The sequence below is a fragment of the Salvelinus fontinalis genome, chromosome 14 (genome assembly GCF_029448725.1).
Source record: "Salvelinus fontinalis isolate EN_2023a chromosome 14, ASM2944872v1, whole genome shotgun sequence".
NCBI classification, from domain to species: Eukaryota; Metazoa; Chordata; class Actinopteri; order Salmoniformes; family Salmonidae; genus Salvelinus; species Salvelinus fontinalis.
Genome location: NC_074678.1, coordinates 15,752,449 through 15,824,537, shown reverse-complemented (window position 1 = coordinate 15,824,537; position 72,089 = coordinate 15,752,449). Strand labels below are relative to the sequence as shown.

General features: G+C 42.7%; 1 protein-coding gene across 1 annotated transcript; it reads left to right on the top strand.

The window, feature by feature from the left end:
* The first annotated feature begins 39,463 nt into the window (after positions 1-39,463).
* LOC129869544 (myosin light chain kinase 3-like) lies at positions 39,464-66,196 on the top strand. The gene is made up of 15 exons (XM_055944038.1): positions 39,464-39,578; positions 39,614-40,095; positions 42,924-43,020; positions 45,891-46,224; positions 46,378-46,601; positions 47,075-47,180; positions 50,280-50,373; positions 50,975-51,084; positions 51,230-51,371; positions 51,743-51,813; positions 52,057-52,185; positions 60,648-60,800; positions 61,011-61,089; positions 61,380-61,430; positions 64,242-66,196. Exons 1-15 carry the CDS (start codon positions 39,464-39,466, stop codon positions 64,302-64,304), a joined length of 2,250 nt encoding a protein of 749 aa, XP_055800013.1. The 3' UTR covers positions 64,305-66,196.
* Positions 66,197-72,089: the final 5,893 nt, after the last annotated feature.

Here is a 72,089-nt window from a genome sequence, read left to right as displayed (position 1 = left end):
ACCCCTAACCCCTCTATCCATAGCCTTTAACCCCCAACCCCTCTGTCCACAGCATTTAACCCCTACCCCTCTGTCCACAGCATTTAACCCCTAACCCCTCTGTCCACAGCATTTAACCCCTAACCCCTCTGTCCACAGCATTTAACCCCTAACCCCTCTGTCCACAGCATTTAACCCCTAACCCCTCTGTCCACAGCATTTAACCCCTAACCCCTCTGTCCATAGCCTTTAACCCCTAACCCCTCTGTCCATAGCCTTTAACCCCTAACCCCTCGGTCCACAGCCTTTAACCCCTAACCCCTCTGTCCATTGCCTTTAACCCCTAACCCCTCTGTCCATAGCCTTTAACCCCTAACCCCTCGGTCCATAGCCTTTAACCCCTAACCCCTCTTTCCATAGCCTTTAACCCCTAACCCCTCGGTCCACAGCCTTTAACCCCTAACCCCTCGGTCCATAGCCTTTAACCCCTAACCCCTCTGTACATAGTCTTTACCCCCCCACCCCTCTGCCCCTCTGATGTCCCAATAAGGCATGCAAATGCTGCTTTTAATATAGTATTAAAAATAGCCCCAAAAAAACAGACTGGTCAGGGTTGAACCCGGGTCAAGTGTCAAGAGTTTAGTCGTGTTAGAAATGTCCATAGTCGAGTTACTAGGGAGGGACTGACTGTTTGTGGTGTGCTAGCAGAGTTTCCTGGTGTTTTGGGGTTTTCTTTAAAAGGAGTAGTAGAAATGGTTTATGCATAAATCTGGTATTGAGACTCGCTTGAGAAAGACGACTTGGATAGAAGCTTCAAGTTATGAGAGCTTGTTCTTCAGTGAGAGCTGTTACTGTCTTGACTGCTGGTATGTTGATGGTTTCCTCTCCAGCAGTGTCTCCCTAGTCATTTAGTTAAATCACAAACATTATCACCTTCTCGCAGGAATCCATTTCTTAATCATCAGAAACATTCTGACATCTTAATTCCACTTCCTCTCCATACCCTATTCCAGTAACCCATTCTGGTAACCTATTCTAGTAACCCATTCTGGTAACCTATTCCAGTAACCAATTCTGGTAACCTATTCCAGTAACCCATTCTGGTAACCTATTCTAGTAACCCATTATGGTAACCTTTTCTAGTAACCCGTTCTGGTGACTTATTCTAGTAACTCATTCCGGTGACCTATTCTAGTAACCCATTCCGGTGACTTATTCTAGTAACTCATTCTGGTAACCTATTCTAGTAACCCATTCTGGTGACCTATTCTAGTAACCCATTCTGGTAACCTATTCTAGTAACCCATTCTGGTAACCTATTCTAGTAACTCATTGTGGTAACCTATTCTGGTAACCCATTCTAGTAACCTATTCTGTTAACTAATTGTGGTGACCTATTCTAGTAACTCATTGTGGTAACCTATTCTGGTAACCCATTCTAGTAACCTATTCTGGTAACACTCCCACATATTCACGATAGACAGGTTGGTTGTTTAGCAAAAAAAACGGTGGTGCACAACTTTGGGGCAAAAGAGACAGGGTTGTAAACTATATTTTGTCTCCAAATGTTTATTGAAAACATAAATACATTTGCACAATGAGCACTTGTTGTCTCTCAAATACATCGTTACAGTTGGTTAGCTAGCTAGCGAATTTTAGCCATATTAGCATAGACGTGACATCAGTCAAAACACCTTAAAAAAAGACATGGTATCAGGAACAAGATAAACTAGCTGAAACAAGCCACCTACGATTTCCCACACGGCAGCTTATTGTTGCTAACTATCTGATCATTCAGAATCATAACAACACAAAGCCTTTTGCCTCTGCCATGCACGTACCTTATTTTCATGATGTTGTCAGGCAACCCGTCTATAGAGACAGAGGTGATACTAAGAGATATGGACGTATCTCCATTGAGCTAAACATCTCCTAAATGATTCAAAGCTGAGGCTTTTGCGTTGAATCATCATGTATGTCAACGGGAGAGTTGTGCTCGTCTTTGGTGGCAAACTGTTCCCACTAACCATTGTCCAATGTTTCTAACATGATTTGGTTAAGTCTCTTAAGGCGTTTGTGTTTTAATATTTGTGTTCTGTAATGTAGACATAGTCGTTGCTTTGAATGTTGTAAAATAAACTGTGCGTGGCACAGGACAGAAATGGAGAGGAAGAACAGGTGTGTTTCTGCCTGGCAGGCTGTGTGGTTTCAACACTGCTGACTGAGGGTGAAATACAACACTGATAAATAGTCCCTTTGATTCTGAGGAAGAAGAAAGAGGACCTTGAGGGGAGTGGGATGGGAGGGAGGCAGCAGTCTGCGGGACGAGCCTGAATTTGCAGACCACTGGCCCTTGCTGACGTCTGTAAAACCCTTTTCACAGTAATTAGCTGAGCCGAGCCAAACCCTGGTCTACTTACGAATCCATCAAAGTTGTCAGAACTATGCTGGAAAGGACAGTGTGAAAAGATAATATCCACAGCAGTATAATGTGGTTTGGGTCGGCACAATACTAACCTGAGCCTGTTGACCACTTGCTGATCTGGCGATATACAGAAGTGTCAATTTTCACAGACTCATATAGTTGCTTAAAAATAATTTAAGGATCACTAATTGTTGTTTGGAACACCCAAAAGGAGTTGTCATCATGTCATATTATACACTTGTTGCGATGACCTCTGTAATTGTTAGGCTTGGGAACCTCATTGCCACTATGCAGATAAATATATCAGCAGTCACTAGCTGTCCTTGGGGATCAGCAGGTAAAAAGCTAAGCCTGCTGTCGCCGCATGGGGTATCAGTATAGATGCCTGCTTTGTACCATCACTCAACAGAGTTAGATTGTAAAACTGTCCCATTGGAACGGCGGATTAGCGAGATTAGCGAGAGAGATTGAGAGTAAGATCTTTACAGCTACCAATATTTCAAAGCACTGTCATCATTTTCAGATATAGACAGCTTCAATGGAGCTGGAATCTGATGAATGAATGATACTGTATTAGGACCTGTAGATGTGTAATTCATATTATTTGTTTTGCAATATATTATTTTACATTATTATTAGAATTATTTACAATAAAAAAACATGCATAGACAAAAAATAATAGACAATTTAACATTTACATACATTTCCACAAACATTAATGACGTCACACTTGCTCAGACCCACATGTTCCCACTGTATCCACTGTTACTTGTGCTCCCTCTCCAGGCTCTAGGTCACCAGGCTGCTCATTATGGCGCACACCTGTCACCATCGTTACGCGCACATCAGACTCACCTTCCCTATTTATGTCACTCCCTTTGGTTCCTTCCCCAGGTGTTATTGTTTCAGTTTCATGTCTGTGCGTTGTTCGTGTTTCTTATTTTGTATTATGTTGTGTTCATTTATTAATACACTCACTCCCTGAACTTGCTTCCCGACTCTCAGCGCACATCGTTACACACACCCAATGTTGTTTGTAATGCTTGTTGTTTCTAATGCACCACATGACTTCAAATTGTGTTATGTTGTTTCTGTCTGTAGATTTTTTTCAATATGTAAATAAAGCATTTGATTCTTCCATTCTCTTAATGTTGGAGTATCATTTGACTTCCATTATTTAAGTAAGAGCTTCTTCCGTATAAGTGACAAAAAGAGAATTGTCCAAACCATTGTGTATCTCACCACACCTCAATATGCCATGTCTTGAATATGCAGATGGATTAAAAGTAAACTTACATTGTAAAACTTCTGACAGCCAGCTTTCTAACGGACCATAACTTTTGGACTTTATAGCATGCCCAGAAGGAGTATATCGTACCTATCTTATGAATATACTTTTCCCTCAACATTGCTTTGATGTCCAAAAGCTTTCAGGTCGAAATTTCGTGAACTAGAATATGCATATCCTTGCTTCAGGGCCTGAGCTACAGGCAGCTAGATTTGGGTATGTCATTTTCAGGCGAAAATTGAAAAAAAGGGGCTAATCCTCCATATTATTGGTAGATTATAAGTTATTATTTTTTTCTTCAGTTTTTTCCATGTTCATGTTATACCCTGAGATTTTAGAGTATTCAATTCATAATGTTTTTTACAAGGGGTGCATTGACTTTTTTTATATTAGTCAGGTATATCAGAAGATTGTCGGCAAATACGTTTTGTTTATATTCATGTTTACCAATACTGATACCTCTTAAATTTGGGTCCGGTCTAAATCTTTCTGCAAGCGGTTCAATTGCCAGTGCAAACAGGAGACATCCCTGCCTCGTGTCCCTTTCTAAAGCATTTTTAACAGATAAAGTATTATTTGTGTATATTTATGCTTTAGGATATTTATATAATATTTTTTTAAATGTATTATTTCAGCTGGAAAGTTGAATGCTTCCAACGTTTTTAATGGAAAAGGCCACTTTGTCCCAGAATATAAAATAGAATTCTATGGGAAAGCTGTCCATCCCTGGTGCTTTTCTCCATGCCACTGTTTTAACAGTGTCTAATATACCTTTTCTTTCTATTTTTTGTGATGATTTTTTTATCTAATGATAGTTGCTTCAGTGTTATTGAGTCTAAGAAGGCTGTAGTATCAGTCCAACTATTATTTAATTCTGTTTTTATTGATTTTCATAGAAGTTTTAAAAATAAAATTAATAGCATTGTTGTTTCTAATTAAAGCATTTGTATCCGTATCTTTTAAAATTATAACTAGTTTGGAGTGTATTCATTTTGTGAGGTGTTTGCCAGGTTTATTTGCTATTACATAGTATGCTTCATTTTAGTTTAAGCTGTAGTTGTTGGCATCTTCAAAAGTACAAGATCATATTACTATTTCAGTTCAGAAATTTTTGTTTCTTCATTACCTTGTAAAGATTTGTTTATGGGTTGTTTATTTTGAATTTCTAACTTAGATGTAACTTTTGCCGAGTATGTGTCACGTAGCTAGGAGTGATGGGTGTGGAATCAGGCGCAGAGAGCAGAGGTTTTGGGGAAAACCGTATTTATTCGGTTGAACTGGTCATGCCAAAATCAACAGGCGAAAAATAAAGACCGACCAAAAACAGGACACCAAACAGTCCGGAAAAAGACACAAACATAACCATCCATGAACAAAACAGAGAACAAGCCCGCACAAAAGCAGGCAGGCATAAAAGGCTTAAATAGCCCTGCAATAACCCCTAAACAAGAAACAGGTGAAACCAATAAAGACATAACCAACAGAAAAAAGAAAAGGGAATTGGTGGCAGCTAGTTGACCGGTGACGACGACCGCCGAGCGCCGCCCGAACAGGAAGAGGAGCCACCTTCGGTGGGAGTCGTGACAGTATGAGATTATCATTCCCCTAATGTATGTCTTAAAAGCATCCCAAATTATGTGATGGCTACATTTGTAATGGTAAAGGCCTTTATTGTTTTGTTTACGTATTTAATACATAACTGTATTTTCTGTTTGTGTAATTAAGCATTATACAGGAGAATGATCTGATATCACTATATCATGGATTTTAGAAACCAGTATACAGTTTTGTTAAGTGCATAAAAAAGTAGTCAATTCTTGAATAGCTTTTTAAAAGGAGTAGTCTTAATTTATTTTTTACCCCCTTTTTCATGGTATCCAATTGTCTCATCGCTGCAACTCCCGTACGGACTCGGGAGAGGCAAAGGTCGAGAGCCATACATCCTCCGAAACACAACCCAACCCAACCCAACCAAGCCGCACCAATGTGTCGGAGGAAACACCGTACACCTAGCAACCTGGTCAGCGTGCACTGCACCCGGCCTGCCACAGGAGTCACTAGTGTGCAATGAGACAAGGATATCCCTACCGGCCAAACCCTCCCTAACCCGGACGACACTGGACCAATTGTGCGCCACCCCATGGGCCTCCCGGTCACAGCCGGCTGCGACAGAGCCTCGGCTCAAACCCAGAGTCGCTGGTGGCACAGCTAGCACTGCGATGCATCGCCTTAGACCACTGCACCACCCGGGAGGCCCTTAAAGGATTATTCTTTTGTAGTTGCGAATAATAATCTCTAGCTGTCCTGGAAAATATTTGTAGAGATGTACATTTTCAGCCTTTTTGGAGACTCCTTGATTTTCCCTTTTTTATTGCTATGTCTGTCTAACTTGCTGAATGCTTGATTTAGGTCACCTAATAAAATAATAGTTTCTGTCTGGGTTTGATCTAATATAGCTTGAGTTATATCTAAAATAAAAGCAAGTTTGTCTCTGGGGGGATATACAATGAAATCAATGTGTATTTGCAAAATGAGAAAACGTCCTTCTTGGTCCCTGTACTGGGATATAAGGGAAAAAGGTGTATTCTTATTTATCAGGATGATTAGACCTCTGCTGTTACTACAGTAGGCGGCAGCATATGACTCTCCAACCCAGCTCCACTTTAAATATTACATTTTACATTTTTTGAAGTGTAGCTCTTGCAGGAAAATCACATCTGCTGATAATTTCATGTCATTTTTTTGTAGCCATCATGAAGTCTCCCTAATCTTAAATGACACCGACCACCACTCTTCTCAACCTAGCAGACAGGTCCTGTATGAAATAAATGGACTGGCCTTGGATTTTGATCTCCTTTCCCCCCTGTGTCTTCATAATGTTGACATTGATCTGATAGTTCCACAGCTTGAAGATTACCATGCAAGGGTAATGCCGATTCTACGGCATCGTTCCAGATCCTCTGGTGATAAACCCACGTCAAGTTCTTCTGATAACAGTTTGACCATGTAGCTGGAAATATCTCCTTTTTCCTCATCTTCCAGTAAGGACAATATTCACATGTTGTTTTGTCTCATTCTGTATTCTTGCTGGTCCAATTCATCTTCTAAAGTTTGCAACTTTGTTTCCAAAATGCTAATTTTGTTGTCTTGTTCGTTCATGCACACGCCTTGCTTGTGCATGTCAGACACGATAGCGAATGTACTTCTTTAACAACAGATTGTAGCAGTTAGTTTTGGTGAGGTGAGCATTGAGATCATTTTAGCTTTGTTTTCCTGGATATCCTTTAGCTGTTCATTACTCTCGGTTGGGTCTCCAAGTTGATCCTTGTCTTTTCCTCTGGGGTAAGCCATGGCTTGTTGGATTTGTGTCGCCGCGCTGCTTTACCAACTGTTGGTTGGCTGTTGTACATGACTCACCACTCACTCTCTCTCATTTGCTTGGGGAAATGTTTATTTATTGATTTTAGAGGCTTAATTTCATCTTTGTTGTCTGGTTTCTACATATAACCAGTTTTGTCGGTACAAACGGAGCTACTCACAGCCCATGTGCCCTATCGGTACACAAATGTGCCACTCTTCTCTTAGATGTGCAATTCAATATTTCCTCTCATGGGCAATACAATATTCTTCTATTCTATTACAAACTGATCTAATTTTGTTTGTTTGTACGTTGTGGTTGTAGGTCAGACAAGAAGCCTTCCACATGCTGTGAAGGCCGTAGCAGTGAGTCAGTCCTAGTAAGCAGAAAGCAGAATGGCAAAGTCCATCAGACCCGCTTGCCGTTCTTCAGACACCTGGAGAAGGTGGAGACCATGAGGAGCTTCTGGGAGCTCAAACACGTGGAGCAGGAGGGAGAACGAAAACAGGTTGGGCCAGCACCCCAAATACTCACATATTTGTTCCCCTCCATCCTCTTATCTCTTACCTGTACCCTCGTTCATACCTTAACGCTCGACAAGTACGGTCATCACCCCCATCCTCACCTTTAACCGAACTGGTAGGGCTATCACCACCGATCCTCACCTACACCCCCCCGAACAGTGGAATCTCACCCAAAACCTTCACCTATACCTTTACCCCTCATTCTCTTACCTCCTAAATGTATCATCTTTGTCCCCCAACCCGCATTCATAACATAACCATAACCCTCTTAACTTAACCCCTCATCATCTCACCTTTCAGGCTACCCCTAATCCTCACCGTATACCCTCTTCATCCTCTCACCTGTACCTCTCTTCCTCTCACATTTAGGGTAGCCCCTGCCCTCAGCTATTGCCCCTCATCCTCAAGCAAGTGGAGAAGAAAGGAGACCATCAACAGGTAGGACCATTACCCCTATCTTTACACCATCATTGTCAAGTGTGAACCTAATTAAGAATTGAATTGTACTGTGTACCTTGTGTATCCTGTGCATACAGGGCTCTAAAGTGCGACCATTTGCAATGAAATATTTTGCTGTGCAACCAGGAGTTTTATTTTGGGAGCACTGTGTCTCCCAGATAATCTTTTTTTGTAATGATGAGGCTTCACTGTACCGTTGTTTCCAAGTGCCATAGAGAAACAAGGAATGCAGATTCATTAGCATATTGGCTGCACAATTACTACAGTGAAAACCGCTTACTTCTAGCCCAACCAGGTCAAAAGATCTGACCGGGACAGCATTTTATGTTCATAAACCATGCCTTGGGCATTCTAAAACTACTCACGCGTCAACCTTTCTTTACACGTTGTTCAGTCACGTTGCCCCATTGGCTAGCTAGCTAACGACGTGGTAACTTTACTAGTATATTAAAACATTTGGGGGCGTAGAAATAAAAGGGAAAGGGATAGCTTCTTCTTCAGGAGATCAATGACTATGACTCTGATAAAATAAAGGTTAAATCAAAAAATTATAATGGCAATGAATGAATGACATATCTACATGTAGTCATCACAAACCTGACGTTTTTAAAGAGAGTGTACAATGTTCAATGTAATGCATCTCAATCAGAAAATAGTGCATTTACACAATGTAGAAACCTAATATTCCACAAATTACTTTGTAATTTCAATGACAGGTATTTACAGTGTTACATATTAGTTGATAGGGCACAAAAATTAGTTGATGTGCTTCAAAATACCTATAATTTATATTGGCCCAATATAGGCTGTATTATTTCATGTAGTGCCCCTAACTTTTTTAAATTCAGAGCACCAGTGCTATCAATTATATATTTTTAATTTAGAGCCCTGTGTGCATATGACAAATAAACTTGACTTGACTCACTAAGCTAAGCCTGTGTTCACTTTCCTATTCAGAGCTTTGTTTTATATCCTGTGGTTATAGCCTGTGGGTACAAACTGTGGGTATAGCCTGTGGGTATATCTTGTGGTTATAGCCTGTGGGTACAACCTGTGGGTACAACCTGTGGGTACAGCCTGTGGGTATAGCCTGTGGTTGTAGCCTGTGGGTATAGCCTGTGGATATAGCCTGTGGGTACAGCCTGTGGGTATAGCCTGTGGTTATAGCCTGTGGGTATAGCCTGTGGGTACAGCCTGTGGGTATAGCCTGTGGGTATAGCCTGTGGGTATAGCCTGTGGTTGTAGCCTGTGGTTATAGCCTGTGTGTATAGCCTGTGGTTATAGCCTGTGGTTATAGCCTGTGGTTATAGCCTATGGGTATAGCCTATGGGTATAGCCTGTGGTTATAGCCTGCGGGTACAGCCTGTGGATATAGCCTGTGGATATAGCCTGTGGTTATATCCTGTGGTTATATCCTGTGGTAATAGCCTGTGGTAATAGCCTGTGGGTACAGCCTGTGGGTATAGCCTGTGGTAATAGCCTGTGGTAATAGCCTGTGGTTATAGCCTGTGGGTATAGCCTGTGGTTATAGCCTGTGGGTATAGCCTGTGGGTATAGCCTGTAGGTATAGCCTGTAGGTATAGCCTGTAGGTATAGCCTGTGGTTACAGCCTGTGGTTACAGCCTGTGGTTAAGGCTGTGGGTATAGCCTGTGGTTATAGCCTGTGGGTATAGGCTGTGGGTATAGCCTGTGGTTATAGCCTGTGGGTATAGCCTGTGGGTATAGCCTGTGGTTATAGCCTGTGGTTATAGCCTGTGGGTATAGCCTGTGGTTATAGCCTGTGGGTATAGCCTGTGGTTATAGCCTGTGGGTATAGCCTGTGGGTATAGCCTGTGGTTATAGCCTGTGGGTATAGGCTGTGGGTATAGCCTGTGGTTATAGCCTGTGTGTATAGCCTGTGGGTATAGCCTGTGGGTATAGCCTGTGGGTATAGCCTGTGTGTATAGCCTGTGTGTATAGCCTGTGGGTATAGCCTGTGGGTATAGCCTGTGGGTATAGCCTGTGGTTATAGCCTGTGGTTATAGCCTGTGGGTATAGCCTGTGGGTATAGCCTGTGGGTATAGCCTGTGGTTATAGTAAAGGCACAGGTGCTTTACTTACTGTGGCTTACTGCCCTCTGTTTGTATCACCAGTTGCCTTAAATAAGCAGATCCTTTAGTCCAGGCAGGACCTATTCAGCCCTCCACACCTGTTGGTCTGCACTGACTGGTGTTACACCTCACTTCTAACACAAGAGGCCAAGGCTCTGTGATTCTGCATTCAGAGACTATCTCACACGCTACAGTGGATGTGATTGTGCTGAGATGACAGCACTGAAGACAGCATTTGAATAAGAACCGCCACAAGGTGGTGTCTAGGGACTGAGTAAGATGTGTTGTGTTGGTAAATTTCACAATAGTTAAACAGAAAGCCACGGTAATGTGCTGCTATTGAACATGCCATGAGTGTATTTCTGCTATACTGTATCTGTGTGGATTTTTAAAATTTGATTCCCATGAGTGTGTGTGCTTGTAGAGGTCAGATATCCAATACGAAGTGGTCTTGTCATAGCGGTGTATTGCTGTCGGTGCCTACAACTAAAGTAGAAAAACAATCACGATCATATTATGATAATTTCAAGTACAACCTCCTTCAAAAATAGCTGCTATGATTGATTGTATTTTGTGAACCAGGATGGATTGGGAGTGTGTTTGTGCATCACAGCAGAAGTGCATTCTCTTCTTCAGGCTGAACATCAAATGAAATGTGGTCTGCTTTCCCATTCTATATGTACCACTGTTGCCCAAGCTACAGCCAATGAGAGCCCAAGGAAATGTTCCAATCAGACTCTGGCTGCATGTGTAACTCAAGATCCCTGGCTATTTAAATCTAAATGCATCTACACTCTATCTCTCTCAGCTTGTTCCAGGGCATCAAGGCACTGCACAGATTCACAAATCTTATTCACATATAGGTATTTACAATGCACAATGATTTGTAGATCAGTGATTCTAAACAGCACCTTGCTCCAGCAATCATCTCTCTCTTGCTCATTTTCTGTCTTTTGACACAACAGACAACGCCAGTAGTTGCATTTACAAGGCAGCTTCTCTTCTGTTCCTTACTGAGGTCAGGTTCCTTTCAAATGTATATCTGACAGGTCCTGCTCTCGAAACCCTGATTTCGTCCCAAATTGCACCATGTTCCCTATTTATTGCATTCATTTTGACCAGAACCCATAGGGAATAGTGTTCTATATCAGTAATTTGGTGCTATTTGGGACGCAGACCTGTTCTCTGCTCTCCCACCTGCTGCTGCCTGTTAAAGGTCCAGGAGACCACTGCTGGGATATAGTTCACAGAGTGCATAGGTGGCATTTGGGCTGCCAAATAGAAGTAATTTGAAATTAAAGATATTACTTTTACTTTTGAAACGTAAGTATATTTTTGCAATTGCATTTACTTTTGATACTTACAGTGCATTCGGAAAGTATTCAGACCCCTTGACTTTTTCCACATTTTGCTACGTTACAGCCTTATTCTAAAATGTATAAAAAAAAATGTTTACTCATCAATCTACACACAATAGCCCATAATGACAAAGCAAAAACAGGTTTTTAGACATTTTTACAATTGTATTTAAGAAATACCTCATTTACAATAAGTATTCAGACCCTTTGCTATGAGACTCAAAATTGAGCTCAGGTGCATCTTGTTTTCATTGATCATCCTTGAGATGTTTATACAACTTTATTGGAGTCCACCTGTAGTAAATGTAATTGATTGGACATGATTTGGAAAGGTACACACCTTTCTATATAAGGTTCCACAGTTGACAGTGCATGTCAGAGCAAAAACCAAGTCATGAGGTTGAAGGAGTTGTCCATAGAGCACCGAGACAGGATTATGTCGAGGTACAGATGTGGGGAAGGGTACTAAAAAATGTCTGCAGCATTGAAGGTCCCCAAGAACACAGTGGCCTCCATCTTTCTTAAATGGAAGAAGTTTGGAACTACCAAGACTCTTCCTAGAGCTGGCCGCACAAAGGAGAAAGGCCTTGGTCAAGGAGGTGACCAAGAACCCGATGGTCACTCTGACAGAGCTCCAGTTCCTCTGTGGAGATGGGAGAAGCTTCCCGAAGGACAACTTTCTCTGCATCACTCCACCAATCAGGCCTTTTTGGTAGATTGGCCAGACGGAAGCCACTCAGTAAAAGACACATGACAGCCCACTTGGAGTTTGCCAAAAGGCACCTAAAGACTCTCAGACCATGAGAAACAAATTTCTCTAGTCTTATGACACCCATAATACTTTTTTGGCAAAAATGTCTAAAAACTTGTTTTTGCATTGTAATTATGGGATATTTTGTTTGGATTGATGAGGGGAAAAAACAATTTAATCGATTTTAGAATAAGACTGTAACGTAACAACATTTAGAAAAAGCCAAGGGGTCTGAATACTTTCCGAATGCACTGTATGTATATTTAAAACCAAATACTTTCATACTTTTACTCAGGTAGTCTTTTAGTGGGTGACTTTCACTTTTACTTGAGTCATTTTCTATTAAGGTATTTTTACTTGAGTATGACAATTGGGTACTTTTCCACCACTGATTTTATCCATTCATGTGTGCATACATTTTCCTAAGGGTGGCCTAGCAGGAATCCACCCATATCCTTGGCATTGAGAGCCACATGTTACTTGCACACAAACAACTTATGCACCTGCAGACACGTGTGTGTGTGTGTGTGTGTGTGTGTGTGTGTGTGTGTGTGTGTGTGTGTGTGTGTGTGTGTGTGTGTGTGTGTGTGTGTGTGTGTGTGTGTGTGTGTGCGAGTGAGTGTGCGAGTGAGTGTGCAAGTGAGTGTGTGACTGAGAGAGAGAGAGAGAGAGAGAGAGAGGGAATAAAGCGGAGGAGCAAGCGGCTCCACAGCAACAGACATACTTCACGCTGAAGTTAAAGGATACCAGGCATGGTCTGCATCCCAAATGGCACCCTATTCCCTACATAGTACACTACTTTCATCCAGGGTCCATGATGTGGTGCACTTCACACTTTGGGACGCCACATGGTCTCTGGTGTTCTGCTGACACACCAGCCAGACAACGCTAGCCTACCAACACCCTGAACCTAACACCACCTGTGTCACGCACACACACACGCACAGACACATACTCTCTCAGACACACACACACACACACACACACACACACACACACACACACACACACACACACACACACACACACACACACACACACACACACACACACACACACACACACACACACACACACACACACACACACATACACACACACACACACACACACACACACACACACACACACACACACACACACACACACACCCCTCTCGTCGTCGCATGTACTCTCCTCTTTGGCTGGGGGGTGGTGGAGGGGTCGGGGTTCGAGGGAACAGGGCCTAGGAGCGGGTGGGGGGGTGTAGGACAGCTCGACTGGGCAGAGATGTACCTGTTGTTCCCATCTGGGTGACTGAGAGGAGTGGGAAGAGTGTCTGAGTGACCCAAGAGAAATGGGAGGAGTGTCAGAGTGACTGAGAAGAGTGAGAGGAGTGTCTGAGTGACTGAGAGGAGTGGGAGGAGTGTCTGAGTGACTGAGAGGAGTAGGAGGGATGTCTGAGTGACTGAGAGGAGTGAGAGGAGTGACTGAGAGGAGTGGGAGGAGTGTCTGAGTGACTGAGAGGAGTGGGAGGAGTGTCTGAGTGACAGAGGAGTGGGAGGAGTGTCTGAGTGACTGAGAGGAGTGAGAGGAGTGACTGAGAGGAGTGGGAGGAGTGTCTGAGTGACTGAGAGGAGTGGGAGGAGTGTCTGAGTGACAGAGGAGTGAGAGGAGTGACTGAGAGGAGTGGGAGGAGTGTCTGAGTGACTGAGAGGAGTGGGAGGAGTGTCTGAGTGACAGAGGGGTGGGAGGAGTGTCTGAGCGACTGAGCGATCAGATCAGATTGGTCAGCGAGAGAAAGAAAGAGAGGCCTTGTTGTTCCGTAAACACCTGTCATGCCCATGTCAACAACCCCAACCTGCCGCCGATCACCCTCGAGACCCATCGCTGCTGTCGACAAGAGAGAGGCAGTTGGAAATAATCCAGCTCTGAGCTCAGACGTGGAAGAGGAGCAGAAGGAAGAGTAGTGACTCTGAGATCTAGAACCATCAGTAGTTACCATGGAGAACTTTCTGAAGGATAAGGATATTTGGATAGTAGGGAGTGTGTGTCTGGTGGCCTCGTTCCTATGGAGACGGATCTGGAATTTATTCACATACAGGAGGAAGAGGGAGAGGGACAGGGACACACCCTCTCCAGACATGCAGGTACAGATAGACCTGTTCCCTGTCTTTATTGGTTCATTCATACTACTGAGCTGAGCCAACATGTACTGTGCTATCTGGTTTATGCATCCACCATAGTTGCTTTAACACCATGCTGGAAAAGACCACGTGAAAAGAGTCAGTACTGTACGGTTCGGGCCAGCATGATAGTGTAAAAAGGGTATGATTGCAGGGCTTAGTGCACGCTCAGGTAGTGCAGGTGTGCAGGTGTGACTGGTTTAATCTTCTTGCGGAGGTGAGGTTCTGTTCTCCTGTTGACCTATCAGAGTAGGACGTTTTCGTTAGTGGACCAAATTCTACCCAGAGGATGATTTGTTGTTTTTCATCATCCTGTCATAATGGAAACATGGTAGAGGATAGAGAGAGAGAATAGTGAGAGTACTGGTAGGCCTGTAGGCTGAAGTAAAGTCTTGAAATATGTTGGCACATTATCACCCTAACAGAGATGTTAATCTATAGTGACTTTGAAATGCTTGTTCAAATTGCTTGCACTGTAAAGAGAGTGATAGTTTGTTGTGTTTGTCTTTCCATGATAAAGACTTAGAACCGGTGTCCTGGACACAGAATTAGCCTATAGATAAAATAAGCCTGTAGATTCTCCATTGAGAATGCTTTTAAATCCAGGACTAGGCTTAAACTGGCCCTTAGTCAGTGGTGGAAAAAGTATCCAGTTTTCATACTTGAGTAAAAATAAAGATGCCTTAATAGAAAATGACTCAAGTAAAAGTGAAAGTCACCCAGTAAAACACTATTTGAGTAAAAGTTTAAAAGTATTTGGTTTTAAATATACTTAAGTATCGAAAGGAAATGTAATTTATAAAATATACTTAAGTATCAAAAGTAAAAGGAAAAGTATAAATCATTTTAAATTCCTTTTTTTAAGCAAACAAGACAGCATCATTCACTTGTTGTTTTATTTACGGATCGCCAGGAGCACGCTCCGACACTCAGAGATCACTTACAAACGAAGCATGTGTTTACTGTGTCCGCCAGATAAGAGGCAGTAAGGATGACCAGGGATGTTCTCTTGATAAGTGTGTGAATTAGACAATTTTCCTGTCCTGCTAAGCATTCTAAATGTAATGAGTATTTTTGGGTGTCAGGGAAAATGTATGAAGTAAAAAGTTCATAATTGTCTTTTGGAATATAGTGAAGCAAAAGTAAAAGTTGTCAAAAATATAAATAGTAAAGTAAAGTATTACTTTCAAGTATTTTTGCTTAAGTACATTACACCACTGCCCTTAGTTTACATTGAGTGTGAGATCTCTGGCTTTCAGGATCAGTTTCTATGATCCTAGGCCATAATGGCTAGAGAAAACAACTACACCCCAACTGTCAGGCGAGACAACGTGCTGGGCAGAGGGCCATAATATTTGATTGATCATGTCACAGGCCTTGGAAAGAAGACCCGGCCATCTCTCATATGAGCTATGTCCATGTGATCTGAGGGTGGCAGTGGTTGCATTTAGTTACAGACAGGTTTCTCTTACTGAGATCTGGAAAGAAAGGGTCTGCTTTAATAATGCAGTAAGAAGTTTTGGTTGAATGATTGTGTTCTGCTACTGATCTGGTGAGTCTCATAACTATGACAGAAACATTGGGTCCAATTCAGAGGTAGTAAGCGTGAACAACTCGAGTAAATCATTGATGGACGTCAAATGGAGTTGTCAGAATACTCGTCACTGGAGTTGCTGCACACTGTTAAAATGCTCCCAGTTTTAAGCCTGACACATTGCTACTGTATATTCATACACCTTTTGTATACACTGAAATAAACAAATCAATCAATCAAAATCAAGCAGACATGAAGTGCCGTTGGAATGCAATACTGTCACATCAGCAAAAGCTGCAGAATAATGTCTGTCTCATCAGTCTCTCTGTTCTGGGGCAGAAAGAGGGGTCAATTTGAACTGATGCCAAAACGTGGGACCCCTACATGGAACAACTAACGGCATCTTTCTCACACACATCACATGCACTTACGCACACACACTCCAACATGGTTGTCACATGTGGTGGCGACATCTTTATCTTGTCTTTCCTTTTACTCTCTCTATAGTCATAAAAATAACTGTCCCACTGTATGACTTCACCACACTGTGCCCTTCATGTACATTACATAGTTCATATGCAGTATGATGGTCATGTTTTAGACTCAATATAATCTGTAAATCATAAAGTAGATGTAATTCACTCCTCGTGAAGAGTTACAGCTGCCTGATCATACTACTCAGTTAAAAGCCTGTAACTGTCAGCTCTTAATATGATGACATGTTCCCTTACTGTATCTGCTGCTCGCTTGTCACAAGCTTTCCACACACAGAAGGACATGATTAAGAAGATCAGATGAACTTTGACGTAGATCAAGATTAAGATTATTATATTGCCACACAACTGTGGTAGCCTATTTGGTGGCATTTCATATGTGCTTTTGGTACAGCATGGTAACCCACTGGGCACAGACATCAGTTCAACATCTAGTTTTGATTTGCAACTAGTTTTAAACTGACGTGAACATGAAATCTTTTTTTTTTTTTTTTTTGCATTTAGGTTAAAAAGTTTGATGAAAAAAGTACAAAATGCCCTTACGTTGATTACTTTTTGCAAATCCAATCAGTTTTCCATGTTGATTCAACATAATTGCATAGATCCAACCCGTTTGACAGAAGTGTAGTGCAGAACAGCTTTTCAAATACACAGTGACATGATTAAGAAAACGAGAGGTACTAAATGTAGCAGAGGGCTGTAAGTTTCAGTGCTGTTGTATAATTGAGGTAGCAATGGTTCATTGGGTAAGAGCACGATGTTGGAAACACCAGAATTGTGTGGGTTTGATTCCCATATGGGCCACATAATACTGGATATATCAATGTCGACAGCTTTGTACGTTTTCTTGGCTAAATGACCGTAGTAATATTTAATAGTATTATTTGTTCGTCCTCTGTGTGAGAGTTTGCCCACCTTGTGCTAATGTGTGTAAGAGGAAGAAAGTTCCCTCTGAAGTCTGTGTCTAATGTGACAAAGGATTGTCTCCTTGTCGCAGGGTCTACATAACTGGACAGATTTAGCTTACTCCGAAATGAATGAGAGAGAGTGACCAACAAAAATATGGGTTTTCCTCACTTCTACTTAAGTCGATTTTCTTTCAGTCTACTTCAGTCTAATGTTAATTCAGTCTAACTGAAAGTTAGGATTATTCCCACAGTGAGTAACTAAGTAAAACAATGTATCCAACTTGGTTTGCAAAGGGCAAAGACAGTTACAGACAGCTATAGAGAGGAGCTGAGCAACCTGTACTCAGGGGTAGACGTAACATCGTGAAAGTAAAGACTCTCCAATTAGTATGATATGTTAAGTTTCCTTTGGTATGAATTAATTTGAGGATGTCCATCATCCAATTCATACAATATGTTTTTTTTGCTAAACATATATGTTACGAATTCCAATTTATTGTGGCTAACATTAACTATGTTGCTAGGTGGCTAAGTATTTGCAATGTTGCTAATTAGCTAAAATACTAAAGTTGTCTGTGGGAACCAGAGTGGCGCAGCGGACTAAGGCACAGCATCTCAGTGCTAAAGGCATCACTACAGACCCTGGTTCAATTCCAGGCTTTATCACAACCGGCTGTGATTGGGAGTCCCATAGGGCGGCGCACAATTAGCCCAGCGTCGTCCAGATTAGGGTTTGGCCGGGAAGGCCATCATTGTAAATAAAAATTTGTTCTCAACTGACTTGCCTAGTTAAGTAAAGGTTAAATATAGAAACACGCAAACCTACTTTTGTTTTTGCCTTAAGTAACATTTTGTTTTATGTAACCATACCATACGTAAAATATCATACTAATTTGAGTGTCCTGGATTTACTTTAACTATGAGACCAGGCTGAGCTGAGAGGTAAAAAGAAAGAGATGAAGGCGAGATAGCCATAGGTAGAGTGACCAACCAGAAGAGTAATTGAGAAAGAAAGAGATGTTACATTTGGGATGTAAAGGGCAAAGACAGTGGCACACACATACAGTTTAGAGAAATGAGCTGAGGTACTATTGCCAAGACAATAAAGGCCCTGATAGGTGAACCACTGATAGTTCTTTGTCTGTGGGCAAGGTCAAACACAATGCTTTTAAGATATTGTATTTAACTGACATATTTGATTACGTTGTGTAAGTTTATTTATACAGCAACTATTATTCAATATGTCCTCACCTGGGATTTGAACTCACAACCTCTTGGTTCATGGTATTCTGAAGTTCCTGTTACGCCGCTGTGTCCGTGTCAGTTAATCTGACTATTCTTATCATTGATTTTATTTACTTATTTCCGCAATTAAAGGGCTTTCTGTATAGTTTTTTTCTCTCAAATCAAATCAAAGTTTATTAGTCACATGCGCCGAATACAACAGGTGTAGACCTTACAGTGAAATGCCGAATACAACAGGTGTAGACCTTACAGTGAAATGCCGAATACAACAGTGAAATGCCGAATACAACAGTGAAATGCCGAATACAACAGGTGTAGACCTTACAGTGAAATGCCGAATACAACAGGTGTAGACCTTACAGTGAAATGCTTACTTACGAGCCCCTAAACAACAATGCAGTTAAAAAAAAAAAAATACGAATAAGAACAAGAAATAAAAGTATAAAGTAATTAAAGAGCAGAGGTAAAATAACAATAGCGAGACTATATACAGGGGGGTACCAGTACAGAGTCAATGTGTGGGGGCACCGGTTAGTCGAGGTAATTGGGTAATATGTTCATGTAGATAGAGTTATTAAAGTGACTATGCATAGATGATAACAACAGAGAGTGGCAGCGTTGTAAAAGAGGGTGGGGGGGGGGGGGGTGAAGCCAATGACTGATCTGGTGTACTCCTCAATGGCATCGGAGGAATCCCCAAACTTATTCCAGTCTGTGCTATCAAAACAGTCCTGTAGCTTAGCATTTGCTTCATCTGACCACTTTTTTATTGATCGAGTCACTGGTGCTTCCTGCTTTAATTTTTGCTTGTAAGCAGGAATCAGGAGGATAGAATTATGTTCAGATTTTCCAAATGGAGGGCGAGGGATAGCTTTGTATGCGTATCTGTGTGTGGAGTAAAGGTGGTCCAGAGGTTTTTTCCCTCTGGTTGCACATTTAACATGCTAATAGAAATTTGGTAAGACCGATTTAAGTTTCCCTGCATTAAAGTCCCCGGCCACTAGGAGCGCCACCTCTGGATGAGGGTTTTCCTGTTTGCTTATGGCGGAATACAGCTCATTGGGGGCAGTTTTAGTGCCAGCCTCGGTCTTTGGTGGTATGTAGACAGCTACGAAAAATACAGATGAAAACTCTCTAGGTAGATAGTGTGGTCTACAGTTTATCATGACATATTCTATCTCAGGAAAGCAAAACCTTGAGACTTCCGTAGATATCGTGCACCAGCTGTTGTTAACATAAATCCATAGACATTGGGAGTGTCTTTAAAAAAAATATATATTTTTTTAACCCCTCCACCACCCCCCCTCTTCGTAGGACAAATATCTTTGTTATTTTTTACAGTTTTTTTGCTACATATACGTACATTCATTTTACCTATACATTTTACATTCACATTTTACATAAACATTTTACATATACATTTTACATACATTGTACTTTTATATATAACAACAATATATTACAAAACAAACTGTTTAATCCCAACCCTCAGCCACTCTCAGCCCATCCCACCGATCACTATAGACCGCCCTTGTTTGGTTTCCATGTGCCATATATTTTTCAATTGTGCTGTGATGTTTTACAAATGCTTGAATCTTTCTAGTTGTATATTATCCACAGATTGGGAGCTAAAGGTGAAAATCTTTCCTACGACTATTATTACATTATTTATTGATTGGCTATGGCTTTCCAGGTTGCCCAACACTGCTATTTGTAAGGTTAATTTTAAGTGCATGTTGTGATCTTTTAACCATTCCTGAACCTGTGATCCGAAACAAGCTACATAGGGGCAATACCAGAATAAATGATCTATTGATTCTGTCTCATCGCAACAAAATCTACAGAACTGAAATTGTTGTATGCCCCATATATATAGCATTCTGTTGATGGCAAGAATTTTATATAATCATTTAAATTGAAACTCTTAAGTGTTGAGTCAAGTATAGTTTTTGTACCAGTTCATAGACCATGTGACATGGAATTGGTACATCAAAAATCTCTTCCCATTTATTTTGCAACCTGTATGGCGCGGCTGTCAACATTTTTGTCCTCAGATGAAACTGGTATATTTTTCGATTTATGCCAGTTCTTTTCAGCCAATTTGTATCTTTAATATATGGTAGGCTAAGATGTTCCCTACCTTCTCCCTTTTCCACTTGCCTCCTCCATGTTTGTGGTAGTGCTGCAATCAGGTGGTTGTAAATTTGGATTGAGCAGATATTCCCATATATTTTTGATGACTGCATATCTGACATAACTCCTCCATTTCTATTCATAATATCATTAATAAATATAATAAAAAAATAAATAAAATAATACTTCACCATCCGCCCATTTTATTGGTAAACTACACGGTAGTGTAAACACTGTATTTTTTAACAATCCAATACGTAATATGGTACACTTGTCATAATTAGGTTTTAATTCAGAGAGGCTAGAAAAGTGATCAAGATCTTCAGTGAGACTGTGCAGGGGTCTAGATTGCGGACTTAAGAAAAAAATTGAGTCATCAGCATACATTGACACTTTTGTTTTTATCTCCTGGATTTCTAACCCCCTGATGTTCTTATTGGATTTAATTTTAATAGCTAGCATTTCAATGGCCATAATAAATAGATATGGAGACAACGGACAGCCTGGTTTTACTCCTCTTAAAAGCTCAATACTTTCTGAGAAGAAACCATTGTGTCACGGCCGTCTAAAGAACTGGAGTGTACATTTTCTTTTATTTGAAAAATGACGCTGACAAAACAATAAACACTACAAAAAACAAACCGTGAAGCTAAAGGCTATGTGCCATAAACAAGTCAACTTCCCACAAAGACAGGTGGGAAAAAGGGATACCTAAGTATGGTTCTCAATCAGAGACAACGATAGACAGCTGTCCCTGATTGAGAACCCTACCCTGGCCAAAACATAGAAATACAAATAATAGAACATAGAATACCCACCCCAACTCACACCCTGACTAAACCAAAATAGAGACATAAAAAGGAGCTCTAAGGTCAGGGCGTGACAGCCCCCCCCCCCCACCCCCAAAGGTGCGGACTACAAAACCTAAACCTATAGGGGAGGGTCTGGGTGGGCATCTATCCGCGGTGGCGGCTCAGGTGCGGGACGCAGACCCCGCTCCACCACTGGCTCACCCCACTTTGGTGGCACCTCTGGTTCGGGGACCCTCGTCGCCGACCCTAGACTGGGGACCCTCGTTGCGGGCCCCGGACTGGGCACCCTCGTTGCGGGCCCCGGACTGGGCACCCTCGTTGCGGGCCCCGGACTGAGCACCCTCGTTACGGGGTCTGGGCCGGAGGCCGTCGCTGGAGGCTCCGGACCGGAGGCCGTCGCTTGATGCTCCGGACCGGAGAATGTCGTTTGAGGCTCCGGACCGGAGAACGTCGCTGGAGGCTCTGGACTGGAGGCCAGCTGTCCCTGATTGAGAACCCTACACGGCCAAAACATAGAAATACAAATAATAGAACATAAAATACCCACCCCAACTCACACCCTGACCAAACCAAAATAGAGACATAAAAAGGAACTCTAAGGTCAGGGCGTGACACATTGTTTACTATTTTACATCTGGGGTTGCTGTACATAACATTAACCCATTCTATAAGAGGTCAGAAGCATGTCTATCTAATACATTTAATGACAAACCATCTAACTACTTAGTTTAAACATATGAATTACCTGTTGCACAACGTTCGGCGCAGATGTTGGTAGCTGGTTCGCCATACACCTGCGCCGAACGTTGTGCAACAGGTAATTCATATGTTTACTTTAGTAATATCCGTACATTATTGACCCGTGACTGACAATTTTGAAATATGTTAGCTAAAACCCTAAAATGAGGTGAAGTCAGACCGTCTACTTAAGTAGGCAATAGAAAATAAGCCTGTCTATCATGTCATTGATTGGGTTAAGATAAACCGTCACTCCAAAACTAGCGGACCAATAGAGACTCATTATCTACACCTCCCTCTAAACCCTTCATGGAAAAATGAAACTCGCCAAACTCGCAATCGAAAAGACTGGCAGTGAAAGCAAAGAAACAGACATCGAAAGCAAAGATACGAGTAGCGTAACCAAAAGATAGTACATTCAGGCAAGACCGTAGGCAAAATGTATTCAATAGGATTGGTTGCTGGGAAAGTCGAACCGAAAACAATTTTTGCATTCGTTTTCAAATGTATTTTTTGAATCATTTGAGAGTTTTTCTCTCGCTTTAAAATTATTTTCTTACAAGTTTTGGGGTTTTGCTTGTGATGTCTTATTTTTGTTTACAATTCTATACATTTTGCTTTCAATTATTTGGTTTTTGATTTCAACATCCCTTTTTCACCCGTCCTCGAAAATATGGTGTTTACATTCTCAACTTTATTTTTCATGTTGACAATTTATTTTATCTTGAATTCAATACATATGGCGGGAAATTGACCCCATATGTTCTTCAATTCCCTACCCTGTTGTAACAAGCCAATTTTCATTTTGTAGTGGGTTAGCATAGCTACGATTGGACAGGGCTTCCCACTCTGCTCTGCCACCAAAATGGTGAGCTCTTTGAAAATCAATTGTTTCCACCTGTTTGTCCGTCATCTTGAGATTACGTTTCATGAACACCTTGACTTTTTCCTCCGTTGACTGATAGTTTTCGTTTTCATCCTTTATTTCTATTATAACAATATTATTTCTCATATTTCTGCACTTTAGATCAAGTAATTCGGCTTTCCTTGTTTTATTATCATACCGTAGCCTCTCTGTAGTGTCTTTTACGGTAGTTTTCAATATTTTATTTTTCGCTGTATTTCTTCCTGATCCTCACAAGGCATCCTGATCTTTTTCTGCAAAACCTACATTTCATTTTCCAGCGAATCACGGGGATCTGGTCCTGATCGGGCGTCCGTAGTATATCCCTCGCATCCGACTCAATGAAGAAGAACTCCTCGTCCAACTTGAGGTGAGTAATCCCAGTTCTGATGTCCAGAAGCTCTTTTTGTTCAAAAGAGACGGTAGCAGCAACATTATGTTCAAAACAAGTTACGGACAACGTGAAAAGACAAACAAAATAGCATGGTTGGTTAAGAGCCGGTAAGACGGCAGCCCTACCCTCCGGAGCCATCTTGGAAATCGTTAGTTAGAGGACAAGATAGTTAGAAGACAAGCTTGGCTTCCGTGTCTTTCATTCACCTAGGTAGCTCACTTACTTACTGTCACTTTACCCAGACAACGTGAAGATCTCTCTGTTTCACTTTTTCCCACTCTCTCTGTTTCACTCTCTCTGCCTAAATGACTACCGCCCAGTTGCACTCACATCTGTAGCCATGAAATGGTTAGATAGGCTGGTCATGGCTCACATCAAAACCATCATCTCAGAAAGTCTGGACCCACTCCAAGTCGCATACCGACCCAACAGATCTATAGATGACGCAATCTCTGTTGCACTCCACACTGCCCTTTCCCACCTGGACAAAAGGAACACCTACGTGAGAACGCTGTTCATTGACTACAGTTCAGCGTTCAACACCATAGTGCCCTCAAAGATCATCCCTGAGCTAGGACCTTGGGACTGAACACCTCCCTCTGCAACTGGATCCTGGACTTCCTGACGGGCCGGCCCCCAGGTGGTGAGGGTGGGCAACAACACATCTGCCACGCTGACCCTCAACACAGGGCCCATCAAGGGTGGGACCCCTCCTGTACTCCCTGTTGACTCACGATTGCGGGGCTCATAAGTAAGCATTTAACGGCATGTTACAAATACAATTTGATTTGATTTGAATAGTCAGTTTTAACCTACAGCAACAGGTCAAATCAAATCAAAGTTTATTTGTCACGTGCGCTGAATACAACAGGTGTAGACCTTACAGTGAAATGCTTACTTACAGGCTCTAACTAATAGTTCAAAAAAGGTATTAGGTGAACAATAGGTAGGTAAAGAAATAAAACAACAGTAAAAAGACAGGCTATATACAGTAGCGAGGCTATAAAAGTAGTGAGGCTCCATACAGACACCGGTTAGTCAGGCTGATTGAGGTAGTATGTACATGTACATATGGTTAAAGTGACTATGCTTATACGATGAACAGAGAGTAGCAGTAGCGTAAAAGAGGGGTTGGCGGGTGGTGGGTGGGACACAATGCAGATAGCCCGGTTAGCCACTGTGTGGGAGCACTGGTTGGTCGGCCCAATTGAGGTAGTATGTACATGAATGTATAGTTAAAGTGACTATGCATATATGATAAACAGAGAGTAGCAGCAGCGTAAAAAGAGGGGTTGGGGGGGGCACACAATGCAAATAGTCTGGGTAACCATTTGATTACCTGTTCAGGAGTCTTATGGCTTGGGGGTAAAAACTGTTGAGAAGCCTTTTTGTCCTAGGCTTGGCACTCCGGTACCGCTTGCCATGCGGTAGTAGAAAGATCAGTCTATGACTGGGGTGGCTGGGGTCTTTGACAATTTTTAGGGCCTTCCTCTGACACCGCCTGGTGTAGAGGTCCTGGATTGCAGGCAGCTTAGCCCCAGTGATGTACTGGGCAGTATGCACTACCCTCCGTAGTGCATTGCAGTCAGAGGCCGAGCAGTTGCCGTACCAGGCAGTGATGTAACCAGTCAGGATGCTCTCGATGTTGCAGCTGTAGAACCTTTTGAGGATCTCAGGACCCATGCCAAATCTTTTTAGTTTCCTGAGGGGGAATAGGCTTTGTCGTGCCCTCTTCACGACTGTCTTGGTATGTTTGGGCCATTCTAGTTTGTTGTTGATGTGGACACCAAAGAACTTGAAGCTCTAGCAGTTAAGAGCGTTGGGCCAGTAGTCGAAACGTCGCTGGTTTGATTCCCTAGCCGGCAAGGTGGAATATTCTGCCCTTCAGCCCTTGAGCAAGGCAGTTAACCCCCAACAACAACTGCTCCCAGGGCGCTGATGATGTGGATGTCATTCTGATTCAGAGGGGTTGGGTTAAATGTGCAAGACACATTTTGGTTGAATAAATTCAGTTGTGCAACTGACAAGATATCCACCTCTCTCTCTCCCCTCTCTGTCTGTCTGTCTGTCTGTCTGTCTGTCTGTCTGTCTGTCTGTCTGTCTGTCTGTCTGTGTCGGTCGGTCGGTCGTATGAGGAATCGTATACACACGCCTACAAACAGGTGCCTCTATATCTTACTGTGTATGTTGTCTTGACGTAGAATGATTACAAACTGTGCATGTCATGTTTTCTGTAAAAGTGAGTGTGTTTAGTAGCTCCTGCCTGTCTGTGTGTGTGTGTGTGTGTGTCATTAGTGCCGGTACTCATGTGACCAGCCAAGCTGCATCCCCGTCTCCCTAAGACTGAAAGAGAGATGGTGAGGGAGGAGTGACAAATGTCTTGGGACATACCGAGGGAGAGTGAAGGACAGAGAGATTGTGGTAGACGTAGAAGCTAAGGAGATATTAAGAGGTTGGGTGGGAGCGATGTTTAGTCTCAAAGGTGCAGAAGAGTGTCTCTATTACTGACATCACCCACGTAACACTGGACTCAGAGGAGGGACGGTGGGAGGAGGAAAGAGGCTGAAGAGCAGAGAGAGTGAGGAGCGAAAAGGGAAGAATTAAGCTTTTGACTGACATACAATCACAGCAGGTAGTTAAAGGGCTATTTCACTACGATCCCACTTTATGGGCTGTCAGCACTTTGGGCTTTTAAAGAATGAGGTAGACCGCTAGATTTGAAAAAGATAGTCAGAAGAGAGAGAGAGATAAAGACAGAGATACTGTATATAATGACGAGATGGTCTCCGCCCTAACAATGGAATTCGTTGTCTCAAAGGTGGGAAGGCAGGCGGTCTGCTTATTGCTGTATTTGCTGGAGTTGACTCTCTTGATTTGCCTCTTCCTCTGGTGTGACTGATATGAGGCCAGTTCTGTAGCCCCCTGAAGTTTTTTTTGTCTCTCCTGACCTCCAGGGGTCAGGGAAGGAAGGACAGGAGTAACCCCATGAATATATACTGAACAAAAATATAAACACAAAATGCAACAATTTCAAAGATTTTACTGAGTTACAGTTCATATAAGTGTCATGACGTTGCACTGTTGGTGAAGTTTATGACCCCCATAAATACCTTTCCCCCTTTTCTCTCTCTACTCTACAGAATGGACACTTGGAAAGCCCTTTGTTAACATAGAGAGAGTATGGTAACATCAAAAGGTTGGGGAAAAGAACAATCTTTATGTAATCCAACCAGTTGAAGTGTCCGTTGGTACTGAAAGAATATGATGTCAGTTGTCGTCTGAGACATTATTACTGATGACAGGACGACATAAACTGTATCTTGGAAAGTCTACACCTTCATGTTATCAGATTCACATGGAATTGTTGTGCAATTTAAATGTTTAAATATTAAACTATTTGTGAAAAGATTAAATGTAATTTTAGTTTTTAAAATGAGAGAATTGTTTTCATAAGTAAAATATGCTCAATCAGTGGCCACGCCCACTTGAATAGGCATTGGTTGGAAATGATGAACCAACCCCTTTTCTACATTTCTATAAGAGCCCGCTTGACACAATTTACAGCGAACTAAGCCAACCTCAGCGTGAGCTCTGGTTGCGAATGGTTGAACGACTACAACCTAACGAAATTAACATTGTGTTCCCGATGACGTGAGGACTGATGTCCATACGTTTAGAAGAGCGAATTTCATCACCACGCTGGAAGGATGAATGTGACTACACCAGCCAGAATATTGCATGAGCTTATAGTATGGCAACTTGGTATGAACTTTGAACTCTTATTCACTAAAGAAGTGAAACATCCTAGACGTCGACAGGGTACTACAACGTATACGTTCTACCACACACTACAACATATCCGCCCAGAAATATTCTTCAAAGGACAAGGGAGAGCTCTGCTGGGCAACCCAGCCTTCCATATTCGACCAATCTATCGAAGCGTAAATCAGATCAGAGTAAATATATTTCTTGCATTTTCCTTTTCCGAAAGGGCGGTTATTTAGAATGCTTAAGATTCTGTATTTACGAAAGCATAGCTTCATAAGGTCCGATAGAGACCCAATCCTTTTGTTCCTCAGTCTTCCCGCGCTTTCATTCAAACCGAACCCCCTTTGTGTAACCAGCCGCCATATCGGTTTCGTCCGCTAGGGACGTTTTCTTTTATGACATAATTAGTAATCAATGCATGATCCATGTTGTGTATATCTAATTCTGGGTGATTATTTAGGTATTTAGTGAATAAATTATTAAACCAAATGTTGTATTGCTGATTCAACTTGTTAGCCAGGGTTTGTGAAGATAACCAAGAATTTTATGACGTTCAGATGAGATTGAATAAGGTGACGATTAATAATTGACTGCTATTGATGTAAAAGATTACCAGGTCTTTAAGAGTTTATTCAGAAGACAACAGCTCTATAAACATTCATCCGTGGTGCCTCGACTTCCTAGTTAATTACATTTACATGATTAGTTCAATCAGGTAATATTAATTACAGAGAATTGATTTGATAAAATAGCATGTCATATATCACTTAATCCATAGGAAAGACATGACATAAGGAAATCAGTCAATTGAAATAAATTAATTCGGTCCTGATCCATGGATTTCACGTGGCTGGGAATACAGATATGCATCTGTTGGTCACAGATACCTTTGGTACAGATACCAGGAATTGTGTATCGATCCTTGCGGCATTGGGCCGTGTATTATCATGCTGAAACATGAGGTGATGGCAGCGGATGAATGGCACGACAATGGGCTTCAGGATCTCATCACGGTATCTCTGTGCATTCAAATTGTCATCGATACAATGCAATTATGTTCGATGTCCGTAGCTTATGCCTTCCCATACCATAACCCCACCGCCACCGTAGGGCATTCTGTTCACAACGTTGACATCAGCAAACCACTCACCCACACGACGCCATACGCGTGGTCTGCAGTTGTGAGGCAGGTTGGACAACCTTCTAAATCTTGTAAAATGACTTTGAAGGCGGCTTACGGTAGAGAAATTAACATGAAATTCTCTGGCAACAGCTCTGGTGGACATTCCTGCAGTCAGCATGCCAATTGCACGCTCCCTCAAAACTTGAGACATTTGTGGCATTGTGTTGTGTGACAAAACGTTTTATTGTCCCCAGCACAAGGTTTACCGGTGTAATGATCATGCTGTTTAATCAGCTTCTTGATATGCCACACCTGTCAGGTGGATGGATTATCTTGGCAAAGGAGAAATGCTCACTAACAGGGATGTAACATGGGACCAACTCTTTACATGTTGCGTTTATATTTTTGTTCAGTAGAATCCAAACGAATTCTGAGAAACAATCTCTCTGAGGACCAAACAGCAGGAGTGGAAATGAGCAATGGGTCTTGACTAATCCAGCTAAGTAGTTACTGTTTGATTGACATTTCATATTTACTTACAGCCCAGAAAAATAATAGATTTGTCTGATACATTTGACTGTCCTTTAAAATGACTACTTGCCAGTCATTTGTAAAGGAAGGTATATGCAGTATGTTTCTAAATAATATCATATTATGAGTTTGGTATGTGTTTAGTTTGTGTTAAGTGTCTTAGATTTCACCAGTGGTAACTGAGGAAGGCTGGAGTGATTACTCTTTTAACGCCCTGGCCTTCTCTGTGTGTGTGTGTGTGTGTGTGTGTGTGTGTGTGTGTGTGTGTGTGTGTGTGTGTGTGTGTGTGTGTGTGTGTGTGTGTGTGTGTGTGTGTCAGGGCTAGGAGGAGAGGTTGTGTGTATGTGTGTGTGTTTTGCCAATTAGTGTGGAGCCCGTCAATCAGCAAGCAGCACACGAGGCTGACGTCACTAGCTACCTCTACATGGAAACAATCTCTCAACTAAACCAGGCTCTGAGGTCATTCAGCAAAAAGGAGTAAGAGAACGGCTCATATCTGGACGTCACTGACCCAGTCCAGTTGGCATGACCATGAAAGGACATACAGATACACACTAGTGGGATACAGACAAACATAAACATAGCCAGTGACACTCTTAGAAAAAAGGGTTCCAACAAAAGGATTCTTTGGCTGTCCCAATCTTTTTGGTCCTAGGTAGAACCATTTTTTGGTTCCAAACAGAACTCTTTTGGGTTCCATGTAGAACCCTCTATTCCTCTCCCACTGAGGCTATTACTGTAGCATTGGGTTCAGGCTGAGCTATGGTTCCTCCTCCCATGTTGAACTCAGTCTATTACTGTGGACTGCCTGCGTGGATAGCTGATGGTGTATAGTGTAACAGGATGGCATGCAGAATACAGATGATCTAGAATAAGCATTGTGCATTGTTTTGTCTCTGGGTCTTGATGAGTAACCCTGTGTGGTGCTTTGAACAGCTCTGTCTGTCTGTCTGTCTGTCTGTCTGTCTGTCTGTCTGTCTGTCTGTCTGTGTCCACCAGGCACCTGCTAACTCCTTACAGCAAAACTTGTCATGTCCAGTCCTAAACATTGGGGGCCCAACACCCACAACACCCCAATTCACCCAGCACCCCACTTCCCCTAACCTCTCTCTCTCTGAGACTTTCCAATGGCCCACCAGTGAGCGGTTTGTTTCAGACAAAGTAAAAAATGTTGTCCTTGTGGTAAATGGAAATTCAATTGTATTCAGAAAGTATTCACACTCCTTGACTTTTTCTACATGTTGTGGTGTTACAAAGTGGGAATAAAATTGATTGAATTGTCATTTTTATCAATGATCTAGATACAATACTCTGTAATGTCAAAAGTATATACAGTACCAGTCAAAAGTTTGGACACACCTACTCATGAAAGTTTTTTTGTAAAAGTATTACTATTTTCTATATTGTAGAATAATAGTGAAGACATCAAAACTATGAAAGAACAAATGGAATCATGTAGTAACCCAAAAAATGTTAAACAAATCAAAATATATTTTAAATTTGAGATTCTTCGTAGTAGCCACCCTTTGCTTTGATGACATTTTTGCACACTCTTGGTATTTTCTCAACCAGCTTCACCTGGAATGCTTTTCCAACAGTTTTAAAGGAGTTCCCACATGCTGTATGCTGAGCACTTGTTGGCTGCTTTTCCTTCATTCTGTGGTCCAACTCATCCCAACCCATATCAATTGGGTTGAGGTCGGGTGATTGTGGAGGCCAGGTCATGTGATGCAGCACTCCATCACTCTCCTTCTTGGTCAGATAGCCCTTACACAGCCTGGAGGTGTGTTGGGTCATTATCCTGCTGAAAAACAAACGATAGTCCCACTAAGCGCAAATCAGACGGGATGGCGTATCACTGCAGAATGCTGTGGTAGCCATGCTGGTTAAGTGTGCATTGAATGCTAAATAAATCACCGACCGTGTCACCCCCACACCATCACACCTCCATCTCCATGCTTTATGGTGGGAACCACACATGCAGAGATCATCCATTCATCTACTCTGCATCTCACCAAGACACGGCAGTTGGAACCAAAAATCTCAAATTTGCACTCATCAGACCAAAGGACAGATTTCCACCGGTCTAATGTCCATTGCTCGTGTTTCTTAAATCCAGTCTTTATCACAACAATATTTGGATAAAGTCAAGGGGTGTGAATAGTTTGTGAATGCACTGGTTAAGGGCCTATAACTATAAAACTATACTGCTGGTGTTACTATAGTATTGAATGGCCATAGGCTTTCACAAAATAGTTATGTGAAGGCTCGATATCACAATGTAGCACAGACTGTATTGATGTCGTAGACAGGCATCACTTTAGTTTCTAACACATCTCCCTCTGCTGGAAGTTGGGCTCCCTGCTGTCCTCCCTGCTGTGGTGGAGAGAGATCATCCTGGATTGCCAGGCTAATAGCTGACTGTATGTATAGTATAACTAGCTCTTTAGCGGAACTATAACCATCATGTGCAGCGAAGACACAAAACTAGAGGAACCTTATTCTTATATCTCGTCACTTAAGTCATTTGATTCTGTATAATATATCACATCCTATATGCTGTAATTCATATTTCACACATTTAGCACAACTTCACCCCCACCTCACTCATATGAAGTAAGTAAAAGCTTGACTGATAGAGTGAGAGATTTTTTCAACATTGTCCCATCCCATCTGGCGCAATAGGCACATATTCTATTAGAGCAGTGGTTCCCAAACGTTTTATAGTCCCGTACCCCTTCAAACATTCAACCTTCAATCCCTCTACCACCTGGGTCAGCGCACTCTCAAATGTTGTTTTTTGACATCATTGTAAGCCTGCCTCAAACACACTATACGATACATTTATTAAACATAAGAATGAGTGTGAGTATTTGTCACAACCCGGCTCGTGGGAAGTGACAAAGAGCTCTTATAGGACCAGGGCACAAATAATAATATAATAATAATCAATAATTTTGCTCTGTATTTAACCATCTTACATATAAAAACTTTGTTCATCTAAAATGGTGAATAACTCATCACAGGTTAATGAGAAGGGTGTGCTTGAAAGGATGCACATAACTCTGCAATGTTGAGTTGTATTGGAGAGAGTCTCCGTCTTAAATCATTTTCCACACACAGTCTGTGCCTGTATTTAGTTTTCATGCTAGTGAGGGCCTAGAATCCACTCTCACATAGGTACATGGTTGCAAAGGGCATCAGTGTCTTAACAGCTCGATTTGCCAAGGCAGGATACTCTGAGCGCAGCCCAATCCAGAAATCTGGCAGTGGCTTCTGATTAAATTAAATTTTCACAGAACCGCTTGTTGCAATTTCGATGAGGCTCTCTTCTTCAGATATCGGTAAGTGGACTGGAGGCAGGGCATGAAAGGGATAACGAATCCAGTTGTTTGTGTCATCCGTTTCGTGAAAATACCTGCATAATTGTGCACCCAACTCACTCAGGTGATTCAGGTCACATTTGACATTGTCCGTAAGCTTGAGTTCATTTGCACACAAAAACTCATACAATGATGGAAAGACATGTCTGTTGTCCTTGTTAATGCAGACAGAGAAGAGCTCCAACTTCTTAATCATAGCCTCAATTTTGTCCCACGCATTGAATATAGTTGCGGAGAGTCCCTGCAATCCTAGATTCAGATCATTGAGGCGAGAAAAATCATCACCCAGATAGGCCAGTCGTGTGAGAAACTCGTCATCGTGCAAGCGGTCAGACAAGTGAAAATGATAGTCAGTAAAGAAAACTTTAAGCTTGTCTCTCAATTCAAATACTTTGCCCCTTGATAACCAGTGCACTTCTGTATGTTGTGCTGCCCATATCATTGCATAGTGCAGAAAATACACGAGAGTTCAGGGGCCTTGCTTTAACAAAGTTAACCATTTTCACTGTAGTGTCCAAAACATCTTTCAAGCTGTCAGGCATTCCCTTTTGGCAGCAAGAGCCTCTTGGTGGATGCTGCAGTGTACCCAAGTGGCATCGGGAGCAACTGCTTGCACGTACATTACCACTCCACTATGTCTCCCTGTCATGGCTTTTGTTCCATCAGTACAGATACCAACACATCTTGACAACCAAAGTCCATTCGATGTCACAAAGCTGTCCAGTACTTTAAAAATATCCTCTCCTGTTCGTGAAACAGTGTTGCATCGTGAAACAGTGTTGTTTGATGAAGGCATTGTCTGTATAGTTTTTTTGGCCTTTTCCCCCAGCATTGTCCCAGCCATATCAGTGGCAGCAGGAAGAATGAAGTCCTCCACAATAGTATGGGGCTTGCCTGTCCTAGCCACTCGGTAGCTCACCAAATAAGATGTTTCTAGCCCCTTCTTAGTAATGGTATCTATTGCTTTTATACATGTCTTACTACTCGAAAGTCGTCTTAATTCTCGCTCAAAAAACTCCTGTGGCTTATTTTTAAAATTGGCATGTTTTGTTTCTAAATGTCTGCATGAGAGTGAAGCTTTCATCGAGTTGTGAGATAGTACTTTTGAACATACTGTGGCTGAGGGAAGGCACTACTCCCAATATAAGTGAATCAATGTAGTTCTCATCATATTTGCGCCTCTTCGATGGTCCAGCGTCCCTGTCTGTTGTTTGGTGCTTCCCGGCTGCATTAGTTTCACAACTGTCTGTGTCCATGCTACTGTAGCTGAGCTAACAACAAATGTAGAATTACTGATGCTGGCATTGGATGTGCTCATGGAAGCAAAACAACTTGTGTCGTCGACAGGTGCAGGTGTAGTACTGCTGGTAGTAGCAGTACTACCAGTAGAGCTGGTATGTGTCTCTACGGGCCTTACTTTTTTTAACCATTTATCAATTTTCGAGTAAACGGAATGAGCAGCAGCTACGTTTGGCTACATACGGACCGTTAGTGGAATTCCCTCAAGAGAGTAACAGTTAATGTGATTGGATGTTAATTATTTGACTAGGCTACCTATATTTGACATTGTGTTGTTATTTCGCTGACACACTAGATGGTCTAATTGTATTTTTGTCAGTGAAACGAGGCTACTCAGGTGAGAAAAAAACTCAAGCAAATGTATAGCCCCGTTGGAAAAAATAAATGGACTGTTTGAAAATGTGAAGAATTTTTTAAATCACATTTTTATTTGGAGTACCCCTGACGGCATTTTGCGTACCCCCAGTACCCCAGTTTGGGAATACCTGTATTAGGAGATCGTTTCCACACACCCCTATCCCAAAACACCCTATGTTAACAGTTTAGTGTTGTTACACTGTTCTGCTTTAAACACCTCTATGGTAGGTTGTGGATGGGTTTTTTAGGTCAGGGTGTTAGGTCTTAGAACATGACAGTATAACACTTTTCAAATGGTAAACAATCCAAATCTATGTATGTGTTGTCTGTCTGTCACCACGTCAAAGCCATATTTATGTTTTCATCTTGGTCTATTCTTAAGTAATAAATATTATCTTGTGTAATGAACACGTAATAAACATTATCTTGTGTAATGAACACGTAATAAACAATATCTTGTGTAATGAACACGTAATAAACATTATCTTGTGTAATGAACACGTAATAAATATTATCTTGTGTAATGAACACGTAATAAACATTATCTTGTGTAATGAACACGTAATAAACATTATCTTGTGTAATGAACACTTAATAAATATTATCTTGTGTAATGAACACGTAATAAACATTATCTTGTGTAATGAACACTTAATAAATATTATCTTGTGTAATGAACACGTAATAAACAATATCTTGTGTAATGAACACGTAATAAACATTATCTTGTGTAATGAACACTTAATAAATATTATCTTGTGTAATGAACACGTGAGAGCGTGAGAGCTTCCCATGTCTGGAATACACTGCCATCAGACACACATAACTGCAACACATATCACACTTTCACAAAATGCTTGAAGACATGGCTAAAGGTCAATCAGATTTGTGAACATGGTCCCTAGCTGTGTGTTGCCGCTTTCCATGTCTGTTGTCTGTAACTTGTGAGGTGTGGAAACACTTTGTTGCTTTTATGAATTTTGTCTTGCTGCTTTTTGTTCTATGTTGCTCTGCCTGTATGCTACGTCTTGCTTGTCCTATGTTGCTATGTCTGTACGCTATGTCTTGTTCTATGTTGCTATTGTCTACATTGTAATTGTTTTTAATAACCTGCCCAGGGACTGCGGTTGAAAATTAGCCGGCTGGCTAAAACCGGCACTTTTACTGAAACGTTGATTAATGTGCACTGTCCCTGTAAAAATAAAATAAACTCAAACTCAATCTTGTGTAATGAACACTTAATAAATTTTATCTTGTGTAGTGAACACTTAATAAACAGTATCTTGTGTAATGAACACGTAATAAACATCTTGTGTAATGAACACGTAATAAACATTATCTTGTGTAATGAACACGTAATAAACATTACCTTTTGTAATGAACACGTAATACACATTATCTTGTGTAATGAACACGTAATAAACATTACCTTTTGTAATGAACACTTAATAAACATTATATTGTGTAATGAACACGTAATACACATTATCTTGTGTAATGAACACGTAATACACATTACCTTTTGTAATGAACACGTAATAAACATTACCTTTTGTAATGAACACGTAATACACATTATCTTGTGTAATGAACACTTAATAAACATTATCTTGTGTAATGAACACGTAATAAACATTACCTTTTGTAATGAACACGTAATACACATTATCTTGTGTAATGAACACTTAATAAACATTATCTTGTGTAATGAACACTTAATAAACATTACCTTTTGTAATGAACACTTAATAAACATTATCTTGTGTAATGAACACGTAATACACATTATCTTGTGTAATGAACACTTAATAAACATTATCTTGTGTAATGAACACTTAATAAACATTACCTTTTGTAATGAACACTTAATAAACATTATCTTGTGTAATGAACACGCAATACACATTATCTTGTGTAATGAACACGTAATAAACTATTTATTGTGTAATGAACACGTAATACACATTATCTTGTGTAATGAACATGTAATAAACATTATCTTTTGTAATGAACACGTAAAAACATTATCTTGTGTAATGAACACGTAAAAACATTATCTTCTGTAATGAACACGTAAAAACATTATCTTCTGTAATGAACACGTAAAAACATTATCTTCTGTAATGAACACGTAAAAACATTATCTTCTGTAATGAACACGTAATAAACATTATCTTGTGTAATGAACACTTAATAAACATTATCTTGTGTAATGAACACGTAAAAAACATCTTGTGTAATGAACACTGAATAAACATTATCTTGTGTAATGAACACGTAATAAACAATATCTTGTGTAGTGAACATGTAACAAATATTATCTTGTGTAATGAACACGTAATAAACATTATCTTTTGTAATGAACACGTAATACACATTATCTTGTGTAATGAACAAGTAATAAACAATATCTTGTGTAATGAAAACTTAATAAACATTATCTTGTGTAATGAACACGTAATACACATTATCTTGTGTAATGAACACGTAATAAACATTATCTTGTGTAATGAACACGTAAAACATTATCTTGTGTAATGAACACTTAATAAACATTATCTTGTGTAATGAACACGTAATAAACATTATCTCGTGTAATGAACACGTAATAAACATTATCTTGTGTAATGAACATGTAATAAGCATTATCTCCATTGTGATTTAGAGGTACGGTTGTAGAAAAAAATCATCACTCCCTCTTCTCAGCTTTACTCTCCTTCCTTCCCACAGCTTTCTTAGTTGTTTGGTGTAGTCAATATCTACTGTTTATTATGTTTCCGTGTTCCGGCACCTCACTGTGAATACTGTTCCTGCACCTCACTGTGAATACTGTTCCTGCACCTCACTGTGAATACTGTTCCTGCACCTTACCGTGAATACTGTTCCTGCACCTCACACTGTGAATACTGTTCCTGCACCTCACTGTGAATACTGTTCCTGCACCTCACTGTGAATACTGTTCCTGCACCCCACAGTGGGAATACTGTTCCTGCAGTGTATATAGTGTTCCTGCACCCCACAGTGTATATAGTGATCCTGCACCCCACAGTGAGAATACTGTTCCTGCACCTCACTGTGAATACTGTTCCTGCACCTCACTGTGAATACTGTTCCTGCACCCCACAGTGGGAATACTGTTCCTGCACCTCACTGTGAATACTGTTCCTGCACCCCACAGTGGGAATACTATTCCTGCACCTCACTCTGAAAACTATTCCTGCACCTCACTGTGTGAATACTGTTCCTGCACCCCACAGTGTGAATACTGTTCCTGCACCTCACTGTGAATACTGTTCCTACACCTCACAGTGTGAATACTGTTCCTGCACCTCACAGTGTGAATAGTGTTCCTGCACCTCACAGTGTGAATAGTGTTCCTGCACCTCACAGTGTGAATACTGTTCCTACACCTCACTGTGAATACTGTTCCTACACCTCACAGTGTGGATAGTGTTCCTGCACCTCACAGTGTGAATACTGTTCCTGCACCTCAAAGTGAATACTGTTCCTGCACCCCACAGTGTGAATACTGTTCCTGCACCCCACAGTGTGAATACTGTACCTGCACCTCACTGTGAATACTGTTCCTACACCTCACAGTGTGAATCGTGTTCCTGCACCTCAAAGTGAATACCGTTCCTGTACCTCAGTGTGAATACTGTTCCTACACCTCACAGTGTGAATACTGTTCCTGTACCTCAGTGTGAATACTGTTCCTACACCTCACAGTGTGAATACTGTTCCTGCACCTCAAAGTGAATACTGTTCCTGTACCTCAGTGTGAATACTGTTCCTACACCTCACAGTGTGAATACTGTTCCTGCACCTCAGTGTGAACACTGTTCCTGTACCTCAGTGTGAATACTGTTCCTACACCTCAAAGTGAATACTGTTCCTGTACCTCAGTGTGAATACTGTTCCTACACCTCACAGTGTGAATACTGCTCCTGTACCTCAGTGTGAATACTGTTCCTACACCTCACAGTGTGAATACTGTTCCTGCACCTCAAAGTGTGAATACTGTTCCTGCACCTCAAAGTGAACACTGTTCTTAAATTGGGAACCAGTCTCTGTCCGGGGGCTTCTGTCTGTTAAAAGCGGGAAGGATCCTCGTCCTGAATTCTCTCCACCTGCCCTCTCTTTCCTGTGGTACTCAGAACTCACTGAAGCTATTCTTTCTGGACATGCTCTCCATACAGTTTGCGCTAGACCCAAATGTTTTCTGTGGTATTCATGTTTGAGTAAAGAAGTTGGAAATCTACACAACCTCTCTTGTTTGTTATTAATGGTAGCATTCACTCAGCAGTTCTACTACTAATCTAATGAAATAATAGTTGCTCACTGTCAACTTTGAATGTCTGAATGTTAATTGGCCTTGAGACTTGGACTGAGATCAGTGGTAGGAAGGAGGGAAGGCTCTCAAGGAAAGATTTGACCCTGGAAATGAAGACTGAGTCTCAGATGAGCCACTACTGCTCAGTGTTCTGCCCCAACACACCCACTGCTGGGTAAAAACAGACTAGATATAAAGGTCATTTGGCATTTGGAGAGGTTCAGAAATACCCCTGAGTTGTAGTGAGTTTAACAGAGGTTCAGAAATACCCTTGAGTTGTAGTGAGTTCAACAGAGGTTCAGAAATACCCTTGAGTTGTAGTGAGTTTAACAGAGGTTCAGAAATACCCCTGAGTCGTAGTGAGTGTAAAAGAGGTTCAGAAATACCCCTGAGTTGTAGTGAGTTTAACAGAGGTTCAGAAGGGTTAATAGTCTTTGTGGCCTTGTGCGCACTCCCACCTGTTACTGCACGCATGCAAACTCGTGAACACACACGTGTGTGCACACACAAATACATGCATGTACATGTACACACGCACACACACACACACACACACACACACACACACACACACATCACACAAACCAGAACAATGAGAGAGCAACACACACATAACAGCCAAGACAATACAAGAGGGTTCATAATGGTCTGAACTGTCCCTCACTTTTCTCACTCTTTACTGCAGCAGCTGATTTGTTTTTTAGACATGGCTTGTTACTGCTCGCAATCTCAGGATTGTGACACCTGACTGGAAGCTTTTGAAGTGTCTCGGATGTCACACAGCAATTCTTTGCATCCCCCTCCACACCCCCCCACCCCCCCTCCACATTTTCTTCACCCCCCCCCCCCCCCCCCCACACTTTCTGTGTTTGGGAAGAGAAGCGCAAACTACTGTGAGTAAAGTGAGGGGTGACAGATTATCATCTTGTTACCAGCGGACTCCGACAGAGATAAGAGAAAGGGTTTCAGTTTAACCAGGAGGGAACTTTCTTTGTTTGAGAGGTGACCAGGGAAGAGCTACTATAGGTGCTGTGCGTGAAGAACGAGGAAGATTGCGTTACTTTTAAGCAGCCAGTGACTGTGGTTGACCGCTCTGCTGTGGAACTCGGCATGAGTTCCAGTCTGGTCAACTCTCTGGCCAAGGTGTACTACCCCAACCCTTGTCACGGTCAGAAACCAGCCGGGACGAAGTTAGCACTAACTGGACCTGACAAACAACCCCACACACCGTCCTCAGCCTCTCCTTGTCCTCCTTGTCCGCCTCCTCTTCTCCAGTCATTGCTCCATGGTGCGTTGTGACTGAAAGCCGCATGGAATCTCTAAGCAGTAATATGGAGCGTCTGCTCAACGTCCAGGAGACAGTCCTCATCCGGCTGGATCACCTGTCCCGGGACCTGGGGGGTGTGGGGCGGGAAGTGGCCTCTCTCAGGGCCGGGGCCTGGCGGTCTGGATGTCTGGGTGGAGTTCAGACCCAGGGTGAGACCCAGAACCAGGGAATGGAGGTGGAGGGCCAAGCCCAGGAGCTGGCTACTGCCTGCAGGGAGCTCCAGGGGGTGGTGCAGGATACCAGCCAGCGGGTGGAGCAGCAGGGGCGGAGGCTGGAGGGGGTGGAGAGGCTGATGGTGGGCATGCATCCGGTCATCAGCTTCATCGAAGAGGTGGTAAAGAGCTCCCGGCTGGCTGAGCTGCTGTTTAATAAGCCTGGTGGCTGTAAGGGGGCTAATGCCAAGCAGGCCAGGAAGGTGAGGGACACACACAATGTCAGCCTTTTTTTTATAAAGACAATGAAAAGCTTCAGTTGTAAATCATAATCAACCCACTGGGCACACACTGGTTGAATCAAAGTTGTTTCCACGTGTAATAGACATTGAATTGATGTCTGTGCTTAGTGAGTCCTGGCCCCTTTTTTCATTTTTACACTGGATCCAGTGCTGGGTTGTATTTTATTTGCTACCTTAAATTACTACTCAACACTGCATTACCCACCCATGCCTTTTCATATTAGCTACACAGAAATGGAGAAGACTGTAGTCACTGTAAAACGATACAAGTCATGGGTAAGTGGGTTCGGCGTGCAGGCAGGCGTCTATCTGTGTGCGTGTGTTGAGGTAGAAGTATCATGTATTACTTCTGCATATTCCCCTGCCCTGTGGGGTACTCTGGGTCCTGGGGGGTCTCTGGATCCTGGGGGGTCTCTGGGTCCAGGGGGTCTCTGGGTCCAGGGGGTCTCTGGGTCCTGGGGGTCTCTGGGTCCTGGGGGTCTCTGGGTCCTGGGGGGTCTCTGGGTCCTGCGGGTCTCTGGGTCCAGGGGGTATCTGGGTCCAGGGGGTATCTGGGTCCAGGGGGTCTCTGGGTCCTGGGGGGTCTCTGGGTCCTGCAGGTCTCTGGGTCCAGGGGGTCTCTGGGTCCAGGGGGTATCTGGGTCCAGGGGGTCTCTGGGTCCTGGGGGTCTCTGGGTCCAGGGGGTATCTGGGTCCAGGGGGTCTCTGGGTCCGGGTGTAGATGGGTATAGCAAACATCTATAATGCCAGCATTATTATCTTGGTTAGGTCCCAAATTGCACCCTATTCCCTACATATATATATATATATATATTCTCGATATAAAGTATATATGGGCCCTGGTTAAACTTAGTGCGCTATATCAGGAATAGAGTGCTATTTGAAACGTATCCCTAGTATCACTTTCTGGGCCTCTAATGTTTAGGCACTCAGGTGGAGAGAGGGGCGGTATAGATGACATGCTATGTGTGTGTATGATCCCACACATGTTATGCACACACACACACACACACACACACACACACACACACACACACACACACACACACACACACACACACACACACACACACACACACACACACACACACACACACACACACACAGTAGTTGGAGATGACATCATACAAACTGAGATGACATTTAAGCCCTTCTCTGTATTATTGTCTAGGAGACGATCTGTTCATCATGACATAACAACCATGCTTCAGTCATGATGGCAACCATCATGACAACAAACACATGCATCTGTTGATGTGTAGTGAAACATACAATACCACTATTGCTATTGGAAATGTGTTGCTGTATACTAGATCTGTTAAATAATACACGCGTGGAATATGAACCAATAGCTTTAAAGCGTCCTGGCCATACGTGCACATTGTTGGTAATAGAAGGTGCAAACAAACGTGCCAATCTACAGTAGGATCTTAATTTGATCACCCTGTTGCAGGAGAACTTTCCTGCAATGTAGGACGTTTCAACTTGTAGGGTATTTGAGGTTTAAAAGGGATTCTGAGGTTTATCATTTCCATTTTGTAATTTCAGACTTGATTTTTACAAAAAAATTACGAAAAATTTATCAACCAATACAGTCGTGGCATAAAGTTTTGAGAGTGACACAAATATTAATTTCCACAAAGTTTGCTGCTTCAATGTCTTTAGATATTTTTGTCAGATGTTACTATGGAATACTGAAGTATAATTACAAGCATTTCATAAGTGTCAAAGGCTTTTATTGAGAATTACATGAAGTTGATGCAAAGAGTCAATATTTGCAATGTTGACCCTTCTTTTTCAAGATCTCTGCAATCCGCCCTGGCATGCTGTCAATTAACTTCTGGGCCACATCCTGACTGATGGCAGCCCATTCTTGCATAATTAATGCTTGGAGTTTGTGCCTGCTGCCATTCCTGAGCAAGATCTGTACTGGTGGTGCCCCGATCCCGCAGCTGAATCAACTTTAGGAGACGTTCCTGGCACTTGCTGGACTTTCTTGGGCGCACTGAAGCCTTCTTCACAACAATTGAACCGCTATCCTTGAAGTTCTTGATGATCTGATAAATGGTTGATTTAAGTGCATTCTTACTGGCAGCAATATCCTTGCCTGTGAAGCCCTTTTTGTGCAAAGCAATGAGGACGGCACGTGTTTCCTTGCAGGTAACCATGATTGACAGAGGAAGAACAATGATTCCAAGCACCACCCTCCTTTTGAAGCTTCCAGTCTGTTATTCGAACTCAATCAGCATGACAGAGTGATCTCCAGCCTTGTCCTTGTCAACACTCACACCTGTGTTAACGAGAGAATCACTGACATGATGTCAGCTGGTCCTTTTGTGGCAGGGCTGAAATGCAGTGGAAATGTTTTTGGGGGATTCAGTTCATTTGCATGGCAAAGAAGGACTTTGCAATTAATTGTAATTCATCTGATCACTCTTCATAACATTCTGGAGTATATGCAAATTGCCATCATACAAACTGAGGCAGCAGACTTTGTGAAAATTAATATTTGTGCCATTCTCAAAACTTTTGGCCACGACTGTACAGAAAGTCCATTACTTGAAATCCACATAATAATGAACATTTCCTGTTGCTGCAGGATTCTTTTCCTGCTGTAGCAAATGAGCTCAAATGAAGATCCTACTTCTGTATTTCCCCTGTCTCTTCTCTTTCCATCGCTCCCTTCTCTTTACGTTCACTGTCACAGCATTCAAATGTAAGACCAGAGTGTTGTTGCCCAGTTTGCAATGAGCATTTAACGTGTATGTCTCCTCCTCTCTCCCTGTCAGCTGAAGGACAATGGGATGAGGGATGGAAAGGACAAGGTCAAACTCAGCCTGAAAGGCCTGAAAGCCCAGAAGAAGAAGAAGCCTCCACATGCATCAGGTAGCAGAGATAAACACACCATCTTCACCTCAACTTGTAACACAATAAAGCAGTCAAATAAATGTAACTAAAATAGAGCAGCAGTGCTTCTTTGGTAATAGATGTCTAATGAGGGGTGCTTTGGTAATATATGTCTAATGAGGGGTGCTCTGGTAATAGATGTCTAATGAGGGGTGCTTTGGTAATATATGTCTAATGAGGGGTGCTTTGGTAATATATGTCTAATGAGGGGTGCTTTGGTAATAGATGTCTAATGAGAGGTGCTTTGGTAATATATGTCTAATGAGGGGTGCTCTGGTAATATATGTCTAATGAGGGGTGCTTTGGTAATATATGTCTAATGAGGGGTGCTCTTTGGTAATATATGTCTAATGAGGGTGCTCTTTGGTAATAGATGTCTAATGAGGGGTGCTTTGGTAATATATGTCTAATGAGGGGTGCTCTTTGGTAATAGATGTCTAATGAGGGGTGCTTTGGTAATAGATGTCTAATGAGGGTTGCTCTTTGGTAATAGATGTCTAATGAGGGGTGCTTTGGTAATAGATGTCTAATGAGGGGTGCTTTGGTAATAGATATCTAATTGAGGGTTGCTCTTTGGTTATAGATGTCTAATGAGGGGTTCCCTTTGGTAATATATGTCTAATGAGGGGTGCTTTGGTAATATATGTCTAATGAGGGGTGCTTTGGTAACATATGTCTAATGAGGGTTGCTCTTTGGTAATAGATGTCTAATGAGGGGTGCTCTTTGGTAATATATGTCTAATGAGGGGTGCTTTGGTAATAGATGTCTAATGAGGGGTGCTTTTTGGTAATAGATGTCTAATGAGGGGTGCTTTGGTAATATATGTCTAATGAGGGTTGCTCTTTGGTAATAGATGTCTAATGAGGGGTGCTCTGGTAATATATGTCTAATGAGGGGTGCTTTGGTAATAGTTGTCTAATGAGGGGTGCTCTTTGGTAATAGATGTCTAATGAGGGGTGCTCTTTGGTAATAGATGTCTAATGAGGGGTGCTCTTTGGTAATAGATGTCTAATGAGGGGTGCTCTTTGGTAATAGATGTCTAATGAGGGGTGCTCTTTGGTAATATATGTCTAATGAGGGGTGCTTTGGTAATAGATGTCTAATGAGGGGTGCTTTTTGGTAATAGATGTCTAATGAGGGGTGCTTTGGTAATATATGTCTAATGAGGGTTGCTCTTTGGTAATAGATGTCTAATGAGGGGTGCTCTGGTAATATATGTCTAATGAGGGGTGCTTTGGTAATAGTTGTCTAATGAGGGGTGCTCTTTGGTAATAGATGTCTAATGAGGGGTGCTCTTTGGTAATAGATGTCTAATGAGGGGTGCTCTTTGGTAATAGATGTCTAATGAGGGGTGCTCTTTGGTAATAGATGTCTGAGGGGTGCTCTTTGGTAATATATGTCTAATGATGGTTGCTCTTTGGTTATAGATGTCTAATGAGGGGTTCCCTTTGGTAATATATGTCTAATGAGGGGTGCTTTGGTAATATATGTCTAATGAGGGGTGCTTTGGTAACATATGTCTAATGAGGGTTGCTCTTTGGTAATAGATGTCTAATGAGGGGTGCTCTTTGGTAATATATGTCTAATGAGGGGTGCTTTGGTAATAGATGTCTAATGAGGGGTGCTTTTTGGTAATAGATGTCTAATGAGGGGTTCCCTTTGGTAATATATGTCTAATGAGGGTTGCTCTTTGGTAATAGATGTCTAATGAGGGGTGCTCTGGTAATATATGTCTAATGAGGGGTGCTTTGGTAATAGTTGTCTAATGAGGGGTGCTCTTTGGTAATAGATGTCTAATGAGGGGTGCTCTTTGGTAATAGATGTCTAATGAGGGGTGCTCTTTGGTAATAGATGTCTAATGAGGGGTGCTCTTTGGTAATAGATGTCTGAGGGGTGCTCTTTGGTAATATATGTCTAATGATGGTTGCTCTTTGGTAATAGATGTCTAATGAGGGGTGCTTTGGTAATAGATGTCTAATGAGGGGTGCTCTTTGGTAATATATGTCTAATGAGGGGTGCTCTTTGGTAATAGATGTCTAATGAGGGGTGCTCTTTGGTAATAGATGTCTAATGAGGGGTGCTCTTTGGTAATAGATGTCTAATGAGGGGTGCTCTTTGGTAATAGATGTCTAATGAGGGTTGCTCTTTGGTAATAGATGTCTAATGAGGGGTGCTCTTTGGTAATAGATGTCTAATGAGGGGTGCTTTGGTAATATATGTCTAATGAGGGGTGCTCTTTGGTAATAGATGTCTAATGAGGGGTGCTTTGGTAATAGATGTCTAATGAGGGTTGCTCTTTGGTAATAGATGTCTAATGAGGGGTGCTTTGGTAATAGATGTCTAATGAGGGGTGCTTTGGTAATAGATATCTAATTGAGGGTTGCTCTTTGGTAATAGATGTCTAATGAGGGGTGCTCTTTGGTAATAGATGTCTAATGAGGGGTGCTCTTTGGTAATAGATGTCTAATGAGGGGTGCTCTTTGGTAATTGATGTCTAATGAGGGGTTCTCTTTGGTAATATATGTATAATGAGGGTTGCTCTTTGGTAATAGATGTCTAATGAGGGGTGCTCTTTGGTAATATATGTCTAATGAGGGGTGCTCTTTGGTAATATGTCTAATGAGGGGTGCTCTTTGGTAATATATGTCTAATGAGGGGTGCTCTTTGGTAATAGATGTCCGATGAGGGGTGCTCTTTGGTAATAGATGTGTAATGAGCGGTGCTCTTTGGTAATATATGTCAAATGATGGGTGCTCTTTGGTAATATATGTCTAATGAGGGTTGCTCTTTGAAGATAAGGATGAATACTCAAGGCAAATAAAGTTGTTGATTGTTTGTCCCTCCTCAGACTCTGTTGAGGCCCTTCTTCTAGGCCAGGTGGAGAAGCTCAACAGGCAGAATGCTGAACTTTCCCATGGTAACGGGGTGGTTCTGGACATGCTCCGCGCCCCCGTCGTCCAACCAGAGGACCTGGAGGATCTAGAGGGGGAGGAGGAGAAGAGGAGAACCCCTGGACGGGAGGAAGAGCAGAGGGCCAGGGAGGAAGAGGAGGTGGATATATTTGGTGAATATGAGCCTGAGGAAGAGGAGGGGAGGGAGGAACAAGTTGGAGAGGAAGAGGTGGAGAAGAGAAGTGAAAGAGGGGAAGAAGAGTCATCATTGTCACTAGAACCTCTAGAAAGGTACCTTTTGAAATGCAACCCATCTTTTGACATTACTATGACTGTAAATTGCAACTTCTGTATACTGTACACTTACCAAAATAACTACTGGCTAATTACTTAACATAATTAATAGTTGATTTGATATTTGTTTGATGTTTGTTTGTTATTTAGCTCTGAGGAGTTAGGTGAAGTGGCCGTCCGCAGTAAAAACTGTGTCACAGAGGAGGACCTACTGAAAGATTACCTGAAAAAGAGCAGAGTGGAGGAGATGAAAGAGGAGGATGAAGAGGGAGGAGTACCTGAGGGGGTAGAGCCTCAGGCTGCCCAATCAAAGGCAGAGAAGATGAAGGAGGAAGAAGTGGTGGATGATGGACAGCCAGAAGAGTACATCATTGGTGGGGTTCATCATTTCACAGAAATGGAAACTGACAAATGTTTGAAAACAAAACAGGAAGCTAATTTGGACTTGTTGCAATTGAGGCAACATTCCTAAAATAAATATAGTATTGACGTAACTTCTGTAAATTAAGTCTCTTGATATTATCCTGGGTTGGCAAGCAGGCTGAAAAACTGTCAGAAACCCTAACGACTACTCTGTCTTCCTAGTCAGTCACTCACCACACAGACCACATTACTTAACCACACCTTGCATGTTTAAAAGTTACAAACATGTCACAGCTGGCAAATTGGATTATGAAATGCTGGCATGAGACCGTATGAGCCGTTTGGTTACTAAGACAGAACAGACACTAATCTATCTCCTGTATGCTCCCTATCCACTATCCTGTCACCTCACTCCATTTCCCTTATCCCTCCCTCCCTCTCCTTTTCCCCAACTCTCTCCTCCATCTCTCTCTATCATCTCCAGACTTTACCCCTCCGCCAGCAGCCCCCTTTGACCACCGCATTGTGACTCCAAAACCTCACCAGATTGCTACCTTCTACGCCATTAACAGAGACGAAGTCCTAGGAGGGTGAGTCAGAAGGAGAGAGAGAGAGATCTTGAAAAACAGACCCTTTGAAGCCGTAGCATTTGAACATTTTGGGAGGCAACGCAGATGTCGAGAGAGAGGGAGGGAAAGAGAGAGAGAGACAGGGAGAGGGAGGGGGTGAAGAGAGAAAGAAAGAAGTGGCCAATAATAGAGAGATACAACAGGGGATGGATGGCAAACCCAGGTAGAGGAATCATAATACACTCACAGTTCAATTAGACCCTCAAACACTCACTCCACTAAAACCCTCAGCTCTCAAAACTCCACAGTCAGGCAGTTTATTTTTACTCCACGGTATGTGAAACACACACACACACACACACACACACACACACACACACACACACACACACACACACACACACACACACACACACACACACACACACACACACACACACACACACACACACACACACACATTTGAAGTACTTTACTTGAATACAGCAATCAAATTTACAAAAAAAGGATCCAAATAGTTCAAAGGTCCCTGTATGCATGGCACTCAAGGGTACAGAAAGCACCTCCTTCTCCAAACAGCTAGGCAGCTATGCTGCCCAAACCAGCTGAAACAGAGCAGTACCTACAGTAGGCAATTGCTTTGCCCTAGTTTTATTCAGGCCTGCAATCTGGAAGCCACACACACACACATACACACCCCCCCTAGCTGAAATGAAATCAGGGGACATTTCACACCTGTGTTGGGGCAGTTACAGTATTTTCCAAGACGATTTAATTGCCCTCTCAAGGGCAGATGATTACAGTTTTTTTTTTTTACAATCGCTAGGACTCATTTCTCAATACTTAGATCACTATTTCAAAACTCTTTACACAGTTCTCCTAACCAACTTTCAGCTTGGCACAGCAGTTAATTTCACATCCAAAATGCACTAAAACTACCAAAACACTTCATACATGTCTCAATCAACTCATTATTCCATAACAGTAGCAAAGGTTGTCACCCAACAAGCACACGTTGTCACTCATAAAACAATCACCTAAACAACACTAACAACAGGGAGCATTACATCTTTGGCATCCCTGGCAATCTTCTGCAGATATGTCCAGGCATCCAGCATTCATTGTGTCCAGGAGCGACATTTGATCATGTGGATGGTGGTCATAAACCTTCCACCTCCATGAGGAAAATAATTCCTCTATGGGGTTAAGGAGTGGAGAGTGAGGTGGAAGGAAAAGTGACACCATCCTGGGATGGGCTGCAAACCACTCTGTGACGGCACGGGAGTGGGGAAATGCCACATTGCTCCATACATTTACAAACGTTGGCCGATTTCGCCTCACTGCAACCCTTTCCTCACCTGGCACAACCCTTCCATAGAGGTCATCCAGGAATGAAATGAGACGCTCAGTGTTGTATAACAGCAATTCTTCAGAGGACATTGCTGCACACATTGTGATGTTGGCACCCCTCTGGCCCGGGACATCCCCTGTGGTTCTTTTCCCAATCACATTTCTTCCTCGCCACCATCTTTTGGCCAAGTTGAAGCCAGCCTCATCCACAAAGATGAATATGTGGGTTGTTTGCCTGGCTTCAATCTCCATGACTCTAAAATAAATCCACAAGGCAACATAAGAGAGGGTATTACGGTAGTTTACATTATACCTAAAACGATGCCATTGTGTGCCTCTGCCCTGTTTGGTTTTGTTCAAAACTACTTCTGTATTTTATAGTCATCTTACCTGGACATATTGGTTCCTGAGTTGCTTGACTCGTTCAGAGTTCCTCTCAAATGGAACAGTGTACAACTGCTTCATCCTAACTTGAAGTTGTTTCAGGACTCTAGAAATAGTTGTTATGCTTACATTGTGAATATTTCCAAATGTAATGTTGTCTGCCAACACTCTGTCCCGAATCTCTGTGAGTTTTATGCCATTGTTTCTGATGACCATATCAACAATTGCAGTTTCCTGCACAGCAGTGAAAATCCTACCTCTCCCGCCTGCGGGAGGTAACTGTTGGGTCCTAAGCAGAAATACAAAAACAATTACACACAAGTGGGTTTGGAAGCTTTGCTCATTTTACTTCTTTAATGTGCAGTTCAGTCAGATGTCCTTGCCGAATGCACATCTTACCTTGTTTTGCTGGAAATTTCTCATAATAGATGCCACTGTTGAGCATTGCAGATTTGGCTGCACTCTCAGACCAGCCTCTCTCATTGATAGACCAGGATTTATTACATGATCAATTATAGTAGCCCTAATCTCATCTGAGACTACAGCTCTTGATCTTCCTCTCAGTCTTCTTCCACCACGCATACGTACTCCTGTCCCTCTCCCAGCCACTCTTCTTCCTCTGTCAGCCACTTCTCTCTGGCTGGGTCCATGTTTACATTACAGTACAGCATTATTCCTAAGATGTTCCCTTTTGTATCGACGTTAATGAAATTGAAAGACTAACACCTGGGTAGGTGTTCAGCTATAATGGGAATCAGCTGTGGTTGGTCTAATTGTTTTGATAGTATTTCATTTTTTAGATTTGGAATATATTTCAATACGGTATTACTGTAGAAATGTAGCAAATTGCTGTCTTATTAAATGTTGTGTTATGTTAGGTTTTGAACTTACGTTTAACAGTTTTGAAAAGAGTATGTAAACATGTGCAAATTGGTCTTTAGGTACATAGAGTTTTGGTGTTTGTTGTGTCTGAGTGAGAAAAGAATTCATGAAATTTGAACGATATAGTCATTGAATGCATTTTGTGCCAAAGCAATGAAAAATTATCCCCAGTTTAGCCCATATAGACTGCTGTTGTGCTCACTATGTGAAGAGTTTTGAAAAAGTGTGTGAGAGAGAGAGAGAGAGATCTGTGAGTGTGCATACCATCCCTACAATGACAACCCAATTAAAGAATGATATAGAAGAGTAAACATGACTATAATGTTATTGTTAACTTAGCTCTATTGTACGTTGAGGCAAAAAGGACAGGGTGTTATAAAGCATCACTGTTATTCATCTCGGCCGCCAGAACCAAAGCAGCTCCTCAACTTTTATGTTAAGGCTGTCATAAGAGACTACACTGTTTCTGAACTTGTTTCTCTGTATGTGATGGTGGGATCATAGGGGACGTTTTGGACAAGTCCACAAATGTGTGGAGAATTCTTCTGGACTGACTCTGGCTGCCAAGATGGTCAAGGCCAGGAGCCAGAAAGAAAAGGTAAGGATCATAGTGGTTGAAATGTGAGACCTGAAACAGAAGCTTGATTATAGCTGCTTCCCAGATGCCACCCTATTCCCTATTAAGTGCAACAGGGCCCTGGTCAAAAGTAGTGCACTACATAGTGAATAGGGTGTCGTTTGGAACGAAGCCATTAATATCAGATGTACAGTAGGTGTCCAATGTCCCCACCACCATTAAGATGGATAGATATTTTATCATAGCACATAAGTAATAGAATACCATTTTAAAGTAGCTTTATCACCCTCATATCCACTGCACATGTGGCAGTGTGTCAGAGTCAGTCTCATCTTATGCTTTCCTATGGTCAGCTGAGTATAACATGTGAGATAAGATAGTCGTCAGATGTCTGTGGCAGTACATAGCTGGATGAGTACGTTATCATGTCAGATATTCACAAAGTAGTTTTCCCACCAATGCCACAGCCAAAGCCATAGCTGGCTCAGGTTGCTGTGTGGTACTGTAGGTCTCAATAACCAACCCCGTTGGCACTGTCTGTGTGTGTCTGTTTCTGTGTCTGTCTCTCTGTCCGTCTGTAATGTGTTTCTGTCTGTCGTTCTAATGTTGTTCTGTTTCCCAGGATGTGGTGAAGAATGAGATCCAGGTGATGAACCAGTTGAACCACGCTAACCTTATTCAGCTCTACGCCGCCTTCGAATCGCGCCACGACATCATCCTCGTCATGGAATAGTAAGTCCCTCCCTCCCTGTGTGTGTATTTCTCCTCTCTACACTACACCATATGTCTACTCTTTAAATCCCATTGTGGGACTGTATTCCTCTCTCTCTACTGTAGTCTATGATGACTGACTGTCTCTCCTCTCCTCTCTATGTAGTGTGGATGGTGGGGAGCTGTTCGACCGGATTATAGATGAGAACTACAAGCTGACAGAGCTGGACACAGTGCTGTTTATCAGACAAATCTGCGAGGGACTACAGTACATGCACAGGATGTACATCCTGCATCTAGACCTCAAGGTAGGACAGGACTCACCCTAGCTCTCTACTTTCATTTCCTCAACAATCTGTCACTCTGTTACTTTCTCGCTCGCAGCCCCCTTCTCTGTCTCTCTCTCTCTCTCTCTCTCTCTCTCTCTCTCTCTCTCTCTCTCTCTCTCTCTCTCTCTCTCTCTCTCTCTCTCCCTCACTCTCTCACTGTCCTATTGTTTTTTGTCTGTTTCTTTTGCAACCTTCCCCATTGTACTTTTCAACACTTTACCTTTCTATAGCTATAGCTCTATCTCCATCTTCCTGTCATTGTAGCATAATAGCTTAGCGATGATGCTAATAATTGCATGCTGTTATTTCCTTTGTCTCACTGTTTTGGGTTCTTTAATATCCTTTCCTAGCCCGAGAATATTCTGTGTGTGAGCAGAGCCACAAACAAGATCAAAATTATTGACTTCGGGCTCGCCAGGAGGTAAGTTCAATTACCAGTGGTTCCTGGCTTGATACAGGGCAGCAAGTAGCCTAGCGGTTAAGAGCGTGCCCAGTAACAGAAAGGTCGCTGGTTTGAATCTTCAAGCCGACTAGGTGAAAAATCTCTCGAGGTGCTCGTGAGCAAGACACTTAACCCTAATTGCTCCTGTAAGTCGCTCTGCATCAGAGTGTCTGCTAAATGACTAAAATGTAATTTCTTAACTTTCTTTTCTCGCTTTCTCAGGTATAAGCCCAGGGAAAAGCTGAGGGTGAACTTCGGAACGCCTGAGTTCCTGGCTCCGGAAGTCATCAACTATGAGTTTGTCTCATTCCCTACGGACATGTGGAGTCTGGGGGTCATCACTTACATGCTGTGAGTCCTGATATCCACTAACCATTACATTGCTGGGGGGGCTGATATCCACATTGCTGGGGGGTCCTGATATCCACTAACCATTACATTACTGAGGGGCCTGATATCCACTAACCATTACATTACTGAGGGTCCTGATATCCACTAACCATTACATTACTGAGGGTCCTGATATCCACTAACCATTACATTACTGAGGGTCCTGATATCCACTAACCGTTACATTACTGAGGGTCCTGATATCCACTAACTGTTACATTACTGAAGGTCGTGATATCCACTAATCATTACATTACTGAGAGTCCTGATATCTACTAACTATTACATTACTGAGGGTCCTGATATCCACTAACTGTTACATTACTGAGGGTCCTGATATCCACTAACCATTACATTACTGAGAGTCGTGATATCCACTAACCGTTACATTACTGAGAGTCCTGATATCCACTAACTGTTACATTACTGAGGGTCCTGATATCCACTAACCATTACATTACTGAGAGTCCTATTATACACTAACCATTACATTACTGAGGGTCCTGATATCCACTAACCGTTACATTACTGAGGGTCCTGATATCCACTAACTGTTACATTACTGAGGGTCCTGATATCCACTAACCGTTACATTACTGAGAGTCCTGGTATCCACTAACTGTTACATTACTGAGGGTCCTGATATCCACTAACCGTTACATTACTGAGAGTCCTGATATCCACTAATCGTTACATTACTGAGGGTCCTGATATCCACTAACCGTTACATTACTGGGGGTCCTGATATCCACTAACTGTTACATTACTGAGAGTCCTATTATACACTAACCGTTACATTACTGAGGGTCGTGATATCCACTAACCATTACATTACTGAGAGTCCTGATATCCACTAACTGTTACATTACTGAGGGTCCTGATATCCACTAACCGTTACATTACTGAGGGTCCTGATATCCACTGACCGTTACATTACTGAGGGTCCTGATATCCACTAACCGTTACATTACTGAGAGTCCTGGTATCCACTAACTGTTACATTACTGAGGGTCCTGATATCCACTAACCGTTACATTACTGGGGGTCCTGATATCGACATTGCTGAGGGTCCTGATATCCACTAACTGTTACATTACTGAGGGTCCTGATATCCACTAACCGTTACATTACTGGGGGTCCTGATATCGACATTGCTGAGGGTCCTGATATCCACTAACTGTTACATTACTGAGAGTCCTGATATCCACTAACCATTACATTACTGAGGGTCCTGATATCCACTAACCATTACATTACTGAGAGTCCTATTATACACTAACCGTTACATTACGGAGGGTCCTGATATCCACTAACCATTACATTACTGAGGGTCCTGATATCCACTAACTGTTACATTACTGAGGGTCCTGATATCCACTAACCATTACATTACTGAGAGTCCTATTATACACTAACCGTTACATTACTGAGGGTCCTGATATCCACTAACCATTACATTACTGAGAGTCCTGATATCCACTAACTGTTACATTACTGAGGGTCCTGATATCCACTAACCATTACATTACTGAGAGTCCTGATATCCACTAACCATTACATTACTGAGGGTCCTGATATCCACTAACCATTACATTACTGAGGGTCCTATTATACACTAACCATTACATTACAGAGGGTCCTGATATCCACTAACCGTTACATTACTGAGAGTCCTGATATCCACTAACTGTTACATTACTGAGGGTCCTGATATCCACTAACCGTTACATTACTGAGGGTCCTATTATACACTAACCATTACATTACTGAGGGTCCTGATATCCACTAACCATTACATTACTGAGAGTCCTATTATACACTAACCGTTACATTACTGAGGGTCCTGATATCCACTAACCATTACATTACTGAGAGTCCTGATATCCACTAACTGTTACATTACTGAGGGTCCTGATATCCACTAACCATTACATTACTGAGGGTCCTATTATACACTAACCATTACATTACTGAGGGTCCTGATATCCACTAACCGTTACATTACTGAGGGTCCTGATATCCACTAACCGTTACATTACTGAGGGTCCTGATATCCACTAACTGTTACATTACTGAGGGTCCTGATATCCACTAACCGTTACATTACTGAGGGTCCTGATATCCACTAACTGTTACATTACTGAGGGTCCTGATATCCAATTAAACGTTACATTGCTGAGGGTCCTGATATCCACTAACCATTACATTACTGAGGGTCCTGATATCCACTAACCGTTACATTACTGAGGGTCCTATTATACACTAACCATTACATTACTGAGGGTCCTGATATCCACTAACCATTACATTACTGAGGGTCCTGATATCCACTAACCGTTACATTACTGAGGGTTCTATTATACACTAACCATTACATTACTGAGGGTCCTGATATCCACTAACTGTTACATTACTGAGGGTCCTGATATCCACTAACTGTTACATTACTGAGGGTCCTGATATCCACTAACTGTTACATTACTGAGGGTCCTGATATCCACTAACCGTTACATTACTGAGAGTCCTGATATCCATTAACTGTTACATTACTGAGAGTCCTGATATCCACTAACTGTTACATTACTGAGGGTCCTGATATCCACTAACCGTTACATTGCTGGGGGTCCTGATATCCACATTGCTGGGGGTCCTGATATCCACATTGCTGGGGGTCCTGATATCCACATTACTGAGGGTCCTGATATCCACTAACTGTTACATTACTGAGAGTCCTGATATCCACTAACTGTTACATTACTGAGGGTCTTGATATCCACTAACTGTTACATTACTGAGAGTCCTGATATCCACTAACCGTTACATTACTGAGGGTCCTGATATCCACTAACTGTTACATTACTGAGGGTCCTGATATCCACTAACTGTTACATTACTGAGAGTCCTGATATCCACTAACCGTTACATTGTTTCCAAGATGGCGTAGCAGTGTAGACGTCTTTGTCCTGTCGTGTCCCGTGTCCCTTGTATATATCTTTTTACATCTTTTTCTTCGCATATCTTTTAAAAATACTTTCTTAAACCTCAACTTCTAAATACTCTCCTGCAACCCGCCTCACCCAATGTGGCGTGGATCTGCTTTTTTCTAAAGTATTTCTATTTACTTCTGATCTGGAATCAATCTACTGAAGATAGCCAGCTAACTGCCTACCAGCTATCAGTTAGCAAACCATTGCTAGCGGTCATCAGCTAACCTTTAGCTCGGAAAGCTCTCGCTAGTTCGAACAACGTGACTAAAACCAGAGCATAACGGACCTATTTCTCTCCATATCCCCGGATTCCTACCGCAAACTCTGAACATTTTCATCTGATCTTCGCAACTAGCTAACCACAATCCCGGGTGACCACTCCTGGCTAGCGTTTCCATCCCGGAGCAAGCACCAATTAGCCTGAAGCTAGCCCGGCTAGGGCTCCTGTGCTACCACTGAAGCCCACTCGTGGGCTACAATATCCGGACCCCTTTACCGCCGGTACGGAGCACGGAACCCCGCCGATCCTCTACGACTGGAATACCGACATAATCTGCCCGAGGACTCCAACAGGCCCCTCAGGCGTGACGCCCGCTGAAGGCCCATTCTGCTAACCTACTAGGCCTGTTAGCTACCTAGAGCTACCTGGAACCCTACTAATTCCACGACTGGTCTATCGACGTCACCGCACGAAGAGGCAAAAACAGACTTCCCCCCCCATCGCGACGTCCCCCAAAGGCTAACTTGCCTGCCCCGGTCTGCTAACTGCTAGCTTATCTTGCAGCTAGCGCAGCCAGGAAGCTAGCACCAGTTAGCAAACACAATTCTACAATTCACAACCTCTCTTTCGCCATCGCTATCCGGCTTGGATTCTCTGTGCCCTCAACCGGTCTCCGTCTGAGCAGACCCCCTCCGTCTGAGCAGACCACCCCCCGGGCTACTAACTTTAAACGCGTGCTAGCTTAGTGGAGGCCTCACTGCTCCATCTACGGCTGCCCCCTGGACACTATGATCACTTGGCTACATAGCTGATGCCTGCTTGACTGTCCATTAATTCATGGTACTCCATTCTGTTTATTTGTGTTTTATCTGTCGGTTCTGTGCCTTAACTCAGGATCTGTGTGTAGTTAATCCGACCCTCTCTGCCCAGTCGTCGCCATTTTTACCTTCTGTTGCTGTGTTAGCTGACTAGCTGCTGTTATCTCACCTGTTGTTTTTAGCTAGCTCTCCCAATCATGACCTGCAATCACTTTATGCCTTATTGTATGTCTCTCTCAAATATCAATATGCCTTGCATACTGTTGTTCAGGCTAGTTATCATTGTTTTGGTTTGCAATGGACCCCGTAGTTCCACTCTCCGTACCTCTGATACCTCCTTTGTCCCACCCTCCACACATGCGGTGACCTCACCCATTGAGACCAGCATGTCCAGAGATACAACCTCTCTTATCATCACCCAGTGCCTGGGCTTGCCTCCGCTGTACCCGTGCCCCACCATACCCTGGTCTGCACATTATGCCCAGAATCTATTCTACCACGCCCATAAATCTGCTCCTTTTATTCCTTGTCCCCAACGCTCTAGGCGACCAGTTTTGATAGCCTTTAGCCGCACCCTCATCCTACTACTCCTCTGTTCCTCGGGTGATGTGGAGGTAAACCCAGGCCCTGCATGTCCCCAGTCACCCTCATTTGTTGACTTCTGTGATCGAAAAAGCCTTGGCCTCATGCATGTCAACATCAGAAGCCTCCTCCCTAAGTTTGCCTTACTCACCGCTTTAGCACACTCTGCCAACCCTGATGTCCTTGCTGTGTCTGAATCCTGGCTTAGGAAGGCCACCAAAAACTCTGAGATTTCCATACCCAACTATAACACTTTCCGTCAAGATAGAACTGCCAAAGGGGGAGGAGTTGCAATCTACTGCAGAGATAGCCTGCAAAGTTCTGTCATACTTTCCAAGTCTATGCCCAAACAGTTCGAACTTCTAATTTTAAAAATTAATCTCTCCAGAAATAAGTCTCTCACTGTTGCCGCCTGCTACCGACCCCCCTCAGCTCCCAGCTGTGCCCTGGACACCATCTGTGAACTGATCGCTCCCCATCTAGCTTCAGAGTTTGTTCTGTTAGGTGACCTAAACTGGGATATGCTTAACACCCCGGCAGTCCTACAATCTAAGCTTGATGCCCTCAATCTCACACAAATCATCAAGGAACCCACCAGGTACAACCCTAAATCCGTAAACATGGGCACCCTAATAGACATTATCCTGACCAACTTGCCCTCCAAATACACCTCTGCTGTCTTCAATCAAGATCTCAGCGATCACTGCCTCATTGCCTGTATTCGCCACGGGTCCACGGTCAAACGACCACCCCTCATCACTGTCAAACGCTCCCTAAAACACTTCTGCGAGCAGGCCTTTCTAATCGACCTGGCCCGGGTACCCTGGAAGGATATTGACCTCATCCCGTCAGTTGAGGATGCCTGGTCATTCTTTAAAAGTTACTTCCTCACCATATTAGACAAGCATGCTCCGTTCAAAAAATGCAGAACCAAGAACAGATATAGCCCTTGGTTCACTCCAGACCTGACTGCCCTCGACCAGCACAAAAACATCCTGTGGCGAACTGCAATAGCATCGAAGAGCCCCCACGATATGCAACTGTTCAGGGAACTCAAGAACCAATACACACAGTCAGTCAGGAAAGCAAAGGCCAGGTTTTTCAAGCAGAAATTTGCATCCTGTAGCTCTAACTCCAAAAAGTTCTGGGATACTGTAAAGTCCATGGAAAACAAGAGCACCTCCTCCCAGCTGCCCACTGCACTGAGGCTAGATAACACGGTCACCACTGATAAGTCCGTGATAATCGAAAACTTCAACAAACATTTCTCAATGGCTGGCCATGCCTTCCACCTGGCGACTTCAACCTTGACCAACAGCCCCGCCCCCCCCGCTGCTACTCGCCCAAGCCTCCCCAGCTTCTCCTTTACCCATATCCAGATAGCAGATGTTCTGAAAGAGCTGGAAAACCTGGACCCATACAAATCAGCTGGGCTTGACAATCTGGACCCCCTATTTCTGAAACTGTCCGCCGCCATTGTCGCACCCCCTATTACCAGCCTGTTCAACCTCTCCTTCGTATCATCTGAGATCCCCAAGGATTGGAAAGCTGCCGCTGTCATCCCCCTCTTCAAAGGGGGAGACACCCTGGACCCAAACTGTTACAGACCTATATCCATCCTGCCCTGCCTAGCTAAGGTCTTCGAAAGCCAAGTCAACAAACAGATCACTGACCATCTCGAATCCCACCGTACCTTCTCCGCTGTGCAATCCGGTTTCCGAGCCGGTCACGGGTGCACCTCAGCCACGCTCAAGGTACTAAACGATATCATAACCGCCATCGATAAAAGACATTACTGTGCAGCCGTCTTCATCGACCTGGCCAAGGCTTTCGACTCTGTCAATCACCATATTCTTATCGGCAGACTCAATAGCCTCGGTTTTTCTAATGACTGCCTTGCCTGGTTCACCAACTACTTTGCAGACAGAGTTCAGTGTGTCAAATCGGAGGGCATGTTGTCCGGTCCTCTGGCAGTCTCTATGGGGGTACCACAGGGTTCAATTCTCGGGCCGACTCTTTTCTCTGTATACATCAATGATGTTGCTCTTGCTGCGGGCGATTCCCTGATCCACCTCTACGCACACCATTCTGTATACTTCTGGCCCTTCCCGGGACACTGTGCTATCTAACCTCCAAACGAGCTTCAATGCCATACAACACTCCTTCCGTGGCCTCCAACTGCTCTTAAACGCTAGTAAAACCAAATGCATGCTTTTCAACCGTTCGCTGCCTGCACCCGCACGCCCGACTAGCATCACCACCCTGGACGGTTCCGACCTAGAATATGTGGACATCTATAAGTACCTAGGTGTCTGGCTAGACTGCAAACTCTCCTTCCAGACTCATATCAAACATCTCCAATCCAAAATCAAATCTAGAGTCGGCTTTCTATTCCGGAACAAAGCCTCCTTCACTCACGCCGCCAAACTTACCCTAGTAAAACTGACTATCCTACCGATCCTCGACTTCGGCGATGTCATCTACAAAATAGCTTCCAATAGTCTACTCAGCAAACTGGATGCAGTTTATCACAGTGCCATCCGTTTTGTTACTAAAGCACCTTATACGACCCACCACTGCGACCTGTATGCCCTAGTCGGCTGGCCCTCGCTACATGTTCGTCGTCAGACCCACTGGCTCCAGGTCATCTACAAGGCTATGCTAGGTAAAGTGCCGCCTTATCTCAGTTCACTGGTCACGATGGCTACACCCACCGGTAGCACGCGCTCCAGCAGGTGTATCTCACTGATCATCCCTAAAGCCAAAACCTCATTTGGACGCCTTTCCTTCCAGTTCTCTGCTGCCTGCGACTGGAACGAATTGCAAAAATCTCTGAAGTTGGAGACTTTTATCTCCCTCAACAACTTTAAAAATCTGCTATCCGAGCAGCTAACCGATCGCTGCAGCTGTACATAGTCCATCTGTAAACTACCCACCCAATTTACCTACCTCACCCCCATACTGCTTTTATTTATTTACTTTTCTGCTCTTTTGCACACCAGTATCTCTTCTTGCACATGATCATCTGATGATTTATCACTCCAGTGTTAATCTGCTAAATTGTAATTATTCGATTTATTGCCTACCTCATGCCTTTTGCACACATTGTATATAGATTCTCTTTTTTTCTACCATGTTATTGACTTGTTTATTGTTTACTCCATGTGTAACTCTGTGTTGTTGTCTGTTCACACTGCTATGCTTTATCTTGGCCAGGTCGCAGTTGCAAATGAGAACTTGTTCTCAACTAGCCTACCTGGTTAAATAAAGGTGAAATAAAAAAATAATAAAAAAAACATTGCTGAGGGTCCTGATATCCACTAACTGTTACATTACTGAGAGCCCTGATATCCACTAACCGTTACATTACTGAGAGTCCTGATATCCACTAACTGTTACATTACTGGGGGTCCTGATATCGACATTGCTGGGGGGTCCTGATATCCACTAACTGTTACATTACTGAGGGTCCTGATATCCACTAACTGTTACATTACTGAGAGTCCTGATATCCACTAACTGTTACATTACTGAGGGTCCTGATATCCACTAACCGTTACATTACTGGGGGTCCTGATATCCACTGACCGTTACATTGCTGGGGGGCCTGATATCCACATTGCTGGGGGTCCTGATATCCACTAGCCATTACCTTCTTGTGCTCACATATTGTACCTGTTTTTATTTAACTTGGAAAATGGCCTTGAGGTTAGAACCCTCTTTTGCGAGGGGGACCTCACAAGAAGTCAGCAGGAAGTAGTCAGTGTGTACATACACCACCCATGAACACACTATAGAATACATCCTTTTCTCCAGGCTGACAGGTCTGTCTCCGTTCCTGGGGGACGATGACAATGAGACTCTGAACAATATCCTGGCCTGTCAGTGGAACTTTGAGGAGGAGGAGTTTACAGACATCTCTGAGGAAGCCAAAGACTTCATCACACTTCTGCTGGTCAAGAGCAAGAGGTGAGGGGTACCATGTGTGTGTGTGTGTGTGTGTGTGTGTGTGTGTGTGTGTGTGTGTGTGTGTGTGTGTGTGTGTGTGTGTGTGTGTGTGTTGTAGTTCTCTATGTTGTAGTTCTCTAAAGTTGTATTATTATTCAGTTGTGGACCTGTGTATCCCTGTGAGAGTGTGTGTTTTAATAATGTATGTGTGTGTTTGTGTGTGTTCTCTAGTTGGAGGATGAGTGCCTCACAGTCACTAAAACATTCCTGGCTGTCCAATCACAATCTTCACTATCGCCTGCATCAGAAGGTAGAATAAACAAACACACACACACACACACACACACACACACACACACACACACACACACACACACACACACACACACACACACGCAAACACACACACACACACACACACACACACACACACACACACACACACACACACACACACACACACACACACACACACACACATACATACACGTAGACACACTTTCCGACTTAGAGTATTTTTGGCATTAATGCATGGATGGATTAAACCAATTTTTATCACAAAAAATAATATGGTGAATATACTGTACCTATTTCTTACAGAAACATAAGTGCCACTCAACACACCCTTTCCCTCCCCGTAGATCTAGACAGGTAAGCTGTGAAAACCACCCAGCCCACCATACACTATCACACACTTTCTAGACATGCCATTCATCTTCAGCTACTGTATACTGTACATCTACACTGAACAAAAATATAAATCCAACATGTAAAGTGTTGGTCCCATGTTTTACGAGCTGAAATAAAAAATCCCAGACATTTTCCATACGAACAAAAACATATTTTGCTAAAAGAAATTGCACAAATTTGTCTACATCCCTTTTATTGAACATTTCTCCTTTCCCAAGATAATCCATCCACCTGACAGGTATGGCATATCAAGAAGCTGATTAAACAGCATTACACAGGTGCACCTTGTACTGGGGACAATAAAAGGCCACTAAAATGTGCAGATTTGTCACACACACTGTCACGCCCTGACCATAGAGAGCCCTTGTTTTTCTATGGTGTAGTAGGTCAGGGCGTGGCGAGGGGGTGTTCTAGTTTAACATTTCTATGTTGGTGTTTTGGTTTGGTTCCCAATTAGAGGCAGCTGTAATCGTTGCCTCTAATTGGGGATCATATTTAGGTATCATTTCTCCCACCTATGTTTGTGGGATATTGATTGTTGTTAGTGTGTTTGGGCACTACGTCCTCACGTTCTTTAAGTTTGTTATTTTGTTTTGTTAGTTTCACAAAAATAAATATGTGGAACTATACTCACGCTGCGCCTTGGTCCGCTCATTTCCAAGATCGTGACACACACAATGCCACAGATGTCTCAAGTTTGGAGGGAGCATGCAGTTGTCATGCTGACTGCAGGAATGTCCACCAGAGTTGTTGCCAGATAATGTAAAGTTAATTTCTCTACCATAAGCTGCCACCAACATTGTTTTTGAAAATTTGGCATTTAGTCCAACCGGCTTCACAACCGCAGACCATGTGTAACCATGCCAGCACAGGACCTTCACATCCAGCTTCTTCAACTGCAGGATGGTCTGGGTCTTGATCCCCAGTGGGTACCCTCCCAGGCCCACCTATGGCTGCAACCCTGCCCAGTCATGTGTCCTAAATATTTAAATTGACTGATTTCCTTATATGAACTGTAACTCAGTAAAATATTTGAAATTGGTGCATGTTGTGTTAATACAGTTGAAGTCGTAAGTTTACGTACGTCTTAGCCAAATACATTTAAACTCAGTTTTTCACAATTCCTGACATTTAATCCTAGTAAGAATTCCATGTATTAGGTAGGTTAGGATCACCACTTTATTTTAAGAATGTGAAATAAAGAATAATAGTAGAGAGAATGATTTATTTCAGCTTTTATTTCTTTCATCACATTCCCAGTGGGACAGAAGTTTACATAAACTCAATTAGTATTTGGTAGCATTGCCTTTAAATTGTTTAACTTGGGTCAAACATTTCGGGTAGCCTTCCACAAGCTTCTCACAATAAGTGGGGTGAATTTTGGCCCATTCCTCCTGACAGAGCTGGTGTAACTGAGTCAGGTTTGTAGGCCTCCTTGCTCGCACATGCTTTTTCAGTTCTGCCACACAAATTTTCTATGGGATTGAAGTCAGGGCTTTGTGATGGCCACTCCAATACCTTGACTTTGTTGTCCTTAAGCCATTTTGCCACAACTTTGGAAGTATGCTTGGGGTCATTGTCCATTTGGAAGACCCATTTGCGACCAAGCTTAACTTCCTGACTGATGTCTTGAGATAATTCTTCAATATACCCACATAATTTTTCTTTCCTCATGATGCCATCTAATTTGTGAAGTGCACCAGTCCCTCCTGCAGCAAAGCACCCCCACAACATGATGCTGCCACCCCAGTGATTCACGGATGGGATGGTGTTCTTCGGCTTGCAAGCCTCCCTCTTTTTCCTCCAAACATAACGATGGTCATTATGACCAAGCAGTTCTATTTTTGTTTCATCAGACCAGAGGATAATTCTTCAAAAAGTACGATCTTTGTCCCCATGTGCAGTTGCAAACTGTAGTCTGGCTTTTTATGGCGGTTTTGGAGCAGTGGCTTCTTCCTTGCTGAGCGGCTTTTCAGGTTATGTCGATATAGGACTCGTTTTACTGTGGATATAGATACCTTTGTACTTGTGTCCTCCAGCATCTTCACAAGGTCCTTTGCTGTTGTTCTGGGATTGATTTGCACTTTTTGCACCGAAGTACGTTCATCTCTAGGAGACAGAACGCATCTCCATCCTGAGCAGTATGACGGCTGCATGATCCCATGGTGTTTATACTTGCGTACTATTGTTTGTACAGATGAACGTGGTACCTTCAGGCGTTTGGAAATTGCTCCCAAGGATGAACCAGACTTGTGGAGGTCTACAATTTTTTTCTAAGGTCTTGGCTGATTTCTTTAGATTTTCCCATGTTGTCAGGCAAAGAGGCACTGAGTTTGAAGGTAGGCCTTGGTACACAGGTACATCTCCAATTGACTCAAATGATATCAATTAACCTATCAGAAGCTTCTAAAGCCATGACATAATTTTCTGGAATTTTCCAAGCTGTTTAAAGGCACAGTCAACTTAGTGTATGTAAACTTTTGACCCACTGGAATTGTGATACAGTGAATTATAAATGAAATAATCTGTCTGTAAACAATTGTTGAAAAAATTACTTCTGTCATGCACGAAGGAGATATCCTAACCAACTTCCAAAACTATAGTTTGTTAACAAGAAATGTTTGGAGTGGTTGAAAAACGAGTTTTAATGACTCCAACCTAAATGTATGTAAACTTCCGACTTCAACTGTATTTTTGTTCAGTATATATTCACAAATATAATGTAGATGCCAAACATTGGGGTCTTATTGTCCCTCTTTTGTGTTGGTTTAGTCTCCCATCCAAAATGAGTGTCCCCTCCAAAATGACTCCCAAGACCCTGTGCGCGCCTTATGATGACATGGAGGCCAGGGACAGGGCTCAACACTGGACCAACACTGCCGTATCTCTATGGCTACTGGATTACCGCACTGTACTCTGCCTCGCATCTGTTAGTTTAGCTCTGCAGCTTGTGTAACTGAGTTAAAAACGTACCGTAAACTCACTCCACAGCTAGCTTGAAATGTCGCAGATGGAGCTATCGAATTAGATAGCTCTAACGGTTGGTACTTTGTCAAGGAAAGCGGACACTATAAAATGCACTTTAATGTATCACCATCAAATACAAACAGAACCACTTTTTTGAACGATCATATTTATTACATTTTCAGCTTACTGTGGATTTCAAATAACTTAACACAGGCCTAGTTTACCAAGTCTTATCATACCTTTGCATTGTATTTGTTTATTGGGTTTTGATTTAAAATAAAGCTTTGGGTGCTATTTATTTTCCTGGTATTGTAAAAGTTTAGTTTCTATAGAGTTAGGAATTCATTTTTACACACCTTTCTCCCCATCAAACTTTACATAGATCACATTCATTAAAATAATTCAATCATGATCAATCCAGGTAAACATAAACTTGTCGATATTAGACATAATTCCTCACTATTAACTCCTTCTACTGCTCTGCCCGTTGCTACTGACTTTAATTTCTCCTCGAGCCGCTGCTGTGAATATACTGTAAAGCCGCCTCTTCTGTGCCTGCATGCTGTTGGCTTGACCTCGACCTTTTACCTTTCTTTGCTTTCGCCCTTTGGATTAACCCTCTCACCTTCCATGAAGGCATCTTACTGATCAACAAAACACAACCTATATGATTTCATGATTTCATATGAATTCATGTTTATCGCTGAAGTTAGTAGCCTAAGTGCCAGTCTGTTTGTGTTGTCATGCCAACTCCTTGTCACTCCTTGTCATGACACATATTTGCACTACCCTTCCGACTGGGCACACAATGAAATGATGTTGACCCAACGTGGAATAGACGTTGAATTTACATCTGTGCCCAGTGGTTTGTGATTGGAGGGTAGCTGTGAGGGTTATTGAATTAGGGTCAATTTCAGAAGATTTGATCCTGATATCTGATTGCTGGGAGGCCAGACTGTTTGGCTTGACAATGAGCAATGGAGTTCGCATGAGCTACAACAGATCTGAGACCGGTCTATGGAGTTAGTTCTTATGTTCATGAATTATCTTGGTTCCTAACTGGATTTTTACTTAAAATGCAAGGCTTAGCCTCCATAGGAAGGGTACATAATATAATATTTATCCAGGAGAGAAAAAAACACATTAAAAATTGTTTATTTAATGAATTGTGTTTCATTGTCTGAATTTGAAGTGTTTGATTAATTGTATTGTAGATCTAAAGAAAAAAAGGTTTTTCTGTGTAATAGATTCACTATTTTCAAACTGTGCAGTGAGTTGATTATTACTTGGTCAGATATTGAGTTATTGATTGATTGATTTAATAATTGATTGTCAGATTTGCCATCCCTGGAATCAATTGTGCTCCTTATATCGTTGTGATTTTGTGTCATTATGAAACATAATTCTAGTTAGAAATGTATAAAAATAAATATAGACAGAAATAAAAACTGAAATTACTTATGTTGTCCTAGTTTTACTCTACTACGCAATGCACATAATACTTTGTTTGACAGTAGAGAGATAATTCATAGAAAAATAGGAAGGGTGGATAGAATAATAACCTTTTCTACAGAGATGATCAATTGTTGATATTTGATCATCATTTGGATACGGCCATATCATTTGGAGACTGTATCCAGGTTTTGTCTAATAATGGCCACTAGGGAGCAGTATCGGACAAGGACAGTCAGTCAAGACTCGCACTGATCACCACCAGGCTAGAGACTCATAATTCATGCGGGCCAAAGCCCTAGTCCAGAGTTCCCAAACTCTGTCCTCAGGACCCCAAGGGGTGCACGTTTTGGTTTTTGCTCTAACACTACACAGCTGATTCAAAGCTTGATGATGACTATTTGAATCAGCTGTGCAGTGCTAGGGCAAAAAACTAAATGTGCACCTCTTGGGGTCCTGAGGACCGAGTTTGGGAAACCCTGCCCTAGTCCCTACACTGTACTGAAGCCCGTGTCTGATTTGTTTAAAGTCCATATCATGTTGCTTGGATAGTCCCTGCTAAATCAACATCATATTTCTGGTATTTTATATTAAGTCCATTGGAATACAAGATATTGACTACAGTTAGAGTTGTTGCCTAAACATGGAGAGAACAAATGGACCCTCTACATATTCTCTGGAAAGTAGGCTAGAACACAAGCATTTTAACACTACTTCTTTAATGTTTATTTTCAACATTTTCTTTTTTGCTCACCCCAATCATTGTGAGACATAAAGTAGCCTAGGAGGTGAATTTTTTTGGCTGGTCAGATAGTTAAGGACCGTCTGACTTTTTTAATAACAGAGAGCATGTTCTATCAGGCCTATAGTACGTGATCCTATATGACAAACCTACAGGTCTACCCTCTGTTTGAAGCCTGAGGTGGGCTGCATGATGAGACCACAGGACCTGACTTCTCACCATGGGTGTGCTGCTAGTGCTCCTTGAGCCTTGCCTCCAGGTATTTACCTAAAAACTAGGACTTGAGCGCAGCGGCGGCGGGATACGTCGCGTCACGCAGAGCAAGATCAAAGCGGCAGGTTCTAGACGTAATTAGGCCCTCCAACTGAGAAGCCAGTATATTCACTTCACTACGCTCACCTGAACAAATAAACCCTGAAGGGATGGAGGGATGGGGGCGTTTTGACCATAGAGAGAGGGAGGGGGGGGGGGGGGGTGTAGCCAAGGAGGAATGTTTTTCAGAATGTGTGAAGTCTTCATGAGTTCTCAAACTTGGACCCCACACACACTGACTCACCGAATTCTCGACTCAAACTCAATACAATAGGCCTACAACATAGAAAGGGGGGGACTGTTTGGAGGATGAATCTGATCTATTTCTACAGACATCCAGAACTCAATCAGTCACCCTTTAAACATAAACAATTTCCCTCTAATTGATTTTAATGAAATCTATGTGATGTGTTTATTAAGTGACTGTCTGAACTGGGTTTCAGTAAAATAGACAGGCAGACACATGCTTTCTATTCTACCAGTAATGAGATAAGTGGAGCATAGTCAATCCTATGAAAAGGTTCTCACCATTCAGAACAGAACATAATTGATCTAAAACAGACTGTGTGGGATTCATGCCATAGGAACATATCTCTCTCTATTACCTGACATCATCAACTCATTCTGGTAAGCCTACAGTACACAGATGACTTAACCCACACAGGTCAGGTAGCTAAGTTCATGTGTAAATAAATCGACACATATCATTATATCAAGCAGTAAGCACACAAATGGATAAGAGTGTGCGCATACACACCGGATACAATGTATATGTGTGCTTTTTTTGCGTGTGCATTTGTTGATTTGAATTGCAAATAAAAGTGGAAAAGTACCATGCTCTAACTGCTAGACTACCTGCCTAAACAGGTCTGATGCCGCGTTGACGTGCTAGTCGGAAGTAGGAAACTCTGAAATTTCCGACGTGCTAACTGGTTGTAGTTATACATGTGCCACATTCAACCAGTTAGCACATTGAACATTTCTGACTTTCCTAGTTCCGACTAGCACATGAACACGGCATGAGCCTTGGGCCTGTCAATTAACATGACCTCATCACCCCTGAGACTGGATTAGTATAGGGGGGTGGCTATGGTGTGTGTGTGTGTGGTGGGCGATTCCACTCTCCTGTCAGTGCTTTGTGTTGTGTACTGATTGTACCCTGCCAGGGCTCAGGTTCTCCGAGAGAGAGAAAGAAAGAGAGAAGGAGAGAATTAGAGAGAGCATACTTAAATTCACACAGGACACTGGATAAGACAGGAGAAGTACTCCAGATATAACCAACTGACCCTAGCCCCCCGACACATAAACTACTGCAGCATAAATACTGGAGGCTGAGACAGGAGGGGTCAGGAGACACTGTGGCCCCATCCGATGATACCCCCGGACAGGGCCAAACAGGAAGGATATAACCCCACCCACTTTGCCAAAGCACAGCCCCCGCACCACTAGAGGGATAACTTCAACCACCAACTTACAATCCTGAGACAAGGCCGAGTATAGCCCACAAAGATCTCCACCACAGCACAAACCAAGGGGGGGCGCCAACCCAGACAGGAAGATCACGTCACTAACTCAACCCACTCAAGTGACGCACCCCTCCTAGGGACGGCATGAAAGAGCACCAGTAAGCCAGTGACTCAGCCCAGTCCACCTGGCCTTGCTGCTGTTCCAGTTTCAACTGTTCTGCCTGCGGTTATGGAACCCCTACCTGTCCCAGACCTGCTGCTTTCAACTCTTAATGATCGGCTATGAAAAGCCAACTGACATTTATTCCTGATTATTATTTGACCATGCTTGTCATTTATGAACATTTTGAAAATCTTGTCTCTCTCTAATTCTCTCCTTCTCTCTTTCTTTCTCTCTCTCGGAGGACCTGAGCCCTAGGACCATACGTCAGGACTACCAGGCATGATGACTCCTTGCTGTCCCCAGTCCACCTGGCCTTGCTGCTATTCCAGTTTCAACTGTTCTGCCTGCGGTTATGGAACCCCTACCTGTCCCAGACCTGCTGTTTTCAACTCTTAATGATCGGCTATGAAAAGCCAACTGACATTTATTCCTGATTATTATTTGACCATGCTTGTCACTTATGAACATTTTGAACATCTTGGCCATGTTCTGTTATAATCTCCACCCGGCACAGCCAGAAGAGGACTGGCCACCCCTCATAGCCTGGTTCCTCTCTAGGTTTCTTCCTAGGTTTTGGCCTTTCTAGGGAGTTTTTCCTAGCCACCGTGCTTCTACACCTGCATTGCTTGCTGTTTGGGGTTTTAGGCTGGGTTTCTGTACAGCACTTCGAGATATTAGCTGATGTACGAAAGGCTATATAAAATAAACTTGATTTGATTACAGTGTCTAGAGGACAGAAGGATCCCCACTCCTTTCTTTATCCTCCTTCCTTCTTTTTCTTCTTCCCTCCTTCTTTCTCACTGCTTCTCACCTGGTGTGCATTTCCTTCAGTGAGGTCAGTCTTATCAGCCAGGTAGGAATCAGTCCTGTCAGCCAGGTAGGAGTCAGTCCTGTCAGCCAGGTAGGGGTCAGTCCTGTCAGCCAGGTAGGAGTGAGTCCTGTCAGCCAGGTAGGAGTCAGTCCTGTCAGCCAGGTAGGAGTCAGTCCTGTCAGCCAGGTAGGAGTCAGTCTTGTCAGCCAGGTAGGAATCAGTCCTGTCAGCCAAGTAGGAGTCAGTCCTGTCAGCCAGGTAGGAGTCAGTCCTGTCAGCCAGGTAGGAGTCAGTCCTGTCAGCCAGGTAGGGGTCAGTCCTGTCAGCCAGGTAGGAGTCAGTCTTGTCAGCCAGGTAGGAGTCAGTCCTGTCAGCCAGGTAGGAGTCAGTCTTGTCAGCCAGGTAGGAATCAGTCCTGTCAGCCAAGTAGGAGTCAGTCCTGTCAGCCAGGTAGGAGTCAGTCCTGTCAGCCAAGTAGGAGTCAGTCCTGTCAGCCAGGTAGGAGTCAGTCCTGTAAGCCAGGTAGGAGTCAGTCCTGTCAGCCAGGTAGAATTCAGTCCTGACAGCCAGGTAGGAGTGAGTCCTGTCAGCCAGGTAGGGGTCAGTCCTGTCAGCCAGGTAGGAGTCAGTCCTGTCAGCCAGGTAGGAGTCAGTCCTGTCAGCCAGGTAGGAGTCAGTCCTGTAAGCCAGGTAGGAGTCAGTCTTGTCAGCCAGGTAGGAATCAGTCCTGTCAGCCAAGTAGGAGTCAGTCCTGTCAGCCAGGTAGGAGTCAGTCCTGTCAGCCAGGTAGGAGTCAGTCCTGTCAGCCAGGTAGGGGTCAGTCCTGTCAGCCAGGTAGGAGTCAGTCCTGTCAGCCAGGTAGGAGTCAGTCCTGTCAGCCAGGTAGGAGTCAGTCTTGTCAGCCAGGTAGGAATCAGTCCTGTCAGCCAAGTAGGAGTCAGTCCTGTCAGCCAGGTAGGAGTCAGTCCTGTCAGCCAAGTAGGAGTCAGTCCTGTCAGCCAGGTAGGAGTCAGTCCTGTAAGCCAGGTAGGAGTCAGTCCTGTCAGCCAGGTAGAATTCAGTCCTGACAGCCAGGTAGGAGTGAGTCCTGTCAGCCAGGTAGTATTCAGTCCTGACAGCCAGGTAGGAGTCAGTCCTGTAAGCCAGGTAGGAGTCAGTCCTGTCAGCCAGGTAGAATTCAGTCCTGTCAGCCAGGTAGGAGTGAGTCCTGTCAGCCAGGTAGGAGTCAGTCCTGTCAGCCAGGTAGGAGTCAGTCCTGTCAGCCAGGTAGAAGTCAGTCCTGTCAGCCAGGTAGGGGTCAGTCCTGTCAGAGGAAGATAGATGACAGAGGGAGAGAGATGCTACAGACATTTATACAAACTGGTATGACAGGTAACTGGAAATGGCAGTTACAAATGATGCATTACTGTCAACCCAAGACTGTAGGTATAACATTGTCATATCGTTGCCTTGGCATTTGATTACACAGATAACACACCTTTAACTAACGGCTAGCATGCTATCATGTTGAAAAGAGTTTGGGCAAACCAGCTCAACGAGACACTCTGGTTTTATGAGCAGAGAATCCTTAGTAAAATACATGTACATGCAAAGGTTTAGCAGAGGATGAGTGAAGGGCAATATATATGTTATGATAGGTCTTATTGACACCCTCTCCTCAAATCAAATCAAAGTGTATTGGTCATGTGCACATAATACACGGTATAAACGGAACAGTGAAATGCTCTTCTCAACAGTGCAATACACATTTATAAAAAACAAAAAAACTAACAAGTAACAAAAAGTAGTAAAAAAAAAAGAAATCAGTAATGTTTGGAATATGTAGACAGTAAGAGTATACAGTATAGACTATGACATGTACAAAAGTGAGTAGTGGCATGGTTGAGCATCTTAAATTGTAGCAGTAACGGTGACTGTGTGTGTGTGTGTGTGCTGTGTGTGTATGTGTGTGTATTTGTATTTGTATTTATTATGGATCCCCATTAGCTGCTGCCAAGACAGCAGCTACACTTCCTGTGGTCCAGCAAAATGAAGGCAGTAATACAATTTTAAAAACGTTACAATACATTCACAGATTTCACAACACACTGTGTACATTCAGGCCAATACTCCACCACTACCACATATCTACAACACCAAATCCATGTGTACGTGTGTGTATAGTGCGTATGTTATTGTGTGTGTGTGTGTGTGTGTGTGTGTGTGTGTGTGTGTGTGTGTGTGTGTGTGTGTGTGTGTGTGTGTGTGTGTGTGTGTGTGTGTATGCATGCGTCTGTGCCTATGTTTGTGCTGCTTCACAGTCCCCGCTGTTCCATAAGGTGTTTTTTTATCTGTTTTGTTAATAAAATTGTACTGCTTGCATCAGTTACTTGATGTGGAATAGAGTTCCATGTAGTCATGGCTTTATGTAGTACTGTGGGCCTCCCATAGTCTGTTCTGGACTTGGGGACTGTGAAGAGACCTCTTGTGGGGTATGCATGGGTGTCAAAATATCAATACCTATGATAAATACAAGTAGTGATGAAGTCAATCTCTCCTCCACTTTGAGCCAGGAGAGATTGACATGCATATTATTAATATTAGCTCTCTGTGTACATCCAAGGTAAAGCCTTGCTGCCCTGTTCTGAGCCAATTGCAATTTTCCTGAGTACCTTTTTGTGGCACCTAACCACACGACTGAACAGTAGTCCAGGTGCGACAAAACTAG

Excerpts from the sequence above, each read along its gene's own strand:
- LOC129869544 (XM_055944038.1), top strand. The coding sequence starts at position 39,464 with ATGAGTTCCAGTCTGGTCAACTCTCTGGCCAAGGTGTACTACCCCAAC. Across the intron at positions 51,372-51,742 it reads TCCTGCATCTAGACCTCAAG|CCCGAGAATATTCTGTGTGT; the intron begins GTAGGACAGGAC and ends ATCCTTTCCTAG. Across the intron at positions 60,801-61,010 it reads CTGCTGGTCAAGAGCAAGAG|TTGGAGGATGAGTGCCTCAC; the intron begins GTGAGGGGTACC and ends TGTGTTCTCTAG.